The sequence below is a fragment of the Lemur catta genome, chromosome 13 (genome assembly GCF_020740605.2).
Source record: "Lemur catta isolate mLemCat1 chromosome 13, mLemCat1.pri, whole genome shotgun sequence".
In the NCBI taxonomy this organism is placed as follows: domain Eukaryota; kingdom Metazoa; phylum Chordata; class Mammalia; order Primates; family Lemuridae; genus Lemur; species Lemur catta.
In genome coordinates, this window is record NC_059140.1 from 63,743,846 (window position 1) to 63,815,934 (window position 72,089).

General features: G+C 44.3%; 1 protein-coding gene across 1 annotated transcript; it reads right to left on the bottom strand.

Annotated features, from left to right (window-relative positions):
- Nucleotides 1-6,552: 6,552 nt before the first annotated feature.
- On the bottom strand, nucleotides 6,553-55,128 carry FAM124A (family with sequence similarity 124 member A). Its single transcript, XM_045566734.1, has 4 exons — nucleotides 54,908-55,128; nucleotides 46,585-46,616; nucleotides 27,257-27,990; nucleotides 6,553-7,699 (listed from the first exon to the last, which is right to left on the bottom strand). Exons 1-4 carry the CDS (start codon nucleotides 54,973-54,975, stop codon nucleotides 6,908-6,910), a joined length of 1,626 nt encoding a protein of 541 aa, XP_045422690.1. The 5' UTR covers nucleotides 54,976-55,128; the 3' UTR covers nucleotides 6,553-6,907.
- Nucleotides 55,129-72,089: the final 16,961 nt, after the last annotated feature.

Consider the following 72,089-nt stretch of genomic DNA (forward strand, 5'->3'; position numbering starts at 1 on the left):
TGAAGAAGGCCTCATTCCTTAAAAATAGTATTAATCTTTTTTTAGTATTTTATTTTTGAATTGACAAATAATAATTATACTTATTCATGGGGTACATAGTGATGTTTCCATACATATACAGTATGGCGATTAGATCAGGGTAATTATCCATCATCTCAAACATTTATTGTTTCTTTGTATTGGGAACATTCGATATATTCCTTCAACTATTTGAAATTATATCTTATTAACTGTAGTCATCCTACAGTGCTGTAGAACGCTAGAACTTGTTCCTCCTATCTAGCTGTAATTTTGTATCTGTTAACAAATCTCTTCCTGTCCTCCCTTCCCCCTGCACCTCCCAGCCTCTAGTGTTTTCTGTTCTACTTTTTACTTCTATGAGATCACAAATAGTATTAATCTCAATGAATGAATTTTGCGGCACCCTCTTAGATTTTGCCCCATTCCCCAACTTTGCAAATGGGGAAACCAAGACTGAGAAATAAAGTAACTTGGTTAGGGTCACCCCAACTAGTGAGTGTCGGTGGTGGGATTTGAACTTGGGTATGTGTGACTCCAAAACCCCATTCCCTTCTACTAGGCTATCCTGGGACTTCACTCCTGGTGTTTGAACCTGAATGAGGAGAGAGAAGAAACCATTAACAGAATGGAGGAATCCTGGAGGAGGAGGGGCTGGTTCTTTTTTGTGGTTAAGTGTGTGTGGTGGCTTGTGTGGGTTGATCTGGGGGCACAGGAAAAGCCAAAATCATGGGTACGTAGCAGGAAGCCAAAATTTAGGTCTAGCACCAGAACGCGTGGGTAGATGTGTGAGAGAGGCCAGGCCCAGCATGCGGGCCAGGCAAGGAAGGGCAGCGCACACCAAGTGGAAAGCTCTGGTGTTTACTGAATTTGAGAACAAAGGCCAGGTTAGACCCAGAACAGAACGTGACCAGGCAGAGTTCCCTGGGAGAGTCACATGCGGTTGGGTCACAGTCTTGAGCCTGCTGCCAGGTGCCCGGGAGTGCTCATCTCCGTAGTTGTCACCGGTTCACGGTTCACTGTGCCCAGCAAGGGCAAAGCTGGGTGGAGGAAACGGGCCCCGGAAGCTCCTGGCAAGCGGTGGCAGCGCTGTGAGCTCTGAAACAGACCAAAGGAGCGAGCGGGTCGCCGAGGTCTGCAGAACCAGCTCAGGCGGTGAACACAGGCCCAGACAGCCGCTGAGTTTTACGGCCAAGGAGAATTCCAGAGCTCCTGGCGAGAGGTGATTTAGTTTGTACTGGGCACGGGAGGCTCATTTTGCAGGAAGTGGAACATAACTCTTGGAGTAGAAATAGGATGAGAAGTCTCTTGCTGCACAAGTCAGTTTCCTCTGTTTCGACAGGTTGCATGTTCAGTCTTCAGACCTCTGCCAAGGGCAAAGGCCCTGCAAGGAGATCCATTCTACTCATTAGTCTCGTGCCTCTGCCCTCATTAGCATCAGACACACCTTAAAAACCTGATAAGTAAGGAGGGATCCCAGGGAGGTGATGGACGGGGCTGGCCTTGGTTGAACTGGGGGCAGGGCCAGCTTCTGAGGGCGAAGTGACCTCATCACCCGCCCCTCGCTTCCCAAACTCTACAGATGCAGCCTCAAGAGCCCTGCAGGAGGCCAGGGCCCCGGGCTTTCTGCTGAGGGTGAAATTTCCACCTGGCCCCACAGTGCGGCTGGAGAAGGATGTCCAGGGAGGCTCACCCAAAGCACGAGGATGTGCCGCTCCTCCCGGTGTTGTCAATTCCATCCTCCAGGCAAGAAAGCCACAAACTTGGACCAAATTAGTAACACTACGGAGAAAATCCCCAACAAAAATCTGAAGAGAACGTGATTTTAGAAGTCTGTATAAGAAAAACTTGGTTTTCCCTGAGGAACTGCATCAAGGCAACTTAAATTACAACGAAATAAGACAATGTCTCTAGATTATTCAGTCACAAATGAGAACTGCAAAGTACTCATCTTTCCCTTTTTGCTTTGGCTTCCAGGAAATTCAATACAGCAGTTACATTTTTCTTTAAGGTTGACATATTTGTGGACTATTTTTTGGTCCTCGTTTTATATTTGCATTGTCTCATTTCACTGTAATTTAAATTGCCTCAATCTTTTGTAGATATTAACATACACAATTAAACGTGGATTCATAAATGAAGTGCCTCCCTCCTGTTCATCCAGGTGGCGTCTTCTTCAATGGAAAGGACAGTCGCTGACCCTCCTGGGCGCAGCGGCCAGCAGGTGGCACCAAAGCTTCCCCACAGCCACCTTTAGCCAGGCAATTTGGCCTGACAGCGCCTCTGTCCAGCCGGCCATTTCTTGGGCTATGCCACACACATTCGGAAAGGCTCCAATCCAAACTGCTCTGGGATTAGTTCTAGGAACTGGGCAAAGCTGACCTAAGGAAGCCAAAGTGGCTTCTTTCAGATGCTCAGCTGATAAGATCAATACTTCAGATGTTTCAAATGGGTGGGACCACGTCCAGCTGGACCGAGTAGTCTGGGCTGCGAAGCAGTTCCAGTTTTCCACGCTGCCCCAGACAACCGGAGGTGAGACCGTGTCACAGATTGCTCAGGGAGGGTGTCACAGGGACATGGGAGGGGCCTTTTCACCTTCACCAAATGTGGCTTCTGTCTGAAATGAATACCTCACTCCTAATAGTGGGCGCGTCACTAGAGCCCAGTTATCACCACCTCTAACACAGAAATTGTTAAAAAGACCCAGGTGTGCCAACATCACCATTCATGTTTGCCGTCATTATTCATTCAGAGAAATTGTATCATTTAAAGCTGTTTTGCAAATAGACTTCTATGCCCAAGAATAGAAAAAAGCCTTCAGTAAAAGTTGAAAGAACGTACTTATTAATATTATCTTTAAATTCAGGTTCTTAACCCCTTGGTGAATCCATTTGTTATGATAATTGAGAAAAAGTGTTTCCATTGAGAATCTACTTTATGCATATTATTTTCTCAAGCCTCTGTAGTACCTGATCAATTGTATTTCCAGAGAATTGAAGACAAGTGTAACCCTACAAATGATGAGGCGGCATTAATGTTCAGACTGGGCACCTGGGGCAGGTGGCCTGGGCAGGGCAGGAGAAGGTATTCGGTGATTCCTACTGCTCTCCTGAAATTCGGACCCAGGGATCTCTGCCGGACCTGCTCATTGATATTGTCTGGAGGGTGTGGAGAGGGAGAAGCTTTCCAGTTGGTTTTATTTGCCCCTAAAAGTCTCTTGCAGTAATTCTGAGTCCATTCAGGTGCCTCTTAGCCGATGGATCGGAGAATTCATTCACTGCAGAAAGTAGGAAGATACCTGCATTGCTCCTGATTTACTTGGGGTTGAAGAGGGTTGGAGCTTAAGGGTTGTCCCAACCCAAGTAAACATCTGGTCTCACCCGGGAATGCACTGGATGGTGCAGTTCAACACACTCCGCTGTGACTGTCCCCTTGCCTTTGGGGACAGGGGCTCAAGGAGCAGCCAATACAAAAACCCAATTTGTTTGAACACACCCCCAACTGTCACAAAAATCTCTGCGGTTGGCTCACTGTGCGCCCCCATCAGTCCCTCTCATGCTTGTTTTAACCAATCGAGGTGACCCAAGATGATTTCTATAGAACTTGATATGACAGTTGGGGACAGATGGAGAAACATTTGCTTTTTAAAGCAGACACTTGATAGTGTTCAGTGCAGGCCAAGGTGGGCCGGTGAGCAGGAATTTGGGGGGGGGTTCTTACTTGGAACAGAGGCAAATAAGGGATGGGATATAACTAGACCAGGGCACTTACTAACACAGCCCTGGGAAACGCTAACGGGAAGGCAAGACCCGGGACTCCGTTAAGTGACCAAAACTAGAGCTCAAATCGATTTCTTACATCACAGAGCCTAATCTAGGAGAGAAATAATTTATGAGATGACCTCAGTAGGTTTGTGATTGGAAAGTTTATGAGCACGGCAGTGTGCCAGCCTCTGTCACAGGATGGTACTCCAGCAGGGTCAGGACCCACTGGGGAGTGCGAGGAGCCGGCCTGGATGGGGAGCGAGTGGCGGGCCAGGCATGGAAGGGAAGGCCTTGGTACATGCCCTCCTGTGACTCCTCCTCCAGGGAGTGACGGCACAGGAGCACCGGACTGTGGTCTGCAGTGGGCTTCCCTGCCCTTCTCCCGTCATTTGATAGCGTCATTTTGCATTTCTTGCTTTCCAGTGGCATCTCTGATATCCTGGGGGGGGTGTCACTCAGTTTGGTGGACTGGGCTGTGATGAGGGTGAGTCACTGAGATAGGGCAGGACCAGGGCCCATGGGAGCTGGGCGCTACAGCAATCCCGGGGGCACCCGCGTACACTGAAATAAGGGCGGTGATTCAGGATGAAGCCAGAGGGAGCCATACCTTGGCCGTCGGTCCACTCGTTTGTGCCTCATTGACTTTTGCTACCGCTGGGCTTGCGCCCTGTGCACTGGAGGTTGCGTCCTCACCTCTGAATTATTTTCTCCTTCTCTCTAACGTCAGCATCTTGCTTTTCATCATCAGCTATTGACTCTGAGTCACATTTATGGGCAGGAGGTGGCGTGCTAGTGGCTTTCTAGAAATCAGCTCTGCAGAAAGAAGCCCCTTGCTGCTCTGGGACCTGTAGTTCTGTCGTCATTGGTTTGATCCATGGATCCCATTTTCTTGGCATGACACACCACAGGAGCAGTGGGCTGCAGACTTAGATTTTGTGTTGTTGACTGTGGCTGGGATCTTGAATCAGCCTCGGGCAGCAGTCTAGCCCAGGGGCTGGCAAACTATGACCCCTGGGCCAATGCTGGCCCACCAGCTGTTCATGTAAATAAAGTTTTATTGGAACTCAGCCACTCCCACTCATTTACATTTTACCAACAGCTGCTCTCATGCTGCAATGGCAGAGTTGAGTAGCTGCAACAAAGACTGTATGACTGGCAAAGCCTAAAATATTTCTCTAGCCTTTTCCAGAAAGAGTTTGTTTACTCCTGGTCCAGAATTAGAAGAGACTATATTTTTAATTATTTAAATTGAAGCAAATATTACAAATCTTTTTTTTTTTTTTTTGAGACAGTCTTGCTCTGTTGCTGAGGCTAGAATGCCATGGTGGCAGCCTAGTTCACAGCAACCTTAAATTCCTGGGCTCAAGCAATCCTCCTGCCTCAGCCTCCTGAGTAGCAGGGACTATAGGAACATGCCACCACGCCTGGCTAATTTTTTTTTTTCTTTCTATTTTTTAGTGAATACAGGGTCTTGCTCTTGCTCAGGCTGGTCTCGAACCCTTGACCTCAAGCAATCCTCCTGCCTTGGCCTCTCAGAGTGCTAGGATTACAGACATGAGCCACCATGCCTGGCCCTGAATATTACAATTCTGAGTCCTGGGCGGGAAGTCTAGGATGTGTGGGGCAGGACTTAAGGCTCTCGTTACAAGGATGGCAAAGACTTGAGGCTTTAGATTAAGGCTGCTGATTGGTAACAGCTGCCTGGAGGGCCGTTGTTGGAAAGGATTCTAAGGCTGGGCTGGTGTGGGCACCTCCAGAGAGATGAACAGTGTGCCATGATTAATTTAGGCAAAGAGCACCAGACTGGGAATGAGCGAGGCAAACCCGTGCTCTTCTTCCCCAAAGATAAACAGTATCTGGGGACAGCTTGACATGGCCCCCCATGCCAGCACTTGGCACTGCCGAGGTTGGAGTTGTAAACATACCCTTACTGGGGTGGCAGGGAGGCGAGATTCAAATACCATTCACGTTGTGACAGAGGCAGACAACAGGAAAAGCCAAGGTCATCAGGCTCCAGCTTTAATTAAAGTTCCCAGTGCAGCCATGTAAGGCTAGCAGGGCACTAGTGTTTGTTCCGGAGAGCTTTTCCTATAAAGTTTTCTGTTTGGGGGAGGGAGGCATTTATTAATCTGTGCAATCAAAATGCCAGCAAAATGGTTGCAATTATTTTAAAATGAAAAACATACGATGTATGACCATGCATGTTCACTGCAGAAAGCAGTATCCAATGTGGCTCCTGTCATATATATATATTATCTATCTCCCTTAGATTGTGGTTTTTAAAGTTGAATAAGCTTAAGACATCCTACTCATTATGTCCAGTAGCCTATAATTCTGTAACTCCAGCAAACGACTCTTCCTCAATGATCCAAATAAATTCAGGTAGCGGAGTGGTCTCCTAGAGCCCCTCACCCGTTCCAGCGAATGTTGACAAGAGGTATGTAAATCTAGTTTTTGGAACTCAAGTTACATTTAAAATACACCAAGAGTCCGTTACTCATGCTAAATCCTTAAAAAGCACAGTAGCCACTTTTGTGTACATCCAGATGTTTCAGATGTCGCATGGTTTCAAAGCGAGGAATTACCCATAGTCTCATATGTGTTTACAGCTGCCTTATCAAGCTGACTTTTTCTACTGTAAGCAGAACTTAACAATCCTCAGGGTCACCGGTGGCTGGCAGTGTAAATACGGATGAAGAATGCAGTGAGGTGTGCTTAGGTTACTGTGCACGCTCTCTCATACAATCACTTGGTATCTCTCCCACAGTCAACATTTTGGCCTTGTTTTTCCTTCACACCATGAAAAATTGCCAAATAGGCTCTGGCTGACTAGGTTTTCTTTTCATTTCAAGTAATTATATGAAGCATTTACATTGTATAAGCCCACTAAACCATATCTCAAATGCTGAATACTCAAAAAATATATTTTATAACTTAAGTTTGTTGAGAATTTATTTGCACAAAAATGCCGGTATTTTCCCACTGGTTCCTAGAAACACACCCCATCTCAGCTAAGACTGGGTGGTAGGCAAATGTGTTAACGATCCTCGTGAAACAGGTAATTAGGAACACTGGTGTGTCTGGTCTGAGTTTGTGAGTTTGGAGAAGAGGAGCAGAAAGGGTGTTCAGATGTAGAATTCCTCCATGTCATTGTCCCCAGGACCAGCCGACCCAGGGGCTAGTGGCATGTCTCTGCCAGTCCGCTCCACCTTGGGAGCATCAGAAGGGGGCTGCCGGGAGGAGGTGCTGGGAGATGGAGGGGCAGCACCAGCTGTCGCCGAGGAGCTGGAAGACCCTTTGGTGGAGAAAGGGAGGGAAGGCCAGGAGGCGTCTGCGGTCACCCCGCTGACTGCGGGCAGTGGTCCCTCTCTGGAATCCTTGTGTGCGGTCCAGCGGCTGCTGCATCTTTCGGAGGGGAGGGGTGTTTCCACTGTGCTGCAGAACCTACTGGGGGCAGAATATGCAGAGACCACAGACAGGTCTGAGGAGGACAGCCGCAGGCCCGTGTCTACATCTGTCTCTTGGGCCCCCTCTAAGTCATCTATGGAGAGGAGGTGGCCATGCCTCCGCTCCGCTGCCCTGTGCCCTGGGGCACCTGTGTTTGAAAACCACTGCGGTTCAGCTGCGGAGGCTGGGGAGGGGCCTCCCGTGGGCAAACAGAACAAGGACTTGCTTCTCTGGAAAGACCAAGGGGGGCTGGGGATGCTACTGGCTCGTCCGGCAAATTCCTGCTGGTGCCCAGGAGGCAGGCCTGTCCCGCCTGGCCCCGGGTGTGGACTGTGGAGCGGGGGCTGGTGGCTGCTGCCAGACGTCCGGCTCGCTGCAGTGGCGCACGGCGAAGGAATGGAATGAGGTCTCTTCCCGGAGCAGTGGTGCGCTCTGCCGGGTTTGGGAACCTTCTTGTGCACCCTTTGTGCCTGTGGGGGAGAGGCAGACCACATTAGTGCAGGGTGGGGAGTCACTGTTTAATGCATCAGAAGACACGGTTTCCAATTATTGGAAGCTTCCAGCAATGTCACAGCAATAAAGCATTACCAGAAATTTCTCCAAACTCTAGAGACAGAGGTAGTAGAGCTTTGAGGGGCACCAGACAGACGTCCCAGTCTGAGGAGTCACCCCGGGACTGGGAGGAGAGTCAGGTCCTCATCACAATTTAAGAGTAACACTTCCTAGAGTACACATGTCCGTGGCGCTCAAAAAATCAGCAAGAAGAGTAAGGGCCTGGCTGGGCATTATAACGGAGACAAAAACCACCATGCAATGCAGAAAGGATGCTTGAAGGGTGTACATTTCCCTCCAAGTGGAATATCACCAGGTGCCCACCTGGTAGATGCTGTTCAGAAATGTTACTGATGGGAGGATGGAAGCAATCAAGACAGAATATGCGCAATTTTAGATCAGATCCACATGGCACTTGGCTCCAGGCATGCGTGATTGCCAGGACACAATCCTAGGGTGGCCCGTGGTTCCAGGCGGTGAACCTCCCCTGGGTGAGGGGCTATCAGGAGATTAGCACTTATTTACTTGCTGCTGGGAATTACTGATCCTCTGTGTATTTCAGTAACCGTGTACAGGAAAGGCAGCTGCTGCCTACAGACTGTGCCTGCGGGTGCCCTGCAGGGCTGAGATGAGCAGTTCCTCGCTGTCACACCTCACTCCTTCCCCCTGGGCCACACACCAGACCTCCCACCCCAGTGCAGCTCACCAGGAGCCTGTTTCTGTCGCATGCCACTGGGGACCTCTCTTCCACTGCATGTTTCCACCTGAGTCTGCTCCTGGTCTGTGTCCAAGCCTACAGGCCAACCTTACGATGCAAAGCCTCAGTTAAGTAATGGGTTTGGGGACAGTAGCTTGATATAGCATAGGATCATGATTTACGAACCCCTGAAATAAGAAAAGGTTTCCGACTGGGATTTATTACAAGGGATATTCCCTGGCAGCCAGCAGGCTATGACACACTGGCCTTGCCTTAGACAGCAAACACCCTGGTCCCCTGGTTAAACAGGAACCTGGTCCTCTCGCAGCCACGTAGGAGGTTTAGCTCAATGTGATGTGTGCATATCATGTACCTCTCACAGGTAAAGGAGGGGAAACTACAATGAGAAAGAGTCAGTCTTTGACCACAGGAAACTTACATTTCATTGAAAGGTAGGAGACAAAAAGAAATAACTGAGACCAGAGAATGTGATGACAGGCACAATAAAGGACACTGAGGGACAGACCATGCCCATCCAGCAGGGCAAAGGGGTCTTCAGTGGAGGTGGCCTCACTGTGAGTCTTTGAGGATGGGCAGCTGTCTCCCAGGGGATGGCCTGGGTGGGGACGGGGTATGTTGGGGAGAGAGGCTGGGTGTCGGCAGGCAGGCAAAGGGCATGCAGTTTGGTTTGGTTAGAGCCTAGACATGAAAAGCAGTGATGGAAGGTCAAGTCCTAGGGCCATATTGGTCAAGCAGACCTTGACCACCTGGGTAAGAAACCCACATACTCATTATCCTTCTGCTGGGGTCATAGTCTCAATTGTTTCTTCTCTATGACATTCCTGTCATTGATTTCGAAGATCTTTATTTGCCCAATTCCAGAAGTCTCTTAATCCTATGGACAGTCTAATTGGCTCATTTTTTCACCTGACAATAACTGAAGATCTTTTAAACAGAGCTTCTCAACTGGTGTGTTTAGCCTTTGGATGGGTTATTAAAGGTGTGTGGATACTGACTCCTTCACAAGCAGCCTCTTGTACTACATATCAATATATATTATCATTGTCATTTTCCATGTGTTCTTTGATGGGAAAAAGGTCTAGAGGGCCAGGCGTAGTTAATTTTGATAAGACGTGGTCTTAAGCTCCCAAGAATTAACCATACAACATTCAAGGTTAATAAAGCGAGGCATGATTCAAGCCTGTGTGGGGCATGCTGGGGCACAAAGGAGGGAGTGGCCCACGTCACAGGGGGCGAGGCAGCAGGGGCGAAGGGAAGAAAAGATTGCCTTGGGAAGTCATTCTCCAACAAAATCTTGGCTGAAGAGGTGTTTGCCTGAAGGAGGGCAGTGGGCAGAGTATAGGGAGGGCACTTGGGCACTGGAGCGGCCTGAGCAGAGGCTGGAGGTTTGTACCAGAGCAACACGGGGCCCAGAGACAGCAGAGGAGTCATGTCACAGCGGGTCCTGGTCACAGGCACATACAAGGCACCTGCTCTTCAAAACCTGGGAGCTTTATGGCAAGGTGGCCGCATGGACAGATTTGCAGCAGCAGGGTCAAAAAGAACAGACTGGATGGAGGGACCCTTGGAGGCAGGAAGAACGTTTAGAAGATACCACAGTGGTCTTTCACTTCTACTTAGGACTCTACAGGACAAATGAGCCACATGTTCACGTGCGTTTCTTCTCAATCATCGATTTAGATATTCAGGATTTGCTATGAATTCTCTGCCCGGCATTCCTGACCCTCCCCCTTCAGTCCTTAGCCTCTACATTCTCTGTGTGTGGTTTTTGGTTTTTCGTTTGTTCCAGTGACTTGCTGATCCTATTTTCTCCCTTCAGACTTTGCAAGACATGTTGAAATTCCCAGGAGCTAAAGGAAAACGGCAGCAGGTAAGACTTCTGACAGCCTGAGTTACGGATCCTCAAAGAACGCGATGCAAAGGGCTTGTTAGGCAGTAACTGGGCAAGCTGTGGTTCTGCAACTCACACTGCACAAGGCCATTCTCATCGTGCAACTTCAGTCTGGAGCAGCTCCACATTTTACAGGCTTGGGGGCCTAGCTGACTACTGGGTAGGATGGGTTTGAGCAGAGATGGCTCCTCCTGGAGGATGACACACTCACCCTGGCCTGCTGCTGTGTGTGCTACTATCCCCTGGACTCTCAACCCAGCCCCGGGACTCTGTACTGTTCTGCTGCTGCCCGGCAAGGCTGTGCACCTGGCACGTCACCCCTTTGAGGAGGGGTAAGGAGCAGCCACAGAAGGCCCAGGTGTGCCTGGGGCTGTCGCAGCTGGCTGGCTGCTGGAGAGACAAACTGATTTTCTCAATCATTGAGTTTGGCTGAATAAGAGAGAAAACAAATCAGGAGGCTGTTTAGAGAAGGAAGTCCTTGGGTATGGAGGCTGCTTCCAGCGGGACAATGTTTATTAATTAAAATCTCTATCTTATTTTTCCCAAAGACCAATTCCCCTGGGTGCCCTAATGTCACTTTCTTTCTTGGTAAGTATGCACCACCTTGTAAATTCCATCTTATTTGAGAACATGCTCTTGGTGAGAACTTCTGCAGTCTGAATCTGCATGAAAAAGGAAGCCTCTTCGGGTACTGCTTTATGAGCAGCAAAAGGTCAAGGTTCCCATGCAAGGAATTGCTAGGGGACATCTGAATCTTCTCAGTGTCGGGAATAGGGCAGAATTAAATTTGGCTCAAAAACAGGCACAACTGACAGAGGATGAACACTCTGTGGTTTTGCAGAGATTTGCATCACTGTGCTTGTTTAATAGAAACCTACCTGTATGCAGTCTTATTTTTACCACGAGATGAAGGCAGGAGTCCAGGCAAACCCAACATTCTGCCGCTTTGAAGAGAGGTGGCACCTGGTCTTTTTCACTGCAGGGTGCCCATGTGCACAGTGGGTGCCTGCTGGGTGGGCGGCATTCTAGGCTGGCCCAGCACTGTCAATGACAGCAGGAATCCCAGGGCGGCAGCAGGAGGGGGGGTGACGGAGCCTCCACAGCTGGCTCCCGAGTTAGGCCAGTGGCTGATGTGCACACGGGATCCGCCTGCCTGGACAGACCCGATGGTATTCTCTGGCTCTGCACAGGGGCGGAGGGATCGGCTTCTAAAGTGGGGTCTTGTCTGACTTAAAGACAGCTCGCAAATGCAAATGATGGAGCTTTTTTATGTGCAGTTCCGCTGGTGGTGGCTCTGTCTGTGGCCTCTCTTGTACACCTGGCTGCTTGACTAGGAACACTACAGGCTGAGCATGAGACACTGCAGATGTTTCAAGAGTGGTGGATCTTCCACCAGGATCTCTTCCCTGGTGGATCTTTCCAGAGTGAAACAAGAACCTGTGTCCTCCTCTCATGGAAGCCTCCCACCCGCCCCCACCACCCTCGCTTTCAGTTCTTGGGAACTGCCTTTCTGAGCTGCTCCAAGGACAGCAGCGATGTACTGTGGAATTTGTTTTCTTTCTTTTTCTTTGAAGCAGTGCAGGCTAGCTGCCGCTCTGGAATCCAGAAGCTCCCTTCTTTCCTATTTAAGGAACTTTCTCTAAAGAACAGAATAGCATCACATAAATTAACCTGCTTAAGGCAACCAGCCAGGGACATCTGGTTATGTCCCTGAAGTCACCAAAAAATTGGAATTCAGTAAATTGACCCATGAGTTTTTCCTGCAACTTTTTTTTTTTTTTTGAGGCAGTCTCGCTCTGTTGCCCGGGCTAGAGTGCCGTGGCGTCAACCTAGCTCACAGCAACCTCAAACTCCTGGGCTCAAGCGATCCTTCTGCCTCAGCCTCCCGAGTAGCTGGGACTACAGGCATATGCCATCATGCCCAGCTAATTTTTTCTATATAGATTTTTAGCTGTCCATATAATTTCTTTCTATTTTTAGTAGAGTCAGGGTCTCACTCTTGCTCAGGCTGGTCTTGAACTCCTGACCTCCAGCAATCCTCCCGCCTCGGCCTCCCAGAGTGCTAGGATTACAGGCATGAGCCACCATGCCTGGCCTTTCCTACAACTTTAAGCATAGGCAATTTCCAGTTAGGGAAGTGAAGGGGTCTGGGGAGGACCGTGGAGCCAAAGCATCTTTTTCAAGGATCTGGGTGTCAAGAAGCTCATTCCCTCCCTGGCACGTGGACAGAATCTTTTCTTCTTCAGTTGCTAATAAAGGTGACCCTGCCCCTCTCCCAGTACCCTGGCACTAAAAAAAATTGGGGGCCATCTCGAGAAAATTGGACAATGGGTTCACACAAGAAATCAGAGTTTTGCTCTAAATAAAAACACCGTATTTTGCTTCTCCTTTCACTCTCCTCTGGGTGGTTTGCATATACTCACTAAGGATACTGCCCACGGGCAAAGCCTGTGTTGCCTTTTTTGAATGGTCAGCAGAGAGGGAGGGAGAGGATTCAGAGGAAAAGGGCAAAGTTCACTCTAAAAGCGGACAAAGCCTGTGCGTATTTTGCAAAATCAGTGAGATTTTTAGGTAGGAAGTGTGAAAGTTGTCAGAGATGCGAGGCTGTCTCGGAGAGTGGTTTATGCACTATCATTTGTCCATCTTCCTTTACCTATGCCATTAAGGTAGTATAAGACTTTCCAGAAAATCATCAGTTACAGCAACGTACCAATTCCATCCTTCATAGAATGGCAGGCGGTATAATTCAGGGTAAGTCAAAGTGCTTATTCTCCAGAATTGGGCAAATGGCTGCAGCAGGATAATCGTGGCCCCTGCCTGGCTTCCTGCCAAGAGTTGTTCAGCCTCCCTAGCTTTACCCCAGGCACCTCTCAGAGATCTTCCTAAGATCCAAACCTGAACATGCGCCTTGGCAAAACCCCACTCCTTAGCAAACTCTACAAGACTCTGCCCACCCCTTCAGCCTTGTGTCTGTCTAGAATCCTAACTCGTGGACTCTGGCCTTCGGAGCTACCATTGTTCCCAAACACCCAGGTATGTCTGTATCTCTATGACTTCTCGTGGTGCTCCCAGTGTCTGTGTGCTAGAGAACACCTGCCCAGCTTTGCAGACATAATTAAAGGTGATGCTGAGGTGCATGGGAGGGTGGTTTAAGTAGATCTTAGGTGAAGCCTTATCTGGCCACCTCCCCTCTTTTGGTGAACAACATGCACTCGTTTCTCTTGGGTATATTCCCAGGAGTGTAAATGCCGGACACAGGGTGAGCATGTTTTTAGCTTCAATATAATAGATACTGTCAGTTTTCCAATTGACTGTACCAATATATAATTCTGCCACAAATGTATAAGTATTCCAGTTGCTCCACATCCTTACCAACATTTGGTATTGTCATTCTTTTTAATTTTGGCCATTTTGGTGGGTAACAGTACTTCATAATGGGATTAATTTGCATATTTCTCTGATGACTGATGATATTGAGCATCTTTTTCTGTGCTTACTGGCCATCTGGCCAGCCTCTTTTGAGAAGTGCCTGCTCTTTATACATATTGTGGACTCAACTCCTCTCTTGGACATATACATTGCAAAAATATCGTCCAGTCTGGGGACTGCCTTTTTATTCTCTTCTTATGTCTTTTGATTAACAGAAGTTTTTTTTTTAATAGTCATTTATCTTTTATTTTTTTCTTTTAAGGCTAGTACTTATTGTACTCTGTTTTAAGAACTCTTTGCTTCCCCATGTAGTAGCCATTCTGAACCAGGGTTTGAAGGACAGTAGAAAAGAGCCTGGATCCCTGAGGACTGTGGACTGCCACACACAGGAGAGAGAAATAAGTGTCTAGCTCTATTAGGCCACTGTTATTTAAGTCCCTGTCATTCTCAGTTGAACATGAGCTTACAAATCACCTCAACAAATAAGTAAGAGACATTTTGGAGAAATGTCCATTTATATAGAGAGAGGAATTGGGTTAATTGTAAAATCTTCACTTAGTGCTGCCAGGCTTTAGGGGCTGAGTTGATTAACCTTTGAGCCTGCAATTATGTGCATTTAAGCAAATATTCATACTTGCATATAACAGGCATGGAATATATTCCTGCTGAATGAATAAAGGAAAAAATAAATACATGTGAGATAAAAGTATGTACCTTCTAAAATCACTTATTGCCAAGGGAATTTTAAGGTGCTTATACATGTGTAAATATATACAGATACTATACATCATAAATACCAACAGATATTATTTGGTTTTAGTAGAAGAAAAGTTACAAGGATTCTAATATTTTGGGGAAAGCAATAGCAATATCCAATGACAAAAATAAATTTTTCAAGTCAAGGAATACCTGAGTGGGGGAGCCCTCAGGGACCAGCTTTGTTTAATATGAGTATCTCTAGTCCAAAAATCCGAAATCCTCCAAAATATGAAACTTTTTTTTGAGCACTGAAATGACACTCAAAGGAAATGCTCATTGGGGAATTTCAGATTTTGGATTTTTGATGCTCAACCTGTAAGTATAATGCAAATATTCCAAAATCCAAAAAAATCTGGAATCTGAAACATTTCTGGTCCCAAGCATTTCAGATAAAGGATACACAACCTGTATGAGCAGCAGCTCTTGGGAAAATGTGGCAAGTAACACAGGAGATACTAAATAGAAAACAACTAAGCCCTTAGAAGTGCTAGGAAAAAAACTAGGCTATTGATCGGATATATATTAGCTATCCATTTAAGGAGGAACAACAGAGAAAATCAAAGTGATATTTAAGGACTGGGGGCTGAAGCCGACACATCTAACAACACCATCTGTAAAACTGAAAAAATATCACGACCAGATGCAAGGCTTTCTCTTTGTATATGTTCTGCTTCTTCCCCTGAATATTTATTTTTCAGTATGATTTGTGAATTACCCTGCCCATTGGCTATAAAACACAGGAGTAAAAGGAACTGATTTTTATATTAACAAAGGATCATCAGAATTTCATTAAGTATCATTGATTTTAAGAAATTTCAAAAGAGATATATCCCTTGACATTGTTAAGTGACTAAAAGTAGCTGACTGAAATGATTAATAACAACTTAGGTAAAAATTCCTATTCTTACTTTATTTATTTGAACAACAGTCAAGAAACTGGGTATTTGGGGTTTGAATTACCCAGATAATTTCTTCAATTTTTCATTTTAGCTTTCTATTGCACTGAGGATATAATGCTAGCTTGTGGGGATTAACTAACATTAGCTAATTACTATATTCTTAGCCCAAAGGGTTATTCATTTAAGTTTAAAAAAATTATACACACATAGATATTTGGGAGCCTGATTGGAATCTTAGAGATTCAGTTTAACCCTGGGTTTCTCTAGCTCAGCACAATCGACATTTTAGTCTGGACAGTTCTCTGTTGTGGAGAGCTGGCCTGTGAGGATGTTTAGCAGCAACTCTGTCCTCTGCCCACTAGATATCAGCAGCACCCTCCACACCTCTCAACTGTGACAACCAAAAGCGCCTCCACACACTGGCAAATGTTCCTGGGTGAAGGAGACGTACAAAATGCCCCCAAATGACCACTGCTGACATTTTGCATTACGGAAACATAATGCTCTTGCACAAACTTGGGGGGGCAAAGTTCTACGGGAATGCCTCCCCGTCATTTTTTAAATTTAATTTTAATAAACTGATACATAAACAGTTTTAGGAAAAAAGTAGTTCTACAAAGCTCATAATAATGAGAGGGGAAAAAAGGTTCCATCCTTACCCCACAGTCTTATTTCTTAGGGCAGTGCTGTCTGTACACCTCTGTGCAATGACGGAAAGGTTCAGTGTTTGCACTGTCCACTATAGCTGCCACTAGCCTGTCAGTTCTCCCCAGAGGGGACTTCCTGAATCTCCTGGCTGGGCAGGTGTTACAAACCAGGCAGCCAGTCAGAGAGAAGGCTGGGCTGGTGGGATCCCGGTGATCCCGGAAGTGCAACACAGAACTGCACTTCTTCCTCCCGAGCTCAGTACGGCCCTCTCACCCTCGGCGGGGCTTGCTGTCCTCAGGTCTAGGTCTGCTGGCCCACCTGTCCAGAGAGTAAGCTTCAGTCTCCTGATGGAATGAGGAAGAGGTAGCTCATCCGGGGGTTCACTGCTTTGTGTGTGCGTGCCTATGTATTCCAATAAAACTTTATTTACAAAACTAGGTGGTGGGCCAGATTTGACCTGTGATCTTTGTTGTCTCCTGTCAACTGCTTTTTATACAAACTTTTAAACCAATTTTCTAGTGTCACCACTCCCTTCCCCAGGCATGACACTGTGCACGCACTCTGCCTGTCTCCCACTTAGCTGGGCCAACCCCTCCTGTCTCCCTCTTAGCTGGGCCATCCCCTCCTGCCCCTTCCTCAGAGTCTTTAATATCAGGCCTGGAGCATTGAGTCTTAGCCATTCAGTGGCTCAGAGTGATAAAGACAGTGAGGATAGAAGGGAGCATGGTTTGGGACCCTTGGTCTTGTAGGGAGCAGATGGGATGTGTTCTCCCAAAGCCAACCTCCTGACCTCATGTGCCCCCAACTGCCTCATGAAGAGGTGGGGTGGAAGGAGGTCAGGTTCTGCTGAGCTGGGCCACCCTGCACTCCTTGAAGAGGGAAGTGGCTGGTCCACTGCAGTTGGAGTTGTCTGAACTTCCAGTGTGGGACACTCATCGCTGTTATTGTTTCCTGGCCTAGACAACAATATAATTCAGGGATAAATGGGCACCCATCAGCACCGTCTGACATAAATAAAAATGAATTATCAAAACACAAAGGCAGCACTATTGCAAGGCTGAGCAAGCCGACCATATCAGAAAAGGATCCTAAACTGAAGTGACACCAATGAGTTAGGTCTACTAAACATCTGCAAAGTCCTCCTCTGGACTTGGTGATGTTAGATCACTGCCCAGCCCACCGCTGGTCATCACAGTCCCCTTCCAACTACTCTCAGCTTTGGCCACCTATCATCAGGATCAGTGAACACAAGCATTTGCCAGAAAAGACACTTAGCAGGGTCTGCAAGACTGGGATGGTCATGCAAATATGCCAAGCGGAACAGAAGGGAGGGCAGAATTTATTGTATCACGTAGGCCAGTACTCTGCAGTCCTGGTCACACATAAGAATCACCTGGGAAGCTTTAAAAAAAAAACCCATTCCAGAGCAATTGAAACAGAATCTCTGGGGGGTGCCAGGCATCAACTGACAAGGTCCCCGGGTGACCTGAGTTAATGTGCAGCCAGACCAGGGACCCCTGCTTTAGGCCAACTTTCTGACTTTCCTTTACACCCAGCCAGCTTTGTTTTTCTCATTCTGGGGTTCATCCCTATTTTTATGGCTACTGAAATGATGATGTTCTGAATGACTATATACTGTGTACTTTTATGATTATATACTCTTCAAAATTTAAAAAACTCTCTTTCTTACTCTCTGTGAAGTAAACTCTTGCAACCTTCCAGCTCCAAAAATCTGTGATTCTGGAAAGCTGTGAAAAATGAGACCCAGAAAATTGTGCCTTGTATAATGTGCACCAGGAAATCTACTGGGAGCAGTAACGGCAGCATGTAGGAATATTCTTTTCTGTTTGTCTTACCCCTTCCACTATGTTAATTCGTTTGGCAGTCACTTTTTTCCTCCCTCTTTTATACAATTATCTTGGCTAAAGGATACTGAACTTGTCCTCTCAATTAACCTCTGTCTGGAAAATGATATGGATAATGGAAATTCCCGGAGAATGAGTTTCCACTGCCACATTCCCCTCTCAACAACTTTTTTTACTTTGTTCTTATCTGCAAATCTGTTTTAATAACAAAACTTGCTTTTTAGCCTTGAATTCTCATCAGTCAACCATTTCTATGGCTCACATTAGTTTGCTCTTGCAATATTACCCGTTAACTCACTTAAAACAGAGAACTGTTGAATATATTTGTAATGCTTAGGCCAGAAACACAAGGCTGCTTACATCAGAAGAGATCAACTCACTGCTCACAGAACAAAGACCCAGGCTGAACAAAAGCTCCATCCAGCCTTCCCCGCACACAGGGACGTCACTGCCATTGTGGATTCTAAAGAGTAAAGATAGACCTAATCTTTTTCATAATGCTGCCTGACTGGGGGAAAGAGCTGATTGTTGAGATTAGCCTTGTAATGACAATGCCTCTACTTAGCAAACAGAATTTAGGACAGCACCTTCCAGTGTCATGGGTTAAGAAGCAGGAACATGTCAGAACTCACTGTGGCTGTTATCTGCAAAGCAGCAGTCCTCATTGTCCTTAGGTGCTCTCCTGGCCAGAGTTCTATGTGGGCTTTATTGAGTGGTAAAAAGTAAAAACATTAAATACAAAAAACTCCCATCCTTGAAGTACTTACTATTGAAGACACAGACGCAGAAACAGAAGGATCTAAAGACAGGACAACTTGATAGATGTTCAGAGACTATGTCAATTAATTAAGCATCTTCACCAAAGACAAGATGGGATGCAAGTGTGTTATAAAGAGTAAGTTAGCAAGTTTGAATTTTCAGATATGGCAAGTACCTTACATGTGGTCAGTCAGCTGGCCATTTGCCTGAAGAAGAACCTGTCACTTTAACTTGCTGGGGACATCATGGCTGGAGGATGCATCTGGGTCTGGGGTCTCTGATTTGGGTTGGGCCCAGCCTGGAGTTGCAGAGGACCTTCAAGGGGATGGGCCAGATCCCTATTTCCATGGGATCTGGGAAAGCCTAGATTAAAATAGAACTTTTCCAGGAATACCACAGGTGAGAATGTGCCCCTAGAAAAGCCTCCCTGATCCTAAACTTACCCAGTTCAGTAGCTGGGTCCTGGGACCAGCCCCAGCTATATCTGGACTAGTCCTGGCTGGGATTAAACTAACCTTTCATTACTCAGGGCAGGGGGTCTACATAATCGGATAAAATTTTGAGATACCAATGTAGGTTTTCTGATCTGCTTTTGTACACGAAGAAATCCAAAAGCTACTTTTAAAAATTAACGTTCAATTAAAGTTACCAACTTCAAGCCTAATTTTCCCTTAAACTTATTGCTGAGTTCAACTCAAAATTCTTATTATTCTGTTAATAAATCTAGCAAATGTTAACAATTATTTTTATTTTCATTTTTTAGAGACAGGGTCTTGCTCTGTCACCTAGGCTGGAGTGCAGTGGTGTGATCATAGCTCACTGCAGCCTTAAACTCCTGGGGCTCAAGAGATCCTCCTGCCTCAGCCTCCCAAGTAGTCAGGACTACAGATGTGCACCACCATGCCTGGCTAATTTTTTTATTTTTATGGAAACTGGGTCTATGTTGCCCAGGCTGGTCTCAAATTCTTGACCTCAAGTGATCCTCCTGCCTTGGCCTCTCAAAGTGTTGGGATTACAGGTGTGAGCCACCGTGCCTGGACTAACAATTATTTTTAAAAGGGTTTTTGTAGTTTAGTTAATTTCCCTTAACATCTTAAATTGCACTTATACATTTAATGCATTGATTTTCTTTTTAAGTAGTTCAGTGGTCTAGTCAATAAACAAAACCTTTAAAGTACTTAACTCTTGTCAATCTAATCAATTAAACATATAGCATAGTAAATATTAAATTATCCTAAATGTTTCAATGTTATAAACTTGCTAAAACTTTACTCTCATATCCCTCAACTTAAAAGTACACATCTAAATCAATTCTAAACTACATTTTAAATTGGAATCACAAGGTTGACCTCTTGTTCTAATAGGTCAGATCCTCTAAAACACAACAAATTCTTAAAATACCAAATGTGAACAAACTGTTTTTGAATCTAACATAAAAATGTTAATATAATTCTAAATTTTTCTGGGATTAAATAAGTGCCCACTAAGGAGATAATTATGTCATTCCAAAGAGTTTGGGGCTGCTTTTCTAGCTGACTGAGTCACAGAGACAGTGATTTTGGCCAGGGGGTGTCCCAAAAAGGAGGCACAAGTAGGGTCCTTTTATGGCTGCTGTAACAGGGATTCCAGAACTTGCAAGGGTTGTTCACACTGCCCACCTCCCTGGACTTCAATCATTACCTAATTCCTCTCTACCGACAGATTTCTGCAGCCCCACTCAGATTGTGGCTAATTTCCATCACTGCTTCATAGGCTCTGCATGTCTCTTCCGTTTCCCTTAAGATACGTACATTCTACTCGGTTGGATTCTACATCTCTCTCGAGGCTTTGCCGCCTCCCGGATGACAATCCAGGGATGCCTGGGTTAATGGAAGAGAGAAGCCAGTTGTACCTGGAAGGCCCAGCTATTACAAGTGTCCCACTAGAATGAGGTGCTAAGGGGGGAACCCCAAACCAGCTGGGCAACTAAGGAGGGAAGCAGGTTTAGGAAAGAAAGAAGCCAAAGCTGCTCATAACGCAGCTCTCCAAATCGTTAGGCTTCAAGGGATCTTGGAAAGCAATTTCCTTTACTTGGCTCTGGGCCCTATCGCATGGCCCAGCTTCACATGGCTGGGATTCAGGCACCCAGAGGGAGACCACCTTTTCTTTCCCAATGCCAGTTCCCAATGCCAACATGACATCCCGTGCACAGCCTGGGCACATCGACCACAGCTAGGAAGGCAGGACTGGGCTATTCTGTGTGGATGGGGAAAGGCTCTCAACAAAGGGGAACTAGAAAGGGAATACCTCAGTTAGCCACAATATTCAGTGACCAGTGCTGAATGTGAGCAGAAGGGCACCGCTTACACTCAGAACCCTGCTTAAATGCTTCCGTTGTAGCTGTTTCTGTTAAACAGCTGAATTACATTTCTCATTTATTAATACATTGTTTGAATGTCTTTTGAATCAGAAAAGAACACTTTTCAAAAGAAATCTTATTTACATGAAAGCTGTGTGATAAGAAATCTGTGAAACCCAATTTCTTGGAAACGTACAGGAAATGAACAGAAGGCAAGAGCCTAAGGATGTAGGAGTGACTTTAGCCTTGCAGTTCTGGGCATTTTCTTTGCTTCTCAATTTCAGAAAGTTACTCTTTTCTTTTGAAGTCTTGGGGACAAAAATCTATTTGCGATTTCCTACAATAAATTTTCAGATAAGCACTACATTAGGATCAGACTACGATGACATACATTTTAGAATTTTCAAAATCCTATATACACTTTGCATAATATATTATGCAAAAGCAGAAGAATACATTTGAAAACACATACGGTCATTTCTTCCAAAGGAGGTTTATCTACATGTTTCCAGAAGTTTTAGGCTTGAATTACCAGTGACTCTTAGTATGTATGAGGACAATTATTGCTTGGCTCAAGTAACTAAGAATCCTTAGGCTTTGAAGGTTTAATCAACAGTGTTTTGATAAACAGAATCAGCTTCATATTACAAGTTTTACAAAGCAGGTTGAGTACATTTCCCCCCACAGAGCCTCCTAACATGCTACATAATTTTTATTACATCTATCATTTATCTGCCTCCCCCGGCTAGAATATAATTTCACCAGGGCAGGGACTTTTGTCTGTGTTGTTTACAGATGTATTCTGAGCTCACAGAGCCTGGCGTGAAGCAGGACTCTATAGGTTGACTGCAAGAATGGCTGGTTAAATTTAGGCATCATGTAAATTCCTTATGACCTAAAGATTACAGGTCTGTGTTGATGCCAACAACTGCCATAAGGATTAACTGCAGTAGCAGCTGCTGTGGCAGGACTTTGCTTATGCCCAAGCATCAGTATGAGAATAGGAACACGGGCACACAGGAGGCAGTCCCCCTCTTCCCGAGTAGGTGGCTTTGTCTTCCAGAGTGATAATACTCCAGCTTCCCACCCTTGCCACTTCCATTCTCATTTACAGACATTTTTACAATTGCTATAAACTTGCAGAGTTGTTCTTGGTACATCAGCAGTCTACGTGGCTCACAACGGGCCTCATCACCTATAATAGAATCTAGTCATCAAGTTCTGCCATAAACAAACAACTGCATCTGCGTCCTCAGAGCTTTACTGAGTCCCTAACTGAACTGGCTTTGGGTTGGACAGGCGGATTCCTGGTCACTAATGCACATTAAAAGTACAGCTTTAGGTACCTACTTTAAGAGTAGAGAAACATTTGTCTCATATTTTATCTAGCATATGACAGCTTTTGTATATTCTACATAAAAATCTGGCAATATTTATTCAGTGGGCTCTACAGGTGAAAGACCGCCAAAATTATCCCCTGAAAATGGCTAAAAATATGTTCATGTTTCTCCAATGTATAAAATTTTTCAAATATCCAAAAATGTAGAATAGAACAAGGTGTTAACATCCTTATACCCACTACCTAAATAATTATTTTGTCTTATTTCTAAACTCTACCTATGTACATACATAATCATTTATCTATAAGTATACATATGAGAATATGTATATGTAATAGAATCTTTGTATAGTTTTTTTTTTTTTTTTTTTTGCTGAACCACTTGAAATTAATTTGTGGCACCTTCTAAGAATAATTTATATAAATTCCATGTATGTGACTGAGATGGGCACATGTTCACATATACCAGTCAAGCATCTTGAATTCTTATCTCAGGCAGGTAGGTGCTTTTTTGTAGTCTTAGGAGAGGCCCCTGATGTTGGGAGGCCCTGGGCAGCCACCAAATCCAGTTGATGGTGGAGCCACCTTTGTGCGTTTGAATCCTTACTGGGCCACTGTTAGCTCTGTGGCCTGGGGCAAGTGGCTTGTGGACTCTGATGATGACAATGGCCATGATGATAATGGTAACAGCAGCAAATTCTTAGTGGTTCTTACTGTGTGCCAGGATTTACCATTTGAAATCCTTTCCCTGTATGTTGTTCATTTCATCCCACAACCATCCCGGCCCTGTACTTGGTTGACTTAGCTACGCTGGAGCTGCACTTCCCAGATTCTCCTTCCCTGCAGGACTGGTTAGGGTTGGCATGTGAGGTGGGAGGTTGGAGCTGGGCCGTGGCTGATCTGCTGGCTCACTTTGCAGCACCTCCAGCTCTCAGTGGATCTCTGATTTAGGATTTTTCTGGTCCTGGGCAGGTACGTTTTAGGGCCACGGCAAAGGGTGCCAGCTTCTCCGTGGGTCACCATATCACTGAAGTTGAGGTGGTGAGAAACAGACATGGGTTCACCTTTTCTCCTGACAGCCCAGCTGAGCTGGGGAGGTCTCAGGCCCCGCACCATGTGCAGTCTTCTCTGGCAGCTCCCCCTAATGATGGGAAGGAACCTGCAATGTGAAGATCTTGGAGGAGATCATTCCAGGCAGAGAGAATAGCTGGTGCGAACATCCTGAGGCAGGAATGAGTGTGCTGCATCTGAGGAACAGACAGCAGGCCAATGTGGAAGCAGCGCAGTGAGCAAGGGAGGAGAGAAGTGAGAGATAAATAAAGCCCCACAGGTAAGCAGCAATCAGCTGATTAAAGCCTTAGGGCTTGGTAAGATCTGGAAGGGACTGCAATGGCCATGGGAAGTCCTTGGAGAGTCTTCATCTTGAAAGAAACATGATCTGATGCAACTTTTATGATAATGCACAGAAACACATGCACACAAACGGTCTAGATCTGCAGTGTGCAAGATGAAGGGTAATAAAACAAAGCTAATGTCAATGTTTGCTCTATTCTTTCCATCTACTGTCACCTTCTGCACCTCCTAGTGCTTCACATTACAAACAGCAAGTCTTTCTCTGCTTCCCGAAGAAACAAGTCTCACCCTTGTGCACTGTTGTTGGGAATGTTAAATGGTGCGGCTTTTAGGGAGAACAGTATGGCAGTTCCTCTCCTCAAAAAATTAAATACAACTACTTGAGGAGGTATTTGTACACCCAGGCTCACAGCAGCATTATTCAAGATAGCCGAGAGGTGTACGCAACTCAGGTGTCAACTGATGAACGAATGGCTGAGAAAATTGGATCATATTCATGTAACAGAATATTATGCAGCCTTAAAAGGGAAGGAGGTTCTGCCACATGCTACAATATTTGCCTTCTACTTCAAATCCCTTCTGTATCTAATTGTTTTTTATTAATCTTATTGCATGGTATACATCTTTATTAACCTCCTTACATCTTTTTCTTTTTTAAATGTAAGGTCTGCTTATAGATACAAGATAACATAGTCATATTCCCAATATTTTTTTGACTAGATACTTCTCCTCTTTCCTCCTTCCATATAATACAGAGTAATTAACATGTTCATGTAGGCGAGGGAAGTCCTGGGGCAGGGAGGAAGGGCCTTTCCTCCTGTTTCTGTCTCTGTCCTGTTTTTCACGAAACTCATTAAGCTGTATATTTATGAAATGTACTTTTCTGTATGTGTATAATTTATAGTATTTTTCAATAAAGAGTAAACAAAAACACATAAAGAGGACCTAACTACATTTAAAATCCGATGTCAGTTTGGTTCTATGGGAAGTGGAAAGAGTCATAAAAGTTCTTGACTCCATGAAGCTGTGTAGCATCGAGCAGTGATGCAATTTCCACAGTGCATTTTCCAGAGGGGTCTCGGGCAACTGCTGATGCCAGTAACTCCCCGCCCGCCTCCCTGCCTTTCCTCTCCAATCAGGCAATGCCAAGAAGACAGGTGAGGTAAGTTTCCGGAAGGGGACAGCTTTCTATCCATCTTATCAGATTTTGGTAAAAAACATTTCCAAATTCTTATAAGGGGCTGAGCAGCTTCCAGAAAAAACATCTCAGCTTTTCTCCTCCAGAGGAATTAAAATGGGAGGAGGAGGTCCCTGAAATATGGAATGTTAAGTCAACGGAGCAGGACGAAGAAGTAAAATGCAATCTGTATTTTAAGAAAGCAACTAAAAACTACCCAGCCAAGATTTTCTTCAATGTGTAGCTTCATCCAACTGAACAAAAAAAATTTATCTTAAAAGTTATAGTTGAAAATGGCACTTACGGGAACATATACTGCTAAAGAGAATGTGGATATAAAGACGTGCTCTCAACCGTCCCTCCTCCCATGACTTAACGATCTTAATTTTGCTAAAGACTAAAATATAAATTTTTACATTGTTAAGTGACTTAAGGAGACGTGCAGGTACAGATCTCATACTATCGCAGAAGGCTGCTCTCCGCAGTGATGCAGTTAAACAGGAACCTGTTCAAATGGCTGTTACCAAGAATTCTAGGGGGGCAATTTGTCATTTCTGTCCACATTAATTTAATTCCTCCACATATTACTGTTTTGAACAAAGGCCTGCATTCCTGAGTCCCAAGATACAAATCTTTTTTCTACTTCTTCACACTTTGATGCGCCAACTTCAAAAGCTAGCACCTGTATAGATTTTATAACCATTTAAATGTATGGATCTTCTTTGAAATATTCTTTCTATGGTTCCTTTGAGCAGAGCTCAGGCCAAGCTTTCATACTGTGTTCTTTTACTTATATCACTAGAGGGATCCAGAGGAAAAAAAGTACTCTAATTACTGCAAAAAGGAAGAAGTCGCTTCAGAAACAGTCACATTCATTTTGGTTTTTTAGTATAAACAAAATTCTTTGCATTTCATTAACTTTTACTTGGTGCAACTGTATTATATTTTGCATAAAGAATTGGCAGTCTTCAAACACCAAATTTTTCTCACATTTCGAAAGGGATTATTGAGCAAATGCTAGCAGTTTACTGAATAATAAAGCAACATTACTTTGTTCCTTGTCTGTATAGTTTAAAAGGAAATCTGAAAATTATCTAGTTCTGATAAATAGTAAGTATCTCAAGGTGACCTTTCTGACTTGAGAACTATGGCCTGGTTGCAGTTTGAACCAGTGATCTTACCTGTGCCAAATTCTCATTTTGTTTCCTGATATGTAGATTACAGTTCCAGTGTTTAAAGCCAAAACCAACAAAAATAATGAAACTTTACCTGTGATTCAAGTAACCACAATCCGTACCTCTAATGGCAACATCCCCCAATTTGCTACTGGCTGTGTCTTTTCAGATAGCCAAATGTGAAAACTGAGACACCAGAGGCAGAGGCTTTTTAGAAGAATAAAGCCCTATGTGCCTGGAACGGATTTACCTGTTACTTTAAGACAGCCTGGGTCTGGAGCAGTTGTCAGGTAAGGCCAGGTGTAGGACGTTCTGCAATCTACATGCTGAATTTTGAATTCCAGTGTATAATTAATCATCTCTAATGAGTTTGGGACAATCACCAGAAGGACGAGAGGAAAAAGGGGGCTAGGGATGAAGCCAAGGTGTTCACCGGGGAAGGACTGGGGCAGCCCACTGTGCTTCAAATGTGTTCACTCACCCCTTCCCAAGCTTGGTGAAACGAGCAGCTCTCAAGCATCACTTACTCCTTAAAATGTTCTTGGGGAAGTCATTTTTCAAGTCATCACAGAATTTTAACAACCTACTGCCCAGCAGTAAAGGGTGGAATAGTAGAAGGCAGGGAGGCACCCGAAAGAAGAGAACAGGTATCTTCTCTACTGAATGCCAATATATTATATTTCACAATTCAGGTAGGTGGGTTTTCCTGAAGTTCCTCTGTGGGAGTGAAGAATACATTGGTAAAACTGCCCTGAGCATGCGGGAGCAGATTCAGGAATCTTTAAGAACAAGCTCCCTAGGTTATGAGCTCATGTGAAACCCCCAGGAATCCTGGGTGTCTTGTGGATGGTCAGAGGGTGACAGAGGCACCGGGAAGAATTGGGAACATGTTTGCTTAGGCACGTGGCCCTGACAGCAAAATGGAAAGAACCAATGGGAAGAGGCTTTCATGCCTCGTCTGTTGCTTAGATCCAGTACGGCTACCTTGACTACAGAGGACACGCATCTCTCCTTTATCCAAACTCATCTCTCTGTGATAGGTATGATAGTTTCTGGCAGAATTACCCGGTTTGTTTCTCTGGCCTGAAAACAGACAGGGAGACAGACAGGCAGACGTGCCCATACCTGCAGAAGGATCTTGTTCCCGTCGTGGTCCTCCGTCTGCCAGCGCCCCTCACTGATGGGGCTGCAGGGGTTGGGCAGGAGAGGCACGAGCTCGCCGATGTCCCTTACTCGGAACTCCAGCACGGAGGAGTCGGTGGGGACCGGGCTCTGGTCACAGGGCAGTCTTTTCAGGGAGAACTGGATGTCCACGTCCAGATTAGAGAAAACGGGGAAGATGCAGAAGTCCGTTTTCTTCTGGCTGGGGGTCCGCCGGAGAATCAGCTCGTAGAAGCGCTGGCTGTCGGCGTAGTTGTCGTGGCTGCAGTAGATGGTGAAGCGCACGATCTCCTTGCCGTAGTGCACGGGCCGGATGGCCCACAGCGGGGTCCCGGGGGCCAGCACGAAGAAGTCCTGGCTGCAGGGCAGGTAGGGCAGGAAGCGGCCCTGCACGCGCTCCGTGTGGTGGTGGCGCCAGGGCGGCCGCTGCAGCGTGCGGTGCAGCTGCAGGATCTGCTCCTCGCCGTACTCCTCCTGCAAGAACAGCACCACGGCCAGCGCCGGCTGCGCGCCCTTGGGGGCCTTCCGCCGCCGCCGGCACGCGCGCCTCTCGGACACGCGGAACAGCGGCAGGTCCGGGTGGATCCACGCCAAGACCTTGTCGATGGCCTCCTGCAGGGGTTGGGACTCCCCTGGGTCTGCGATTATGTGGATGCTGACCAGGAATGGGTCCTGCGCCTCTTCCACAGAACGCTCACCTGGGAGCACACAAAAAATGAATGAATGAATAAATAAGTAAATAAAATATCATTTCATTAAGGTGTCAGATGATGACATGTCTGGCCTTGGCAAGAGGAGAAGCCAAATTCTAACTGAACTGACTCCATAATCTATGATTTTTTTGATCGCAAATTAACGTGTAAAAACCACTAGGGCAGCGCCCTAGCAGACAAAGACAAAAGGCCTATCGCCACCAATGCTTCCCAAGCTGGACAGTGTTAAGAAAACCTTGGTCCTGTATTTTACCGGGCTAAGTGGCATAGGGAACATCTGACTTTCTATTCACCTGTTCGAAAACAGAAAGTCAAGTCTCATAATCTGGAAGAGACAGCAGGCCCATTAGAGAAGATCCTGTAGCATCACATGCACACTATTTAGTATTTCCTGAAATAAGTGCAGTGCTTCACCCCATAAATGTTCCCTATACCAGTGCACCCCTCTGGTTTGCTTATTTCATGGGTTTATTTTGTTCATTCATTTAACATGGGCTCCTTCCTATATGCCCGGTGCTGAGTGAGGTTCTGGGCATACAGCCCAGGACAAGGGAGATGTGCTTGCCCCCTGGTGGCAAGCCATAATTGGCAGGTCAAGCCCTGGCTGGTGAGGTGTCCTGTGACATGCCCCCTATGGGGGGGAGGGGGCATAGTCATGATCATCTTGCTGCTGGAGATGTGGGGAAGGACAACCTGGCCGCAAGCATAGTGTTCTTGCTGTTGGAGCTTAACTGGGGCTGATGTTAGGGGTGGAAGGGAAGCAAAGTGAGACCAGGACTGACCATGTAAGGCTGCCCTTTGGGCCTCTTGCTGGGCCACATCCACCCAGAAGCCCACACGTTCTGAATGTGGGTTACCTTCCCTAAGTCCTCTAGCAGAACACCTGAAAGTGTGAAGTTGACTGTTTAACTTGGCAACATTTCCCAGGGAGTGACACTGTTTGCTGGCCACACTGGCATATTTCTAACTCATATAACCGTATCTTACTCTTTTTTTTTGAAACAGAGTCTCACTGTGTTGCCCGGGCTAGAGTGCCGTGGCGTCAGCCTAGCTCACAGCAACCTCAAACTCCTGGGCTCAAGCCATATCTTACTCTTTAAAAGATTGCTCTGTTTGCATTTATATACGTTTTAGGACTAATCTAACAGAAATCGAGACATCTTTAGGCCAACTATGACTTAGAGGGCTAGATTCATCTAGAATCTAGACCTATGTTCACACACGTGCCTCACAGTGTCTACTAGGGGTGTCAGGCATAGAGTGATCAATTGCATGCGAGAAGTGTGGTGTGCTTTTAGGAACCACAACCTCAATCAAGTCAAAGGATGAAAGGTAATTTTTTTGAGGTAGGTAAACTAGACATTCCTAGTGGGCCCACAAGTCCATTTTGCCACGTGTACCTGCAATAACATGGTTTTAATTTCATCAGATCAAAACCTGCCTGAATTTTCATCCCAACTCTGATATCTCACTTTAAAATAGTTCAGTTTGTTATCTTCTCTCTCGTTCACTCATTCATTCACACATTTGTTGAACAATCAATTTGTAACAGGCACTGGGAAGACAAGGAAGCTGGTACCACCAAGGACTATGGGAATATGTTTATATACTTTGGCATGACAGCTCTCCCTTTAGACTTATGCAATGCACAATCTGCACAACCACAGGCAGGGGCCCTCTAAGGAATCATAAGCCACATTTGGGAACTTCATGATTTAGTTGGTAAGCACAGGCATAAAAAATTAAAATTTGATCTGATATATACCTATAAGGCATACAACAGAATAGCATCTTGGGGTGGGGTTAGATTCTAAAGTCACTATGAGGTAAAGATCACCTATAGACAATATTACCATTGAAAGTCCCCTGAATTTCCCATAAAGTACTGGATGGTATTGACTTGCAACAAGACAAGACAGCCAGATAGATGTTTCTTTGGTTGAACACCAGATGAAATAACTGGCTTGCTGCAGGGCAGTGTATAGTCCGTTTCTTTAAACATTAGACCCCCACTCATCAAACCATGCTCTTTACTCTCCAAGGGGTTTCTGGGAGCCCGAGAGGCTTTGGGAACCTAAGGATGACTAAGATAAGAGCAGAGTCAAGTTTCAGTTCTCCAATAATCACAGAGCAGAATGGCAGGTGGAATTATTTACACTGTTCTCCCTCTCTCCTTTCTGCCCTCTGGCTGAGCATGCATTCCCAAATTTGTATGAGTTGAATATAAGCACAATGCAACTCCGACTTCCTACCACACGACAAACGAAGGAGCAGCTCTTTCTCCTGAGGGCTTCTGAGAAGGCTCCCTGGAGGTCTGGAAGGGTAAGTGCCATCTCACACTTACGATATCCTTAACTGTGGAGGAGATCACTTCAGGAAGAGGAATATTGTTTACGATGGCACAGACAGAACTGTGCAAAAACAAGCACATTTGGAAGGAGGCAGTGAATAATTCTGCAACATGGCAACAGATGCAGCCAGAAAAATGGATTGGAGCCAAGTTGTATGGGGCCTCAGCTCAATTCAGTAGTTGATAAGTGGCAAAGGAAGGTTTTAACAAAGGAATGTCAGGATCAGGTCAGGGGAAGCTGACTACAAGCACAGTAAAAAGTGAGAAGACTAGTGAAGGGTGGACAGGATATAACAAGGGTTTGGCAGTGTAGGATATTACATTAGTGGCTCTAGCTCTTTATCCTACTCTGTATACTCACTCTCTGCCATGTGACTTTATAGTTTCTCCCACAAAATGGGTGAAGTGTATTTCCTCACCCTTTGATTTTGGATAGGACCACATGCCTAGCTTTGGGCAGTAGAAGAGACAGCAGAGACGTGTTTTGGCTTCCCTCCTTGTGCTTCTGACATTTCCATGAGGAGAACGTGCTCGGGCTAGCCCACTGGTCCAATGAAGGGGATGAGAGAGACAAGGAGCAGAGCCTCCCTGGCTAGTCCCAGCCTAGATCAGTCAATCCTCAAACACCCAAAGACACATGGTAAGAACCACCCAGCTAACTGTGGTCTAGATCAGCTGACGCAAGACACATGAGAAATAACACATGACTGTTGTTTCAAGCCACTGAGCCTGGGGCTGGCTGTTACACAGCAGTGCTTACAGCTACAGACAGTCAGTGGGCAAACAGAAGAGACATGGGTTCACAGGCTCTTTAGGAGGCACATGTGATGACAGGGCTTGGAGCCCACAGAACTGGCGGGTGGGGCGTAGGAAAAGTAGGAGAAGAGTGTACCTTGATGTTTCCAGCTTGAGCAACCAGTCTGGTGTGATATTTAACTGAAGTAGACAGTGGAGGAAGAAAGGCAGGTTTGTGGGGAAAGACAGGGAGTTCCACTCTGGCCGTGGCTTGAGATGCCCAAATGGCTTCCAAGAGAGACAGCCTTTGGCAATTGGATCTTTTCGTTGCTAAGGTAAAGGACTGAATTTAAGGACAGACCAGTTACTTTCCAGCCATACATATTCTTGCTTTTATGAAGTTATCTCGTAAGTGCATGCCCCCACATTGATCTAAATCATGAACACTCATCATGATGGCTTAGAAAACAATTGAAACTCAGGGATTATTCTGGCCCTTTTCTTTGCTCTTCCCAACAGCCTGGCTTCTTTCCATTTTGTTGGACATTAATGCCACAATCAGCAGAAGGGCAGTTGAAGCAAAAGTGGTGATGATGAAAAGCAGTGAAATTTTCCGCCAGGCAGTAACTTCAGTAAAGGTCGGAGAAGACACCACAATCACCTAAAATGGAGAGTTCACTTTTCCACAGTGCCCTGAACTCCCAACAGTAGAGACAAGTGACTTTGCTAAACATTAACAAATGTTCGATACAAATGGAAAAGGATAGGAAAGCTTTGAACAATCTGGAGATAAAGAAATTTACCTGACAAAATTACAGTGATTTCTGTGAGGGGAAAAACAGACACGCAGAGTAAAAGGAGTGTTTTGGAAAAGAAGTTGTCAGAGCAATCAAGTTCCTTTAACGATCCTGATCCCACACACAGGGTATGCAAGCACCCAGGTAAGATGACATGTTAGCTCACATGCTTACCTTTTTGGCATTCTACATGTATGAACTTATTTAATACTCATAACAACCCTTTTATAGGGGGTGCTATAATTGTCCCCATTTTAGACAGCAGGAAATCGAGGCACAGAGAGGCGAAGTAGCCTGCCAAGGGCACACAGAGTACGGGCACTAACTCCGGCACATGAGGTCTATGTGCCCACTCTGCCCAGGGCTCTGCAGAGAGGTGCGCTGTGCCAGTCTCCCAGCAGTACGGCCAGCTGCCATCCATCCCATGTGGCCACGTGCTCTGCTGGGCCCCCCACACTGCTCTCCCGCCTCGCTCTGACTGGCTGCCTTCCCAGCCACCAGTCAACAGCTTCACGTCTTGGACGCTCACTTACATCTCTTTCCTCTGGCCCTGGGTCTTGGAGGAAGAATAAGCCAGAAACTGCCTCCCTCTTGGCATATGCTCAGCTCTTTACATCTCAGCACTGCTCTTGAGGGCAACTCGAACAGGCCAGCACCACAGGTGGGTGCACTAGTGAAAGAAAAGCAAAACAGTGACCCAAGAAATCCCACAGCCGGGCGCGAGAGGCCTGGGTGTGAACAGGCCCAGGGGAAGGTAGCTTCTGAGCCCCCCAGCAGAGCTGTCAGGGAGATTCAGCCCTGTGCCACCTCTATCAGTCACACAAAGGTGTCCCTGAGAGCTGGAACAAAGGCCACGCTGCATGGAAGCCTGCATGGATGAGTGAATGTTTACAGCTCTGCAGAAGGGCAAGATGCCCAGCCTTGGAGCGAGGGGTGGGCTGAAAGGCGCTCGACCAACCACCAGCTCGCCTGGCAGCTCAAGGAGCAGCCAAAAGCAAGCGAGCGAGGAAGACGAAGACCCCGGCGCTCCCTCTGCACTGCGTGAACCACGGAGACGGAAGTGCCTAAAATCCTGCCCCAGAAGAGCTGGGGAGAATGAGCAGTGGCATTAGTATGCTCTGGCCATCGCTAGCGTATGCCCACTGCACGTGACCTACAACACACAGGCTCAAAGCACCACAGAACGCAGCTCCACACTGTCATCGGGTGCTAGGGTTACACACGCTCCAGGGAAACCGGCCTCTGTGGAGCAGGATAGGAAACCAAGTATTTGAGGGGAAGGAGTGAAGGAGTGAAAATGTGAATAATTAATTGTCACGAAAAGCCTCTAGGCCTCCCTGGAGAAGCAGAGACAATGCAACTGTGGGATGTGCTCTGCCTTTATCATATCTATTACACAGCTTCCCAAAGGACCTCAGAGAGCACCTGTTGAATTAGGGTAAAACTCAGACCTAAACCAGACCCGGCGTGGGACAGACCGCTCCAAGGCTGGTTAGAGGATGGGAGTTGCTCACGTGATACTAACAAGACTTTCAAATTAGTCTGTGCTTCCCAAAAGGAGAAGACTCTTTCTCCTGGGATTATAAACAATTAGATTTTCCTTTGATAACATAAAACAAAAACAATGTTAAGGAAAGCAGCACAAGTTCAGGCCTTCTCTGAGGCAGAAAGTGCACTCTTAGCCTGGATATTTCTTATATTTTTTCCCCATATTTCACCTCTCCTCTATATCCCTTTTTTGGGCACTCAAATATAACAGAAAAATAATTTAGATAATAGCTATCCCTTATTATGCTCTTATTACTGTCCTAAAAGCTTTACATATACCATCTCCTTTAATCTTTAAAACAACACTATGACAGAGGTGTATTCTCCCCATTCAGCAGGTGAAATGTGAACCAACCTGCTTATGGCCATCTGGCTGGAGAACAGCAGGGGCTGTCTGAAGCCCAGATCTGAGCTCCTCACCAGCTGCTCTCTCACCTCCCAAGTCCACCATCCTTCTAATGATCCTATTGGGTATTTGCCCCAAACCTGAGTCTGCTTGGCTGGGGCTCTGAAAGCAAGGCTTAGCTCCTTCAGCCAGTGTGGGTGGGCTGTCCCGCTGCAAATGCACGGACCACTTTACCTGGGGGTGGGGTCGGGGGGCATCCTGAGCCAGAGTCTTTTGGAGGACAGGGCAGAGACTGCTGTCCTGAATGCTGACAGACTTCTAGATGCTGGACCTCTTGCTTGGCTACCTCAATGCTGCCTGCACCAGGACTCCTCAACGCCACTCTGTAGCCCAGGACTCCACATCAGCCTTGCCTGCGCTGTTTCCTGCTGTCTGGTGTCCGCCAGACTAGCCCTCCTCCCAGAACTGGCAAACTGGTGTGTCCCCAAGAGCACCCACTCACCCATGGTGGGCAGGTCTCTCATTCCAAAGGGACTTCCTGGACAAGTCTCAGGATATGACAAGCTCAGATACCCCTTTCTAGAATTTCTGGGACATGACTGATATCACTGTCATTTTATCCCCAGTTTGTCACTGATAATTTGTAATTCAGTTGCAATCATTTATTTAATCAAGGAATGTTTACTGATCACCAACCAGGTGCCAGGCATTATAGGAAACAGTCTCTGCCTTCATCGAGCTTATAACCTAGAGCTGGGACAGACAATAAACAAACAAACATGTAGGATGAAGTTGGGTAGCTAAGCACTAAAGACACTTCACTGAACAAACACATGTTCAACGTGGGTATAGTAAGAGGTTTCCAAGGCAGCAGCCATAACCATTTACGATCAACTGAATAAACTGCCATGCACCATTCTGGTGCCAAAATCACTGCCAACACCTCAGTGTGCTGTGAGCCCCTGGGAGGCGAACAGACTCTGAACAAGGGCACCTCCAGCTGTTGCGGGCTATTTGGTTTAGGGAATCTGGCCCTGGAGCCTGGCTTGAGAACCTGTCTCCTCACACTCAAGAGGTTGAATAAACTCCTCATTTGCATTTCTAAAGCCCCACTCAGCTTGGGGGCTCGGACACCGGTCTGCCAACGAGGCCCACGTGATCCAGTGGCAGAAAACCCAGGTGAGACGGCAGGTCAGACACACAACACAGACGTGTCCAGGGCACAGGCTGACAGTGTGAAGAAAGATCAGGTTAGAAAGCGGGAGGGAAAAAGCCCTGGAGTGACAATGAACACAAAACCCCCAGAGAGGGGCACCCTCCCTCCACTGTGCTGCATGGCCTCCCAGGAATGCCAGAAATAAATGCCCTGGGAAAGAGGCCTCCAAATTCCTTCCTGGGAGACTCTATTCATCCGGAATGTAATGAATAACCTGTCTTACTCTCTTTTTTTTCACAGTTTTTAAAGCCATTTCTTTGAAACTTTGAACCAATTAAAAAACTGTAAGCAACCCCCTCACCCTGCCAATATTTAAGACAAAATCTTAGACTTTCTTAATTCTTAGTAATTTTATGATTTTGACAAGGCCTTTGGTCAGCCTGTAACTTTGGGCTGTGAAATGGGCAAGGCTGGTCCCAGTGCCAGCCCCCAAATGAAGCTGAAATTAGATGCACAGTTGAGAATAGTGAATTGTGGCGGCAGTGAGGTGACATGGCAGGACTTTTAATATAGGTGATCCAAACCATGTTCATAGTATAGAGAATAAGGTTCTCCTCCCTCGGCCTGAATTTACAGAACTTTCCTGTAATCGAGGAATTGAACATAGACTGATATAGTCAAGGCAAACTTATATTTTCATTGGGCAGAGGACAGTAAGAAATCTTTGTGGTTCTTAGGCCCTCTCAAGCTTTTGTAAGAAGGATGCCTTTGCTATAACTGCAGTTATTTGCCCTCTCAGTTTTCATCATCTGCTGCAGAAACAATGCTAGGGGCTTGGATGTCTCATCTGTATTCCTGAGCTCATTCTGAAACCAGGACACTATTAAGAAAGAAATAATATGGAAAGTAATGCAGATATTTTAGATGCCCTGCATTTTTTCCCCTTGGAAATGGGACGCCCATTTTACTTTAAATGTATTTCAGGTCCGTCATTCCGAAACATGCTCTCCTGATGGGAGGACGAGAGGGAAGCAAAAGCCAGACACTGACCAGAGGGTGACAAAGAAACTTCAAATTCTGACACAGCCTGACACAAATCCAGGAGAGGACCAGGAGGTTGATACATAATTAGTCTGAGGGGGTATAAATGCAGCTGGAAATGCTTAAACATATCTAGCACACTTCTGTAAGCCCTCAGGACTATCAGAATTTGAAAGTTTATGAGATGGTAACACGGTATGACACAGCCCGATGCATCATGTTTAACGATATACTAAGGCTTCTCTTGTACACAAATTTGAAGGTTCAAAATGCCTGGAGAAACTACAGGATTTTATACAGAATCCTTTCTTCTCCTCAGTAATTTTAATTCTTTCTAAACCATACTAAGTGCTTGTCATTTTCATGTGTAGAAAAGTCATCCTGAGAGAGTCAGGACCTCAGTACTATAGACTTGGAGATGACACAGCAGGGCTCGGAAACAAGAGGAAGAGAATTAATATTCATCTTAGGAAATATTAATAGAAGAAAGCTACCAAAACAGAACAAAACAAGACAGAAGAAGAGGGAGTTAGCCAAAACCTGTCCTGAGCATTTGTTCATCGGAGAACCCCAGGCTTCTTATTCTCAGTCTTACACCAGGGCTAGGGGGAGGCATCCACACAACTGTATTAATGAAGATTTATTTTAAAAAGGGATTGACTCTGGCAGGACATTGGGAAATCAGACGAACAATGACTAGCACCGTCATTGTCTGAGACACTACATATGTGTGTATAAAATACACCCTGAATGGTGTAGGAGAAAAATCGGTGAGGAATTCTGGCATTGGCTTTGCTCATGATCAAACTAGCAATGCAGGAAATGGAGCCTGGGGACTTGGTGTTTTCGCCTAAAACTCAGTGAAATATTCCAATGCTTTGCCAATTTCAATATGACACTGACAAGTCTCCGGTCCTTGTTTCCAAGTCTCCTTAGAAAATATGTACCCCGGGGCCCATTTGGAGAACGCGCTTACTGGACATGACTAGAAAGTTAAGGATGAGTGAGACGTGCACTCCAGCCTCCTCATTTCACGGATGGGGTCGGGCGACTTGCCCACGTCAATGGCAGGTCTAGAAAGAGAACGGACATCTCCTCATCCCCAGCTCGGGGCTCTTCCCTTTACACTGCAGCTGTGCCTGGCCCTCAAGTGCCCACTCCCACTAAAGGCCCCGAGGACTGCAAAGGAGGAGGAGACATAGCTCATCCTCATCTTCAGGGAACTTACAATCTGATTGAGAAAGCAAGACATTCACACATGACAAGTATAAGGAAAGTACAAACGGGAGATGATACATTCTAAATGATGCAGAGGATGGAAAGCAGAGATAATGACTAAGTTTTCCTTTCCCACGATTTTCTCACCGCCTTGTGGCCCTGCACCTGCAGAGTCCGGGCTGCTCACTGCTTTGGGGAGGGTGGTAGCAGATAAACCCGGTAATCAAGTTTCTGAATTTTTTTTTCTAACTCATAGCAGAGGAAATAGTCTTGAAGGGCAAAGCTCTCTATTGTAGAAGCTGGGATTTTGGAAACAGAAAAAACTTTCTGAGCCAAGAAAGGCTAAAAACCTAAAGCAGAGGGTTCACACCACCAACCAGAGGACAGAAGGACACGTGAGGCTGCAAGGGTGGCTTTTCTAGCTCCGAAGGTGTCAAGTCTGTGCCTCTGATGAGAGGACGAAGACCGGAAGGGACCTGAACAAAGTCTGTAGCCCACAGGTTTCTGAGAAAGGGTCCTGGACCGAACTTCTACCGGGCTGAGCCCTGCAGGGGTGGGGACCCCCGAGTAGAGCAGGACTGTGCCTTCACTTGCCAGGGAGGTGAGTGTGGCAGTTCAAGAGTGAAGTTCAGCTCAAGTATAGAGAAATACAGCAGTTCTGCTTTATACTTGAGCTTGTGACTGAAAATTCATACTCATCATAACAGGAGGTTCTTACGGAAGTTCTCAGTGGGTGGCAGAAAGTGTTGATGGTGACCCTGTAAGCATGCCATATCACAGAGAGACCTCCAGCGTCTCAGGCCAGTTTGTCTGTGACTCCACACACTTGAGCCTCACTATCCTCAAGCCTAAAGCAGTGAAATATTAAATATGGAATCGTACAGAAAGCCCAATTCTCCCCATAATTGACTTCTTGATTATTCTTGTTACAAAAATGAAAATCAGTCTTCCAAGCACAGGTAAAATAGCTCAGCTTCACTACCTTTTTGTGCCAATGATAATGTCAGAAGACATCAGGGTCAGATCAAAATAAAGCGGGGAGTGAAAGTCCATGGAACATTCCTTCCCCTCCATAACCAGAGATTTGTACAAAGCAGAAGTTTAATCAACGTGGAGGAAAGAGAGAAGGTTTAGAAAGAAAGAATATGACTGATGGGATCCTCTTAGTTATCTTAGTCAACTCTGAATTTTCCAACCTTTAAAGGACATGACCTGGCTTTCTGCACAACACTCTCCAGCTACTTCCAACTTGGTATCCCGGCAGAGGTTACAGGCAGCAGTACGGGTATCAAATAAAGACAGAAACTGTTTACTGGGGTGGGAAATGTTTTCCGTGAAGCCTGTGCAGAGCACTCGTGGCTTTACTGGGGCCATTATGCTGCATACGGTGGGAGCAGGATTGCCATCAATACCAACTTCCAGTGAGAGAAACAGAAATGACTTCAACCTGTTGGTCTCCAAAGCCTGAAAGTCTCCCCATTTATAACCTACTCCATACGGCAATTTTTGCTCATTGTTATTGTTTAAAATATCTATCCATGCACATAATCTTCTTTTTCGTACATGAAATCATAATTTTTGTGAGACCAGAGCACTCTCATCCATGCCCGTGGGACACCGAAACGGTATCTTTGGAGAATAACCTGGCAATAGGGATCAGAAGCTTTAAAAAATACATACACTTTTTTTACCCCCAACAATTCCAAACGTAGGAGTTTATCTTAATAAGGAAGGATATGCACAAAGACCTTAGCACAAAGTTGTTCTCAGCAATGCTGCTTATGACAGTGAAAAAGTGAATGCAACCTACAGGACCAACAATAGGGCGCTGGCGAGTACAGTACAGCACAGAAACACAATGGATACTGTATGGATACTCAAACTATTGTAGAAGTAAATTTCCTGATGTATAAACATGTTCACAGTATAGTCAGTGAGAAAATTATACTATAAAACAATACATACAATACCATTTTTGGTAAATTATTACCAAAAATTCTATATATATAGAATTATACTATAGATTCTCAGGAAAAAAATCTATAAAGGCAGACACGACATAAAATTATGAATACTGGTTGTTTCTGGATGGTAGGATTCTGGGTTTTCTTCTTTTTGCTAATTTGTATTTTCTGATTTTTCTACAATGACTATGTATTATTTGAGTAATAAAAATTATTTTAAAAATGAGAAAAGCACCAGGCATATCAAGGGCAGGAGCAGTGGCAGCTACTCACTTTTGTTCTCTCCCTGCAGGGGGGGCAGGGGGTGTTCCAGACAACCCCCAGGACCCTGGGAGACCAGATGTCCCTGAAGTACCACTTTAGCTTCTCAGGGGGAAAAATGCAGTCATGAGCAGGCTGCCTCCATTTTTCTTTCATATCCTGGATGGAAATCAACACCCCCTGTGTAGCTGAAGTCACACAATTAAAACTTATCTTTGAAGCCAGAAGGACTACACCATATTTTTTTGGAAACGGATGTCAGTGTAGCAACGCATCAAAGGAGTCGTCTGTGTAGTGTACTGTGCTCACAGTTTGATTTCCTGATGCGTATCGTTTTGGTTATTGCTTTTTTCTTATCAACTGTCAAATAGTAATACTGTCTAGCGTTTCAGCCTCCCATTCAGAGGATTCTGAATGTACAGACCCCACACCATCAGGTAACAGTCTAGATGCACTCACACGTTCAGCTTCAGTAGCTTCATTCATCTCAGAGGTTTCGTCTGCTACTTCCATGGTCCCGTAGCTAAGGCTGCCACCTGCTTCTCAGACAAACCCAAAACAAACACCTCTAGCTTGCCTCCTAAAGGGCACATTCCATGTTTTAAAATAAACCACTCTTGGCAGAGGAACACAATTCTTCCTGTTAAATTATCAAAAAAAAATTTTAAATATTATTAGCAAGTGAAAATTTTTTCTCATCTAGATATTATCCAAATCTTAGAGCCTACAGATTTGAAAAACTAGAATTTAAAAGTAAGAGATGTGGATAAGCCACATGAATCAGGGATGATTTAGGAGCAAGCATGCTTAATGGGGAGAGGGACTAGCTTAGTGATCGTCAAGCTTTCAGTACATGCAGCTCACCTCACTCAGGAGTCTGGGGAGGGGCCCAGGATTCTGCATTTCTAACAAGCTCCCTGGTGATGCTAATGCAGTGGTCCCTGGACCACATTCTGAGCAGTGAGTTTGCCAGTATGGTGATTTTATGTGCTGTGCCAGGCCAGGAACACCTTCCCTGGGCCGCAGACAAAACATGGAGTGAGTGGGATACCCTAACCCACACCAGTCAGCGTTCTGTGTATCTTGAGGCTGCGGTGGCTAAGCCTCCACTTGAGAGGCTAAAAAACCCAGACCTGCCATAAATGACACCCCCAGGCCTGTTGCCTTTTTATTAGTGTCATGTGTAAGCTACATGCTAAATCAGACTGGACGAGGAAATCAGACTGATCTATCCACGTGCACAGCATCTCAGTGGTTTCTCACTGGTCTCTGCAGCCACGACCATACACCAAGATGGAGCATGTTGTCACCGACACCACTGTCTAACACACAGCCACTCATGGAGAGCCTCATTTAGGACTGCAGACTTGTTCCAGCCACGCGGCAGCTTACTCTGAATCTCCTCTGAGACAGTTCTGCACATGAATCTGACTGCTGTGCCAAAACGTGGTCTTAAATGTAATAGAAGTGGAAGCAGTTCTCATCTGGGGTTTATTTGCTAGAAGATGCACACTCAAGTGCTTCTAGCTCTGCAGAGCTGTGGAGTAGAAATTCAAAACCCCATGATTTTCCTCCACTTGGAAATAAGTATACCACCTCCCCAGTGCCTTGATTTGTTCTATGTCAACTGCTGGGTTTCTAACAGTACATCAAACAATATCATTAGTATTACTAATAAGCTCTTTGGGAACTGAGGAAGTAGGAAATTAATGAAAATAGTGACGGACCTGAACTGAGATATTCAAGTTCCACTGTGCACTTTGTCTAAAAGGTTACTAATTCTAATTTAGAGAATATTGGTGACTTTTCTTTTGATGCTTTCACTGTGGGAGGGATGTGAAGCTGGGGATGGAGTGGGTAGATTTTGAGTCTTTTTGCAAACCTGTGTATGTTGCCAACTCCTGCTAATCACAAAATTAAGCAAGTTCAATAGCTAAAATTGTTCTTCAAGAGGATTAATGAATAGATTTGAGTTTTGCCTAGATCTTACAGAATAAGACTCTGAAAGACTATCTGTTTTGAGAGAGAAATGAAGATGATAACTCGTGCAAATGCATCAAAGTTAAACTGCCTGCTATCACCTCTCCCAGAATATAAATCCTCCTTTTTTGGAGACATGATAAAAACTGGCTCTAAAATGAGCAAAATGTGTTAGTAAGTTATAATCTTCTCTAATGAAAACACAAAGAAAATAATAATAGATACTTCATTATTCCAAGTCTGAATTTAACTCTTGGATATGGAGACACAGATCATATGTATTCACATATTCCCCACCAGTGTTGAGTTCTACAGTATGCAATCATGTCTTTTCCACGTGTTACTTTTAAAGCTCCTATATTTGCTTATCACAAATGTAATTGCTTAATTAAATCACAATGAGCTTATCTTTCCCTCCAAAATGCTGATGGGTTGCACAAATACGGTTAAAGCCAAAATCAAAACATATTATGCATCAGTATCCTGAAATAGCAAGGAAATGTTGAAACTACTAAGAAACTAAAAGGGAGAAGGCAGCATCTATGTGGGAAGATACGCCTGTGAGAAAAGACAGCTTCAGGAAGGGATGAGATGTCCTCCCAGACAGAGCAGCGAGGCAGAACTGACAAGCCTCCAGGGTGGCTCTGGACCAGCTACAGTGCCTTGCAATTAACCAAGATGCCTGGACTTTCCTATTTGAAAAACACCTATGATCCACCTGACCCATTTCCGTCCAGATGAGTGTGTGTCCAGGCGCCCAGAGCACTAGCTGCACCTAGTCAGGGCTGCCCTGAAGAGCAATTCAGTGACACGGCGGCCCAGGAAAGCCAAGGAAATAGAACGCCCTTGAACGTACAGCCTGTGGCAGCTCTGGGCCAGCAGGGAGGACATAAGCAGGAAATAGGGAAGCCACTGGATGGACAGAGCAGGGAGCTGTTAAGAGAAGAGGGCAGGAATCTGAGACCCAGGTAAATTGAAGAACAAATTTAGTGACTTCCACCCACCCATAATATGTGCCTTTTTGGCATAGCTGGGTACATGTTCTTGGGCTCAAATCAGCACAACACACCGTTCATGGCCATTTTCCCCCATTTCCACAGACACAGAGAATCCCTTAGTACATTGCCAGGGACTGGGAGATGCCCTTTGGATCACTTCACCTGACCTTTTAGCACTTGCGCTCTGAAAAGTATGAAGTGGCACACACTGCAGGGCATTCCTGCCACCACCGGCAGTGTCTAGGGTGCCAGGTGAAGAGCTAATGACCGTACTGAGTTTTAAGGGGGGACAGTTTTAGGACCAAAATTAGGAGGGCAAACAGAGACGATCCCTGTGGAACAGCCTCAGAGAGAGAACTAGTTAATTCTTTGACTACTTCCTATTGGCATTATTCTGGGGCTAGATATCCTCAAGAAATGTCATACTTTACTTTCCTAAAAATATAATTTCAAGCTCCTGGCATCTTCTAAGAGTAATTCTCCAAGTATGACTATAATCTTTATTTGAATGGAATATTCAATCACACATGATGGGAATTTCATTAGTATTACGTGGCAGAGTTGATTTTTTTCCCTGGCATAATTGTTGTTTTTCTCTTATTCTGTTTATAAAATTTACCCCCATTTATTTAAATCACGTAAGAATGCAAATTGTACATAGCGGCTTGATGATCTTCTAACCAGATTTCTGGAAAAACAACTTGATTCTGAGAGTATAAATTAAATTCATCTTCCTAAGCAAGTATTATGATTTACTGAGATCTCCTGAGTGCCAACAGTGTGTTGAACTTTTCAGAAAACATAAAGGAAAAGCCTGCCTTCCCTGTCAATCTAAAAAAGGCAAAGGAACCAGTTGCAACTGGAAAAAAATTCACCAAACAAAACCAAGCTGTCCATTAAAGAGGCCCCTCAACCACTTCCCCCTGAGCTGGACGAGTCAGTGAAGTGCGATTCCGAGATCCGTGAGGTCAAGGAAAAAAGGGTGATGCCTGACAATCCACACGTTGCCCCTGCCCCAGACCCATGCAGCTGTTTGAGCGGAGGGGGACAGAAAGCTGCTGCTGCCTCTCACCACACTCTACTGCCACCGACTCAAAGGCAGCTCCCCACTCAGAGAGGCTCCGACTCCAGAGAGGATGCCCAGGCCTCCAGACTTTTATTCTGGTTCAAAGAGACAGCAAAGAGAAAAGGTATAGATGCCTCACTCCTTCCCTCTCTCTCTTTCTAAAGGAGTTTCTAAGACATTCACATGTTAACATCCTAGACCTTCTGCAAGGGTCCTGAGAGGCTTCCCAGCCCAACCACCTCATTCCACAGGGGAGGAAACTGAGGCTCAGAGAAGTAAATGACCAGCCCGAGAGCACATGGCTGATTCTTGGGGGAACCCAGACTAGAAGCCAGGACACCTGACCACGCCACTGCTCTTGTGCCTTTCCCCGCGGTCATGACCTTTCTTTCTCTCCCCTCAGGGCAGGCAGCACGAGGAAGCAGCCCTCTGCACTTTGAGGGAAAAGAACTAATGTATAGAGTGACTGGTGTTCTCTGGAGGGAGCGCTCATGACAGTTCCTGATAATGAAAACCCAGCCGTGGACAAATAGGCAACAAGGGCGACGCGAATACTAGCTCACCCCAAGGAAGCCTTTATGCCCCTCTGCTGTGCACACAGGAACAGATGGGTGAAGGCGGATCGAGTGAATGTCGAGTAAGAACCACTCGCAGACACAGGACAATCCACTTTCTGATAGTGAACGATTAGAATCAACTCTCAAGTCCCAAATGGGAATCAAGAATCATTCAGAAATAAGCCATCTAGCTGAGAGAAGCTGACAACAGCAGCAGAATGACAATGAGATGCAGAAGCTGCTCCCAGGACAACAAACAGGGACTGGGACGCTGCTGCTGCTGCTGTGGGAGGCCCCGGGCCCTGCTGGACACAGACGGTGCCAGGCTGGGTCGACTGTGATGGGAGAGTGACCCTGCAACTCAGACGTTCAGGATAAATAACAAAACTATTACCCTTCTCTCTGCTCAGCCCCTGGAGTGTGATTATCTAGTTTATCGGAAAATATTATTTTAAAAATCTACTTGGAAAATACTTTCTCTTATTGTAGCACTGTCAAATCTATATTTTAAAGAATAGATTTAAGTGGCAATGTAGCCAAAGAAAACAACATTTTCCAGACTCCCCTGTATCTAAGGATAAATATGTGACCAAGATCTGGCCAACAGAGATAACCAAAATTACTGGGTAGTCTCTGGGATAACTCTTTAAAAAGAAGGATGACTCAGCTGGCAGGTACCTTCTGCCCTTCCCTTTTCCTTCTTCCTGCCCAGAACAAGGATGTGATGGCTGGGGTGGAGGCAGCCACGTTATACCTCGGAGGCAAGCCCAAGGATGGAAGCCAAAAGCCGAGAATGGTGTAGTAGAACAATTAAAGGAGCTTCTACACCAGACCTGCACTGCCTCCTCTGGACTTCTCTTTTTTTAATGTTAAAAGAAAACAAATCCCTACTTGTTTTTGTTTTTGTCCGTTATTTGTAGCCAAATACATTTCCTAACTAAAATGCATACATACATACTTACTAAGAGGCCCTGACACTGAAGAATGAGGCAGCAACCACCAAATATTTAAAGCAAAATGGAAGAGCAATAACAAGGTATTGATCCCAGCTGTACTAACAGAAATGCCAGCTCAGAGACTGCAATTAAAATAATGGACAGGAAAACATCCCAAACCAAATTACCAGTTTTGATGACTAGAGAGGTGCGTTGTTATGACCCAGAGGACTGATTTGAGAGCTACAAATTGAGCAAAGGCTCCAGGCAAGTATTCTTGAAAAATCATTTCTTAAAGAAATGTAGCCTCTGGGCAAAACAGTGGAATGAAAATGGTGGCCCAGTGAGAGAGAGAGTTCAAGAGAGCTTTCTTTGATTTTAGGAACGCAAGAGCTTCAGGGAATGAGTGCAAATCACTAGAGCATTATTCTCATTATTACTAATGGTTCATAATAACTAAGGGGCAGTGCTGGGTCTCCAGTTGGCTGAAATTGACCAGAAATTGCTAGTTGCAGTTATACTAATAATGAAATACATTATAATTTGACACTAAATTACAATCCCAAATACACAGCTTTCTGCACTGTCTCTTATTGCAAAGGCAAACTAAGCATCAATAAGTAGAATAATCCAATTAAGTGTCTCTCCATTTGGGAACTATTTAGAATTGAGAGTTTAACAGGTTAGTGAGATAGGGCAAAACAATTCGGTATTTACTGACTTTAAAAATCAGGGCTTTTTATTGTAAGACAATTATTTTTTGTTATTTTAAAATAAGCGTTCAATCAATCTGAATGGCTTTGGTCATTTATGTAGTAATTTTAATCACTATAAATTCTTTCTAGTTTTGAGGCATAATTTCCCATGAGTACATTTACCTGTACTTTAATATTAAATATAAGCACCTTTTTCATGCTCAGAATGGCTTTATAAACATATTCCCAATCATTTTTTTTCTTTGTCATATATAACAACCATGTGTAAGCCAGGAATTACAAATACAGGAAGATGGATTGATTAGAATGTCTATATTCCTTTTAGCTACACTTAAGTGGAAAAGTGATAGCCAAATTCCCTAATTATAACCTGCGGCAGTATTGCTGTTAACACACTTTGCAGGATTTTGTCAGAGATAGATGTTCCCTCCACTGGAGAGAGAATGGTATTTGCCTGCAGATGCAGAAGTACATGGGAGGAAATTTGCCAAGAGATGAGCTGGAGCAACCCCACGGACCTCGCTGCTGTGCTCTGAGCTTTCTGTTATCCTGTGAGTAGCAGGTATTTGATACATGCTTGCTCAGTGAATGAGCTGCCTCAGACTCATCAGAGAAGGTGTTCCTAGAAGCACCCACAAGCAGCTAGGTAAGCCTAGGCTACATCCTTCAGCCTGGATTTCTGCAGGAAAAGTAGTGGCATATCTTGTCTTAAAATTAAGGTATGATTAAATTCTCCAGGAAAAGTCTCCACTTCCAGGTTGGGAACATCCTGCGTCAGTCACATTCTTCGGCAAGGATGGCTTTGGTGATTCTTATCTACCCTTAAAACATGTACACACAGATGCTGTCTGTGGTACTGACGCCTTGGGGATGGTTAAGACAATTCTAAAAGACACGTAAAAGATACTTACTGCTGGTGGAGGACAGGTGGCTGTAGTCAGACCTGAAACACAAGACCTCAGTGTTAGTAGGATTCCTTACGCAAATGATTTATTCAAGCCAGAATTTTTAAAGTCACTTATAAGTAGCATTCAACTAGTGAAGAAATGTCACAAATTAAAAACCACAGTGCTGAGGCTCATTTTGTGCAAAATAAACTTATGTCTGAATTTGAAAGCGAAACTTCAAAGACACTGTAGGAATCTGGGGCCCTTCACACGGGCTCTGTGGATCCCCCTCACAGGGGTCAGGAGATCATTTAAATTTGCTGGCAAATTTTTGAATGGTTGTTTATTTTTCTGGGAAGAAGGCCCAAAGTTTTCAACAGATTCACGGACTCACACATTCACTTAAAAATTTTAAACCACTGCAAATGAGCACCCTTCAAGTGTTCGCACAACACCATGCGGAAATGTTTTCTTGCCGACAGAAGCAGAGGACCCCAGGGAGAGGAGAGAGAACCTCAGCCATGGAGGCTTTCACATGCAAGGAAACATCAGGAAACACAAAGGTGCAATGACGTTTTGGCTGACTTCAGGTCCACCTGAGAAGAAAGCCTGCTGGACATTGGGGTAAGAGGGTGTGGGCTCTGATAGGGAAAAGGAAAAGGCGGGTTTAGGGTTGGGGCGACATTACCCTTTCATTTTCTGTGCTGAAAAATTAGCTGCTGGCGCTCCGCCTCTGTGAGAACGGGGATCTGGCCAAGGATCTGCTTAATCTCTACTACGTTTCTGCCCTACTTATGTGACTGCTAAGACTTCCCTCTCTGGCAATGAATTTGGTATGGAAGCTATTTAGTTTCTTCCCCCAGTGTCCCAGAGTTATTCTCAGTAGGAAATTAATCACTTAAGCACGCAGGGATTTATTCTGCTGTGGTGGTTAGGGGATATAGTTATGCAAATAAACTGCTTAATTATGTTTAATTTTATAGATATACATTCCTTTTATCTCCTTAGTCTCCTGTTGCCTTTCTTGAATCATCCAATTTTACTCCATTGAGTTTACCACATTAAAAAAATATATAAAAAACTTTTTTAAAAAAATCCCAAGAAACATGCCTCTTACTAGTTAAAATAACCTACGTTGTTCATAATGATGCACTGATTTATTGGTAGAGGAACAAAATGGAAGAAAAACAGCATGTGGTTTTCTCTTTTTCAAGTGAAATACTTTAGGAGTCACGGAATCATTGAATTTTAAAACTGGTAAGAATAACAACTGCTAACATTTGCATATCTCTTTATATATTACAAACTGCATTCACATATATCCAATGCAATTTTTTTATTTTATTGATTAGGAAACTACAGTGATACTATGTATAAGGAGACTAGGAGCTGAGGAATGATGAGGGCTTGGACTAAGCGTGGCAAGGAAGAGTCAGAAGGTAGAAGGGATTGCCTAGGACACGGTGACACACTGGCTAACAAGAGAGAGAGTTAAGGCTCCGTACCGTACTGAAACCAGGATTTGTAACCCCAGCACTGGTGCATTAAATTCTTTCTGGAATCAGTCAGGATATAAACTTCAGAACAATACTTAGAAATGTAACGGTATATAAATGCAGTGAATGCTCAACAAACATCCACTATGGTAGATCCAATGGGAAACCAATTCCATTACAATACAATCATCTTAAGATGATCAGACTTTAAAGAAATTTCATGACTATTCAAATATAACATACAGTAAGAATGTGTGCTATTGCTATAGCTTTTATTCTTAAAAATGTGTCAGTATTTTCAGCTAGGATTTTCCAAATACTCCCGAAGCAGACGGTATTCACATATGCATACATTTTGAAGATCTGCATACAGATGGATATGTATGTAGAATGAAATTTACATTTGAGACATAGTTCAAGAATCTTAAAGTGCACGGGTATTTTCATATTTTAGGACAGGTGTTAGCATAACTCATGCCCCTCCATAAATCAATCCCTCCATATCTCTCGTGACTAAAGGCACTACCGGGTCAGGCCTGCCAACTGGTCAGTCTTCTGACAGTCACACTCGTCCTGCTGCAGTTCCTTCCCCGTACAGCAGCTAATCTTTGCAAAGCACAAATCTGATCATGTCTCTCTCTCTCTGGATGAAATTCAAGCTCGCTAGTATAAAACACAAACTTCTCTCTCCATGACGGGTGGCCCAGCTCTGCAGCCCAACTTCTACCCCTGTCCACCATCAAAAAGAAATCTCATAGACGAAAGTCACGTAAAGCCTCACATTGCTCTCTAGCCTCTGATCCTCGGTTTATGGGATTCGTAAGTTGCCATGACAGAGATACAATCTGAACTGCTCTTTTCACTTGATACCATCATAATGTGCTGCTACATAGTTCCTGTAATTCTCATTTTAGATAAAGTGATGTACTATAATTTATTCAACCATTTCCTTTTTGTTGCCTTTATGATTCTTCCTGGTTGTCCACTTTTACAAAGCATTCTGCAATGAGGTATTTATGAATGTAACTTTGCGTTTATTTTCCTTAGGAAAATTATAAGTGGCAATATAGAATGAGTCAAGGTAGAAACACTTTTATAGCTCTTAACATATATTCAAATAACCCCCGAAGATCATTTACTGAAAATACTGCCAGTGAAAGACAAACTGTAAAGCTTCAAACAATATTGTGCTTAATAAATAGGTTCAAACAATTCCAGAGAACAACCAGGCATCTGATTAGGGTTCTCTGGAGAAGTTTATACTTCCCAACTTTTTTAGGGTAGGAAGGAACGGCAGTAGAGTACCTGCCTTGAGATTTCTGCTTATTTGTCTCACATCATAAGAATTTACCCAGCTGAGTCTACAAAAGACATTCAACCCTGCCAGAATGAAGCATGAAAGAGAATTTAGGATGAAAAATTTATGCACACATAATATAGACGGGCAAAGTAATACAAGGATTATGTACTTGCACACACACAACACATATAGAGACACATTTCCAAATACATTATTTAGTATTTGTGCTAATAATGAACAGAAAGTTAGTTGTGGTCCCTTGACTATATTTTAATTATAATTACACATTTAGGGATATATAAAGGGTTCTGTACTTAAGATAGTCTACCACTGTCCAAGGCCTACTTGCCAGTTGATATACAGTATATATAAAAAGAATACCTTCCTAAATTCTCTTTTCCAGGAAAATCATGGCGTAAGGATTGATCTTGGCATTTCTATAAAATTGATCTTGATGTTTCCATAAAAAATCAGCTCAGTGTGTCTTGGACTTCACTGATGACTCTCAGTGCACTGAATTAAATGCCATGGTAATTTAGAGTTAACTAGCCCCACCTTGAACACAAAGATAACTAAATACTAATAGATCATCTGGTCTTCTAAACAAGATTTCCCCTTTTACCTTTTTTTTTTAAACTGTCTCATTTTAAAATGTATTCCACCCATTCTCTTTCATCCCCCTGTTTAAACTCTAGACCCATAAATTGTTTGTTATCCCCTAAGTCACAGTGAAATATCAGTTGGAGGTCACCCAAAGCAACAGGACATGGTATGGCCCTACATGTGCAAAAGCTCAGTGACAGCGGACATGGAAGCAGAAGCCCATTAATGCCAGACCCAACTATTGTGCAAAAACAATCCATCACATTTGAAAGAGAGGCTTAGAGGCCAAATCTTGGGGACATCACTAACGAAACAGTCATTATAGAAAAGCAGTGGCTTTTATTTGGGTGTACAAGGAACTGCCTGTCCCTCTATTAAAGGATTCTGTTTCTTAAGATAGTTTACCACCACCAGCAGCCGACTTGCCAGTTTTTTCTAACAGAAAGTACACAAAAGCACAAGGCTTGCTTTCAAGTGGATTTGGAAAATGGGAGTTTCAAAATGACATTGATTGCCACCGAAGAATACTAGTTTGCTTTTAGTCTTGACCTGTATTAGGTGGGTCAGACAGCAAAGGCAGTATTTCAAGCCAGAGAAAATGTCTGAGCAGAGAACAAGAATTAATTACAGATCAAACAGCTCCTTGAGAAGCAACTTCAGCAGGTGGGAAGCATGCTGGACGCCCAGGCTTCAATTCGTGCCACTAACGAGCCCGGAGCCCTCCAAGGCTCCATTTCCTCATCTGTAAAATAATAATGATAATACTGAGGCATGCTCGGTAGTCTCTTGGATGTTCTTAACAATGATCAAATTGCTTAAGGTATTTAAAAGCAACAGAACATCTACTGTGATGAATTTAAAGAACATATGGTCTTGAGTTCACCATTTTTATTACATAAAACTCTAAGTTTATCATTTGGAGTGTTCTTTGTAACAGTAATAATAGTGTGGTGAGAAATAATACTGTGCCCAGGGTTCACTTTGCCAGGCACTGTTCTAGGGGCTTTACACATATATATTGATTTAATCCTCACAACAACTATGAGGTAGGTGCTATTACCATCATCCATATTTTACAGACGAGGAAACTGAGGGCAGAAAGAGGTTAAGTCACTGGCTCAAGGTTCCACAATTCCTAAGAGGAGGAGCCGGAATTTGAATGCCAGCAGGCTGGCTCTTGTGACTACAACTTTGAAGGTGACCTGCACAGTCTGCCCACTGGCAGCGGGACCCACAAAGTTTCTTAGAACTGTTTCTTCCATCATGCTGCTGAAAAAAGGATCAATAATCAGCTTAAGCCATGCCCTAAAATCCCTTGCTCCTATGTTTTGTTTACACCACCTAGCAACGGTCCCCCTTACTCCAAACTTTGGTGATCCCAACTACCCACTATTTCTCTGCCTGACCCTACCTAGGGAGCTGGAGCCCCACAGCAGGCAAATAGACAAGGTAGACTCATACCTCCATGAATACCTAATCACTCATCTCAACTGGGCTCTCACTCAACACTGCCCAAAACAGCTATTTCAAACCTCCATGCTCTTCAGGTCGGGGAGGGGGGCTGCATTTTCACCATGGAACAGAGACCCCATCTTCCCTTCCCTCCCTCTAGTTGTGGGAAGGGAGATGCTCCCACCTCCTGCCTGAATCCATCCATTCACATGTGGTCTGAAGTCCATCTGCCTGCACCTTGTCAGAGAGATGACATTATGGATTATCATATTTTCTCCTATATCTTTATCCTTTTTACAGAATTCTTTCTACTGGCATTGACTGCCTAAATAGTACTCATTTTTAGGAAATTCTTCCCTCATCCCTCTCTCCCTTTTCCTGACTTAGGAATCTAGCTGTCTCCTCTTCCTCACCTCTACTCCTTTCCAGAGCCACTCTAATCTGGCTCCTGCCTCCACCACCCCACTGTCAAATACTACTCTACCTTTAATTCATTATCTCCCTTTAACAAAGGACACTTGACATTATTCCTCATCATCATTAGTTTCTCAGTAGCACAGTTGAACTCTCTCCTTCTTTTCTCAAAGACTCACACCTCTCTTGGCTTCTATATCCCATTCTTCCTTCTTTGACTCCATTCCTACTCTTCCTCTGGCTCTTTTATCAGCTCATCCTTCTCAAGGCTGGTCCTAAAGAGCACCTGCTGCACAGGGTTGGTGAAGGATTCAAAGAGTCAATGAAACATGTAAAGGCTTAGGACAGTACAAGGCACATGCTAAGTGCTAGGTGTTTGCTATTACCTTCAGTTGATTTAATCTTGCCCAGGGCTTCAACTGCCATTTTTAGGCAGACAGTTTCCAAATGCAAGGTCATCATGCAGACCTCCTCTCTTGGGTTCCAGACAGATACACCCAATTGCTGACTCAGATCTTTACTCAGATGTCTCACAAGACCTCAGACACAATGTGCTGAAAATGAAATGTCTGATACCCTGTCCAAACTTTGTTTGAAAGGGATCTCAGGCTACTTTGAGAATCCAATTTAAAAAACAAACAAACAAAAAAATAAGTTCTCTTCTCATAAAAATGCACAAAGTGCATCATTTGGCATACAGTTTGAAGCAATTCATGGACCCCAAATTAAGGATCACTGCCTTAGCAGATGTGTCATTTGAGCTGAGTCTTGAAAGAAGAGTAGAGTTTCACCCAGTGGACAGGCATGCCAGGTGGAAAGGGCATAGCTGGCAAAGAGGGCAGCTTGACAAAAGCAAGGAAACAGAAACATCTGTCAGACATGGCTAGGTGCAGGGTGCAAGGAAGGCCCTGCTGAGAGAAAAGGCCAGAGAGAGAAGGAGGGACTCCAAAACGTTAGGGCTTATAAGCCATGTTAAATTCTTTGCACTTTATAGATGACAGAGCCATAAAAGTTCCAAAGGGCGAGAGACATGATCAGATCTGCATTTAAAAAATAACGTAATGATAATAAACATTAATTTCGTGTTTCTACACAATCTTTATGCATAATCTCAACAGGTAGCTCTATGAAAGCTGGATAGGGTAAGGGCACGGGGCAAGCTCCAGAAAAGCAGGCTAGAAACAGCTTTTGCTGATAACTAAAATTCAAAGGACATATGAATATATGGCAAATACAAGACTAATACATACACACTGAAACTATTTTATTTATTTAAGTCTGGTCAAGTGAAGCAGTAGGATGAAACTATTTTATTTAAATGCATGGGCATGCCATTTTACCTTTATCTTTAGCTTAAGGATGCTAGTGATACAATCAAGAATTCTTTAAACAATTCTGTCCTGTTACAAACTACACATTTCAGCAACAGAGGCAGAGAACAGAAGCTCTGGTGTCAGCATGATCAGTGTGCGCCTCCTAGGAGCCCTGGCAGCTGTCACGCTGATGTCCAGATCCTGGGGCAATGTCACCTCCTGGGTCAGGACTTCCTCTCTCTTAAGACAGAGCCCTTGGAAAAATATGTTGTAGGTGAGCTCAGCAAATTGAAAATGAATGGACTAGTGAATGCTTTATTCAACCCAGCTATAAATGATCTGGTTAATTTTGCTTTGTTTCTTCTATTCACGGTCTAATTCACAGCTAATTAGAGGCAGGAAAGAAAAAAAAAAGCCAAGGATCTTCAATCAAAGTTGATAAATGCTACTTACACGCTATGTGGGGAAAAGCAAGGGAGCTCGTTATTCAGAATCAGGCTACTCCACCAGATTATAATTGGGTGCTGTATCGAACCACCAATGATCCTAAGTGTGGACAACAGGGAAAGCCCATTGCTGGGTAAGTGTTCTAAGGAGTAAAGTCCCAGATTTGGTCTAGGAGTGTTAGTGGAGACTGAGGGGAAGGGCGGGGTTAAGAGGCAGGAGGAGCCGCACGGGAGGCTTTCCGGGGGTCAGAATGAACTCTGAGTCCATTCTGGGGCTGGATTCTCAGGCTGCCCTCAAAGGGTTGCCAAATCCTGAGATTAATCTAAAACCTTCCCGACCTTCCAGGAATGAGGCTTTCTGTAGCCTGGGCAGCTCCCGCCCTCCCCCAGGATTACTCCAGATAGGAAAAGACACGCTTTCCTCCTGGGTCAATACCCGCATCCTGGATGTGGCGCTGACTCTGCACAGGAAACTCCTCTAGAGATACGGGCTGGGTGGAAGCCTTTACAACGGCTTCTAAAAGACATCCTAGCTTTTGTACCATGCAGGAAAACAGTATTGTTGGGAGAGGACTAATTAGTCTCCAAAGGTTTGAGCTCATTGTTTGAGTCCGCTGAAGCGAAGAGGACATTTCTTTAAACAAGCAGGGCTGGATCACAGCACCGTCTCCGTCCCGCCGGCACCGAGGCACGCGGTTCCAGCGGGACAGGTGCACTCAGAGAGGAGGAAGTTGGGCGGGACTACAGCAGTCGAGGAGGGGGTCTCAGCAGCACACAAAAAAGTCCCACAGTAAAGCCGTACATGAGAAATGCTACCCCCGTAGGCGACTTCTGAAAGACTTGCAGGTGCCCGGTGTCCCACCCTGCTTCGTCCTTTCCCTATCTCCGGGGCGGACTCCGGGGGGCTACGGAGCTGCGAGAGAAAGTCCCCGCGGAAGGTCGAAACAAGTGCAAAAGCATCCCTTGTCTCTCCAACGATGGTAAAGGGACACTGCATCTGCCTGGCACTCCGCATCCCCTCACAAGAGAGCGGAGGGCACGAGGGCTGGGGTGGGACTCCCCTGCACCTTGAGTCCTTCCATTTTCGCGCCTGGGGTGGGGCCCGCCCGGCTCTGCCCCCGGGGCCTGCCCAGGAGGGAGCGCGCCCACCCCCAGCCCCTCGGGCTTCCCGGTGGGGTCCTGCAGGAGGAGAAGTCCCCGCGCCCCGTCCCGCCACAGCGGCTCCGGCTCTGCCGCGGGGATGAGGCGGGTCCCCACCCCCGAGGAGCCGCCGCACAACTCGCAGAGCACCCCCCGCCCGCGGCCCGGCCCGGCCCGGCTCACCCTCCGGTCTCAGCGCCCGAGTCCACGCAGTCCTCCTCCTCGCCGCCGCCGCCAGCCTTCGGGTCCATGGCTCGCGGGCCCCGGCGTGACCCGGGGCGCGCTCCCACCCGGCCGCCCAGCCCAGCCCGAGCCGGGCGGGCTCTCTCCGAGCGTCTCGCGGCCCGGGAGCCGGCAAACAGGTCGGGCGCCCGCCGCGGAGCCCCCTCGCCGCGCCCTCTCCCGGCCGCGCCCGGCGGGGCACCGGCGGCCGCGCCCGCCCCGCCCCTCGGCGACGGCCGGGCCCGCGTTCGCGCGCCTGTGCCCGGGGTGCGCGCTCGCGTGCGCGCGCCTGTGAGTGGCGTGTGCGCGGAGTGGGCGCGACGTGTGAGGTCGCGAGCGTCCGCGGCCGGGAGGGCCGCGTCCCGACGGCTGCGCGCGCCTGGGCGTGTGCTGAGCGCGTGGGCTGCGAGTGCGCCCCGAGCCGCCCCTCTGCCCCGCGCCCCCGTCCCGCCACCTGGGGGCCTCGGGCTCGCCCCGAGCTTCCCCGGCCCCCGCGCCGCCGGCAGCACCGAGAAAACCCGGGGGCATCGTGAAAGCAGGGAGAGACCTGTTTCCCTTTCGGGACCAGTTTGAACACCTGCGTGTTTTCTTATAGTTTCTTCAGAATTACCGACGCTGAATGCATTATCACCTTTCTCGGCACAGGTCTGAGTGGGGTTTCACCGCCCAACTTGCCAGTTTACAATAGGTGTCAGGTATTCTTTTGCTATTTTTAAAAAGATACCTGTAAAAATAATTTAAACAACGGTGGATGTACATGCAATTCAGGGGTTGTTGCAGGAAGGGGATAATATAATGGATGTTTGTAAAGTATCGCCCTCGGCACCCGAGGGTGAGTTCATGGTCCCTGTTGGAGGCCTTACCTCCTATTAAGAGGGTGAGGCCACAGGCAAGCTGGGGAGATCTGAACAACTGGGATGTATTGCTGACAGCGTGTCCAAGCCACTGGCAGACACTCGTTTCTACTTTCTTCTAAGGCAAGTTACTTAACCTCTTTGAGTCTTAATTTCCTCATCTGAAAGTTGGGGCTCTTTATATCTACCCTATATCTCTGTGGTGAATTAAATGATATCATGTATGTAAAATACTTAGCACGGGTCCGGATACATGTCAAGCACTAGTCACAGGCAGCTCTCATGACCAGCCACACCCCCAATCTCAATTTGCAAAGCAGTGTCACTCTGGATGACAAGTGATACCTTGAAGAGGAATATAGTTTCCTTTTCTCTCTCCCTCTCTTCTCCCGTCTGTATCCTTCCTGTTTACCTACCTGTATATCACTCCTTTCTGATTTTTATTTCGAATAAATTATGCAAAAGAGAAATCCAATTTACAAACAATAGAAATGCAATCTCATCATCGAGAAAAAACATAGGCAAATATGCCAATGCTAAATCTGAATTGTCCTTACTGAGCCTAAAATTCCTTGCACCCAAAACGGAAACAGACATATTATATTCAATTGGTGCTCATTCACTGAAAGGAAGGAGCATGCCAGTTCTTTAAGGGAGACTTCCCTCCATGCACTGATTTCTAAAAGGAACATTGTGAGTGATGAACTGCACAGTGCCAATAATAATCACTTTTAATTTATCGATTCATTCAATAACTATTTAAATACCAAATGGGAGGGGGAACTCTGGATATACAAATGAGGGAAAATAGCAACAGCTAAGATCCCTGCCTTCATGGAGCATAAAATCCAGAGAGGAGGCTAATTAAGTTATATATGTGTTTAATATATTAAAATCTATATAAAATACAAATGGAGATAACCCACTATGAAAGAAAAGAATAGTGTACCCTGAGAAAGAAAGAGAACATAATTTAAATTATGAAAGAGCAGAGAAAGCCCTCTCAGTAAGGGATATTTGAGCCCTCTTCTGCCCCAGGGCCTTTGCACTTTCTGTTCCTTCTCCCTGGAATACTCTCTCCCAGACTTTTCTGCAAGACTCCTTCTACCCTTCTACATTTCCCTCAGTTCTCTATTCAAATGGCCCGTCATCATGGAGGCCTTCCTGACTGATCCTACATCACAGTATCCCCTTACCCGACTCTGTTTCTTAGAACTCCACCAGCAGCTGGCAGATGATAGATTTATTTACTAATGACCTGTGTTTCCCTCCCCATCCTTCCCCCCACACATGCCAGCGCCATGAGAGCAGGGGCTAGGTGTGTTTTGTTCACTGCTGTAGCCCCAACACCTGGACAGTCCCTGGGGCAATGAATATTCATGGAGTGAATGAAAGGGAAGCAGCCCCAGCGTGGGGTGGGAGAGAGGAGGGGTGACAAGGAGAGAGACCTGCAAGTGTGAGGAGAATGGGGCACCGAGTAGTCCACTGGGGGTGGGGGGGCACGAAGGCAAGTGGGTGACTGGAGCTACATCAATGGCAAAGATGATAGTGAGACATTCGACATAAATAAGACACCTCCAGGAAGTCACCATTAGACCATTATAGTGTACTTGGAAAGTAGAAGGACAAATACAGTGTCAATGAATCCAGACTGAAGGGAGTGATAAAAGTGGCCAAATAGGTAAGAATAGTGAACATTCTCCCATTTTTTATCCTTACGGCCATGAGGGAACCTACCTTTGTCTATTCTGTGTAGGGACAATTCAAATGTGCACCTCATTTAATCCTCTTCAAAGCTCTGTGAAACAGGCTTATTTTTCCATTTTAGGGTAGAGGGAAACTAAGCCCCACTGAGTTTAAGTGCCCAGTCCCAGGTCACCTAGTCAGTGAGTGGGGAAGCCAGGTGGTCCATTTAATGTGGGCGGACTCCATGCCATTTCCCTGGGGGCTAATGGGTGGGCCAGTCGCGTATACTCAGGACAATGGCACTAACAAAAAGGCCAGGGAGGAAAGGCTAAAGTCAGCATGGCCCTTAGATGAAGGGTCTTGGGAAATGAGATGCTCGCATGATTTCAGCCTTTCTCAAATATCCAGGGGAAGGTCAGACCAGACCAAAACTCTGGGCCACATCTCAACAGGATGCATTGATTCAAGTTCCCCTCACCCACAAGGGACACAAGTGTTACCATTCATCATTGGCGTAACTGATGGCAACTCAGTGATGCATTTACTATCAGGAAGAGAAGTCTGAGCAGTATCACTGTATTCCAGTTATGCGTGGACTCCCATGTCCTATATTCCAGCTCTTTAACATCAATCCCTTAAATCATGATGGTGCAATGTCCTTCTCCCTCACCCCTATAAGATGGGGACAGAGGAGTGTCACTGGACTGCTTAGGGTGCCCTGCCCGTGGCCCTAAATGTGTTCCCATCAGAGCCTAAGGGACACTGAGGTATGGCAAGAAATGTAACCTTCCAGGAATCATGAAACCTGACTTCTGGATCTGAATCCTTCAGGTACTAGTTGTTTAGTCTCTCGCTAGAGGAAAAGGGTAGACCATCAACTGTCTTTAAAGGTCTTACTCATATCAGGCATTGTGGTAAGGATTTTATATACATGATCCGTTTAATTCTCACAAAAACTTTGTAAGGCTTCCATCGTCCTTCAAATGGGGTTGTTGATGTGACTCTCACAGGAGACTCAAAGCAAATGAATACAAGATGTTGCTGATTTTTTAATCACTTTTTCTCAGAGAGGTCTGAACATCTCTCATGGTATATTTTACCTATAATTCTGACCCCTGGGCATGGCTGGCCTCCCCCACAAGCCTAGCCTTCCTCAGGAGGTTTCTCAAAGCCCCACCGGGCACCTGACAGGTACACGGGGCCATTGGGCACTAGAATAGGACTGGAGTGACAAAGCCCTTTCCTGGAGAAAGAACTTAAAATAATCTGATGGTAAATAAAGAACATCAACTTTGCTGATGAAAGAGATGGGTTAGCAATCAAGAGGGCCGAAAGTAATTGGGAGGGGGCCAAAAAGCAGGAGATAAGAAGCTTTAAGATAAGAACTTTAAAGCAAGAGACTCAAAGCAGATACAAATCTCCACAACATGAGATTTGCCTGGATTTGGGTTTCAATTTAGAGGGAAGCTAGGCCACTTTTGTTGTGTGAATCTACACTGTTTGCCATAAGGCTGGCTTAATCTAATCTAATCTTTTACGTAAAATACTTGTTTAGGTTATCAAGTAGCAAATAGAACTGGAAAATATGTTGGTCTGGGAAGTTATTTATTTATCTACGCATACATACATACATACACATTTATTTACCAGCAACAAAAATTTCAGGTTAAAGAGAGACATGAAAAAAAAAAAGAGCTCTTTCTTCCAAGTCTCCAGAAGAGTTTGTCTGACTTGAAAAATAAATATTATGATCATGACCAAAAAAATTATAAACTATTGACAAATCTACTTAGACAAAGAAAGCCACTAGCCCAACACACAAACATAAGGGGACCAGATGGCAAAGGGATAAATGAAAGGAAAGATAAACTGTTGAGTTGGAAAATAATCTCATTAAAATATAAATGACCATGCTTTGATAAGGGAGAGCAGAGATAGTGGTCCTGATTTGGAACTTTCCCAAGAACTCTCAGCCTACAGTTTATGGGGATAAGATCTGGAGCCCATGCCAGACATCCGACCACCCACCCACTGTGAACTCCCCAACTGGCGGGCTGGTGGGCGTAAAACGAGACAGGAATGTGAAAGACTTCTGGAAAAGTGCTGTGGAAGTTTAAGAATGCAAGGGAAACCCTAGCCTCAGGGCACTGCCCTTCAGGCCCCTGTGAGGATAGACGTTCCTTCTGGGAACTGTGGCTGGGTCACTTATTTATCTTCCTAATAACCTAGACTTGGAAAGGTTTGGCCCTCTGTCCTCTCCTCATTCTTACACTGTCCTTCAGTGGCCCAGTCTTCCCCAGCTCTAACTGCCTGTGTTAGTCTGCTTGGGCTGCCATAAAAAAGTGTGTCGCTTGAACAATAGAAACGTATTTTCTCACAGTACTGGGGGCTAGAAGTCCAAGATCAAGGCGTCAGCACGTTTGGTTTTTTTTTTTTTGAGGCTTCTCCCCTTGGTTGGCAGATGGCTGCCTTCTCATTGCATTCCTCACACTGTCCTTCCTCTGGGAGCATCCTGGAGTCTATTGATATATTCGAATTTCCTCTTCTTATAAAGTCAGATTAGATTAGAGCTAACCGATATGAACTCATTCTAACTTAATCACTCCTTTAATGACTCTATCTTCAAATACAGTCACATTCTGAGGTACTAGGGGTTGGAGCTTCAGTACACGAACTTTGGGGCACACAGTTCAGCTCTTAGCACTGCCTTTGAAGCTGTGTCATGTAGGAAGCAGGATCTTGTAATGGTTAGGACTGAGCCTTGTCCCCAGCCACACTGCACGAATTCAGATCCTGCTTCTTTCACCTACTAGGTTTGTGATCTGGGGCAAATTACTTAACCTCTCTGAGATTCAGTTTTCTTTTTTTTTTTTCTTTTTAATTTTTTAATTTTCAATTATTATGGGTACATAATAGTTGTATATCTTTATATGGTACATGTGATGTTTTGATACAGGCATACACTGTGAATTAAATCAGGTTAATTGAGATACTCATAACCGCAGGCATTTATTGTTTGTGTTTGGAACATTCCAATTTTACTCTTTTAGTTATTTGAAAGTATACCCTAACTTGTTGACTATAGTCACTTTGTTGTGCTACCAAATATTGCTCATTCTAACTAACTATATTTTTACACTCATTAACCATGCCCACTTTATCTGCCCCCCTCCCCACTTCCCAGCCTCTGGTAACCATCATTCTACTCTCTGTCTCCATGAAATAATTGTTTTTAATATTTAGCTCCCACATACGAGTGAGAACACACAAGATTTGTCTTTCTGTGCTTGGCTTATTTCACTTAACATAATGTTTTCCAGTTCCATTCATGTTGTGAATGGCAGGATTTCAATCTTTTTAATGGCTATATAATATTCCACTGTGTATATGTACCACAATTTTTTATCCATTTATCCGTTGATGGACACTTAGCTTGATTCCAAACCTTGGCTATTGTGAATAGTGCTGCAATAAACATGAGAGTGCAGGTATCTTTTCAATATATTGAATTCCTTTCTAGTAGATATATAGCTAGCAGTGGGATTGCTGGGTCATATACTGCTTCTATTTCTAGTTTTTTGAGGAACCTCCATACTATTCTCCATAGTAGTTGCACTAATTTACATTCCCACCCACAATGTGTGAAGGTTCTCCTTTTTCCACATCCTTGCCAGCATTCTTTATTGCCTGTCTTTTTGATAAAAGCCATGGGGTGAGTTGATATCTCATTGTAGTTTTGATTTGCGGTTCTCTGATGACTGATGATGTTGAGCATTTTTTCATATATTTATTGGCCATTTGTATGTCTTCTTTTGAGAAATGTCTATTCAAATCCTTTGCCCATTTTTAAATTGGATTATTTGATTTTTTTCTATTGAGTTGTTAGAGCTCCTTATATTTTCTAGTTATTAATCCCTTGTCAGATGGGTAGTTTGCAAATGTTTTCTCCCATTCTGTGGGTGATCTCTTCACTTTGTTGATTGTTTGTTTTGCTGTACAAAGCCTTATTAGCTTGACATGATCCCATTTGTCCAATTTTGCTTTGGTTGCCTGTGCTTTGGGGGTATTACTCAAGAAGTTCTTTCCCAGACCAACATCCTGAAGCATTTCCCCAATGTTTTCTTTTAGCAGTTTCATTGTTTCAAGACTTAGATTTAAGTCTTTAATCTATTTTGACTTGATTTTTGTATATTGTGAGAGATAAGGGTCTAGTTTCATTTTTCTGCATGTGGATATCCATTTATTGAACAGACTATCCTTTGCCCAATTGTATGTTCTTGGCAATTTTGTCAAAGATAAGTTCACTATAGATTTGTGGATTTATTTCTAGATTCTCTATTCTGTTCCATTGGTCTGTGTGTCTGTTTTTAATGCTGGTACCATGCTGCTTTGGTTACTACAGCTCTGTAGTATAGTTTGGAGTCAGTTAATGTGATTCCTTCAGGTTTATTCTTTTTGCTCAGGATGTCTTTGGCTATTCTGGGTCTTTTGTGGTTCCATATGAATTTTTGAATTATTATTTCTATTCTGTGAAGAATGCCACTGGCATTTTGATGGGATTGCATTGAATCTGTAGATTGCTTTGGTTATTATGGACATTTTAACAATATTGATTCTTCCAATTCATGAGCATGGAATATCTTTCCATTTTTTTAGCATTCTCTTCAATTCCTTTCATCAATGTATTACAGTTTTCATTATGGAGAGCTCTTACTTCTTTGGTTAAGTTTATTCCTGGGTATTTTATTTTATTTGTAGCTATTGTAAGTGGTATTACTTTCTTGGTTTCTTTTTCAGATTTTTACTGTTGGCATATAGAAATGCTACTGATTTTTGTATAATATATTGATTTTGTATCCTGCAATTTTACTGAATTTGTTTATTATTTCTAACTAATAGTTTTTCATGGAGTCTTTAGGTTTCTCTAGATATAAGATCATATTTTCTGCAAACAAGGATAATTTGACTTCTTCCTTTGGATACGCTTTATCTTCTTTCTCTTGTCCTATTGCTCTAGGTAGAACTTCCAGTACTATGTGGAATAAAAGTGATGAAAGTGAGCATTCTTATCTTACTCCAGATCTTAGAGGAAAGGCTTTCAGTTTTTCCACATTCAGTATGATACTACCTGTGGGCTTGTCATATGTGTTGAGGTAAGTTCCTTCTATACCCAGTTTTCTGAGAATTTTTGCCATGAAGGGCTGTTGAATTTTATCAAATGCTTTTTCAGCATCAGTTGAAATGATCATATGATTTTTGTCCTTCATTCTGTTGCTATGGTGTATCACCTTGATTTGCATATGTTAAACCATCCTTGCATTGCTGGAATGAATCACACTTGATCCTGATGAATATTCTTTTTAATGTGTTGTTCAATTCATTTTGCTAGTATTTTATTGAGGATTTTTGCATCTATGTTCATCAGAGATATTGGTCTATAGTATTCTTTTTTGGGGTGTGTCTTTGTTTGGTTTTTGTATCAAGATGGTATAAGCCTCATGAAATGAATTTGAGAGTATTCCCTCCTCCTCAGTGTTTTGGAATAGTTTGAGTAGGATTGGTATTAGTTGTTCTTTGAATGCTTGGTGGAATTCCACAGTGAAAGCTTCAGATCCTGGGCTTTTTCTTAGATGGGAGAATTTTTATTACTACTTCTATCTTGTTACTTGTTATTGGTTTATTCAAGTTTTGAGTTTCTTCCTGGTTGAATCCTGTTAGGCTGTATGTATCTAGGAATTTATTCATTTCTTCTGGTTTTTCTAATTTATTGTCATATATTTGTTCATAGTAGTGTCTAATGATCCTTTGAATTTCTGCAGTATCAGTTGTAATGTCTCATTTTTCTTCTGTGATTTTATTTATTTGGGTCTTCTCTCTTTTTTTCTTAGTTAGTCTGGCTAAAGTTGTGTCAATTTTGTTTATCTTTTTAAAAAAACCAACTTTTTGTTTCATTGATGTTTTGTATTTTATTGTGTCAATTTCATTTATTTCTGCTGTGATCTTTATTATTTCTTCTACTAATTTTGGGTTTGGTCTGCTTTTGTTTTTCTAGTTCTTTTTTTTTTTTTTTTTTTTTTTTTTTTTTGAGACAGAGTCTCGCTTTGTTGCCCAGGCTAGAGTGAGTGCCGTGGCATCAGCCTAGCTCATAGCAACCTCAAACTCCTCGGCTTAAGCAATCCTACTGCCTCAGCCTCCCCAGTAACTGGGACTACAGGCATATGCCACCATGCCCGGCTAATTTTTTCTATATATATTTTTAGTTGGCCATATAATTCCTTTCTATTTTTAGTAGAGATGGGGTCTCGCTCTTGCTCAGCTTGGTCTTGAACTCCTGACCTTGAGCGATCCAGCCGCCTCGGCCTCCCAGAGTGCTAGGATTACAGGCGTGAGCCACCGTGCCTGCCTTGTTTTTCTAGTTCTTTGAGATACATCATTAGGTTGTTTTTCTACTTTTTTGATGTAGACACTTATTGCTATAAACTTTCCTTTTATTACTACTTTTGCTGTATCCCATAGGTCTTGATATGATGTGTTTTCATTTTCATTTCTTTCAAGAAACTTCTAAATTTTCTTCTTAATCTCTTCATTGATCCACTGGTCATTCAGGAGAATATTGTTTAATTTCTATGTGTTAGTATAGTTTCCAGTGTTCCTCTTATTATTGATTTCTAGTTTTATTCTACTGTCGTCAGAGAAAATGCTTGATATGATTTCAATGTTTTTGAATTTTTTAAGACTTGTTTGGTGGCCTAATATATGATCCATGAGCTGAGGAGAACATGTATTCTGCAGCTGTTGGATAAAACGTTCTATAAATATCTATTACGTCCATTTGGTCTATAGTGCAGATTAATTCTAATGTTTCTTTGTTGATTTTCTGTCTGGATGATCTGTCCAAAGCTGAAAATCAAGTGTTGAGGTTTCTCACAATTATTGTACTGAGGTCTATCTCTTTAGCTCTGCTTATGTTTGGTTTATATATCTGGGTGCTCCAGTGTTGGGTGCATATATTAATATGTTAGAATTGTTATATCCTCTTGCTGAATTGACCCATTTGTCATTATATAATGAACTTCTTTGTCTCTTTTTATTGTTTTTTTCTTGAAGTCTATTTTATCTGATGGAAGTATAGCTAATTCTGCTCTTTTTTTGGTTTTCATTTGCATGGAATATCTTTTTCCATCCCTTTATTTTCAGTCTATATGTGTCTTTATAGGTGAAGTGGGTTTCTTGTAGACTATACATGGTTGGATCTTTTTTCATTCACTTACTCTATGTCTTTTGATTGGAGAGTCCATGTATATTCAATGTTATTATTGATAGGGAAGAACTTACTGCTACTATGTTGTTATTTGATTTCTGATTGTTTTGTGGTCCTCTCTTTCCTTCATCCTTTTTTCCTGTCTTCCTTTGTTAAAAGTGATTTTCTCTGGTAGTATGTTTTAATTTAATTTCTTGTATTTAGTTTTTTGATTACCTATTGTAGGTTATGTTTTCCTGGATGTTCTTGATGCTTGTGGATGTTCATTGATGTCTGGGCATTGAAGAGTCAGGTATTTATTTTAATCTTCATAGTCTGGGCTCATTTGAACGCATCCTTCTTGAGAAGGCTTCCCAGATATTCAAAAGGAATTGAATACTGTGATCTAAGTCTGTGGTCACTGCAGCCACATCAGCACTGGGGGTGCCCCAAAGCCCACTAATGCTGTAATAATGCTCTGATTCTTGCAGACTCCTCGTGGTACCACCTTGGTGTACTTGGGTAAGATATGGGAGAATTCCCTGGATTACCAGGCAAAGTTTCTCATTCTCTTTCCTCACTCTCTGTGCTGGGCTGCTAGAGGAGTGATATGGGCACTCCCTTGTGGCAACTGTAGCTAGGATTGTGTCAGGTTATACCTGAGGCCAGCTTAGTCTCACCCAAAGCCCATGGTGACTGTTGCCTGGCTACCTCTGATGTTTATTCAAAGCCCAAGGGCTCTTTCATCAATAGATGGTGAATCTTACTAGGACTGGGTCCTTCCCTTCAGAGCAGATTCTCTCTCCACTCCTCCACTTTGCGTGTTGCAGTACTGCTGGGGGATGGGGGAGGGGTGGCATAGACAATGCAAGACTGTCTTTTCTGCCCTCTTCTTGCCTCTTTTCTTGATATAATGTTAAAACTAGGTACTGTGAATGCTCACCTGATTTTTGGTTCTTCTGAAGGTGCTTCCTTGTGTGGATAGTTGTTATAGTTGGTGTTCCTGCAGAGAGATGATTGCTTGAGGGTTCTGTTTGGCCACCTTGCTCTGCCCACTCCTGAGACTCAGTTTCCTTGTTTATATCAGAGACATACTACGATCTCTTTGAGGACTGAGAAGTTATTTCATAGAGAGTGCTAAGATAGCACCTGGGATGTGGGAAGAATTAGGTATTGTCATTTTGCTCTGTAGTCAGTGTCCACATCTAAATCTTTCTTCATGACCTGTCTCCGGTCCTGTGTCTGACTGTCCCCATGCTCTTTGGCCCTTTCCACGTGAATGCCATGCACTCGTGCACTCACTCCCCAAAATTATACTGCCTGGGTATGCTGCTGGATCTGGTCCAAATGAGATAGAGACCCTGCCTTTGGACCCTGGCCGTGATTAGTCATGGATCTAGGCAAGTAAATCCCAAACCTCTATACAGTGTAACTCGGGTTGTGACAGGGGTGCATACAGTTCAGTTCAGAGATGCATGCAAGATGCTATTGGAGCCCATGGAAGGAAAGAAATAACACATCCTGAGGAGGATGGCAAGGCAGGGAAGAAGAGAAGGAAGCAATGGGCAAAGGTTTCACAGGAGAGATCATGTAAGTTGAGTTTTAAAGAGTGAATAGAGTTCAGCAAACAGACAAACAGGGGAAGGCAGAGACCTTTCTTCTTTGGGTTTCAGGCTGGGCAGCTCCTCATGGCTGCTGGTGTGTTATTATTACAGACATCCTTGGTCCTCCCCCAGCCCAGTGAGGACCTTGGCATTTGTCTCAGGATCATCCTGTTCACCTTAATTCTCGTCTTCCATTTGCAACTGCTCTAACTTATGCAATTTGAAACTCCAAGATATAAATTTATGACCACTGGTTCCAGTTCTTCCTACTCTCATTTCTGTCTCCCCACCTGTTCCTTAACCTCATGAAGACTTCTATTTATGCATCTTGGATTCCAGCCATCCTCAAGGTCTTTGGACTTTTCTGCTGCTTGGATAGCTCTTGCCCTATAGCACAGCTTTAAGAACTTCCATCACTGCCCTCTATTCACAGAATGCAGGCAAACACCTCAACCCAAGACTATCATCAGTCTCATTTCTCTCTCTCCTCTCCTTCCATTCCCTGTGATGGGCCCTGTCCTCCCGGCCATCAACTACTCTGTGCCAGGGGCAGCATTAGGCACTGGGGCCCACAGGTGAAAAGGACACCACCCTTGCCCCTAAGGAGCCGCCAGCCATATTCAAGAGTTAAAAAGTAACTGGACAGTTTGAAAACAATGTGAAAGCCTTTCTCAAACCCTACCTCAGGTTGCGGGAATCTTCTTTACTCCCCATAAACCACTCTCTCAGGCCTTTTATTGTAACACCTGTTGGTGTACTCACCTTGCTTGCTTGCTTCTTGGGTCCAGAGCCCTTTTTCTCAATTATGGGTTGATAAGTATTGTGGCCCCCTGAATGACGAGGTTACTCACTGGGTGGGCTGCCTGGGGTGCTGAGCAAAGCCGCGGGCTCAGACAACCACTCTAGTGGGTCAACCAGAAGGCAGAGCCCTAACTAGCTTGGCTGCCCTCAGGGTGGCAATGAGAAGAGCAACTGACAGTTTCTTTGGGGTTCCCTGGTGTTGGCAATGATGCTGCTTGCTCTTGCAGTTTTGTGGTTGTTACTTTTAATCTAGTCTGAGAACCTGACCTCATCAACCCCACAATGACTACCTCCAAAATGAAATTTCTCCACCTAAAGCTTCTATCCACTCCACCCTTCTCAGAAACATTACCTTATTGCTTGTTCCTTCTCTATGTTATAACTTCAATCTTCCTCAGGGTCTCTCCCAACAGCATTTACACTGCATTTACATCCAACTTTTTTGTGTTGAAAAGAAAAAAATCTTTTTAAACTCCACATTCTTTTAGCAGCTGCTACTCCTTCCCACAGCAGATTTTCTGAAAGCATTGTCTGTACTTGTTATCTCCACTTCCTTTCCATCCCAGGTAGGTTTCAGCATCTGTAGACACTGTTGAGTCCTTCCTCCTTCTTGGAATGGTCTCTTTCCCTGGTTTTCACGGTGCAAATCCTCTTGGTTTTCAACCTACTCCTCTGGGGGTGTCTGCTTTGTCTCCTGTGCCTTCTCCTCCGCACAGTCTTTGTGGACTGCGGTCCTCAAGTTTGTTCTTAGTCCCTCTTCTCTCCTTTGCACTCTCTCCCTGGGCCCATGATTTCAACTGATGTGCATATGAATCTCCAGCTCCAGCATCTCCTCTGTGCCTCAGACCTGTCCATTTCCATGTCCTTGATGTCTGTGCTTGCATGTCTCAAAGGCACTTCCAGTTAAAGTTATACAAAACTGAGCTCATGATTATCACCCTGAGCCCTTCCACCCACACTGTCACCCTTACCCTGATTCCCTGTTCCTTATCTCAGTGCATGCTACCATCATCTGTTCTTGTATGCAAGCCAGAGATCTAGCTGTCATCCAGGAAAACACCCTCTCCCTTAACCACTTACCGGTTCATCACTAAATCCAGTCATTTCTACTTGCTAGATGTGCTCTGAAATTTTTCTCTTGTCTCCAATTCCACTGCCATCATCTTAGTCCAGTCTTCCTTTCTCTTTAGCCCAGCTTATTACACTAGTCTTTCAAATGGCTTTCCAGTCCATTCCTGCCCCTCCTATCAAGTTGCCATACTGCAGCCAGTCTGCTCTTTCTGGAAGACAAATCTGGCCATGTCATCCCCGCCACAGCCGGAAGGACTATAATGGCTTCCTGTGGCTCCAAGGAGGGAGGCAAGCCATGCATGCGTCATCACAGTTCTCCCCCATTCCCTGCTCATTCTCTGTGCTCAGAGCACAATGGCCTTCTTCATTTCCTCAAAGGACTGGCTTCCTCTTCAGGCACAGAGCCTTTGTGTATGCCAGTTACTCTGCCTGGAATACTCTTTCTGGCACATCTTCATCTGTTAACTCCTGCTTGGCCATTAGATTGCCTTTCAATCATTATGCCCTCCCGACTAGGTTGATCAACCTGTTTTATGCATTCAGACCTTAACAACATCATCATTTTATATTTGTTTTTGTGATTCTTTGATCATTCCCTCTTTCCACCTCTACACTGAAAGCTCCATGAAGGCTAGACTCTTCTGCTTATCACTGGACCTTCACCGTCTAACATAGTGCCCGTTAGATGGTGAGTGTTATTACAACACGTGCTTCTATGCCCAGCACGTGGTGCCCAGCCTAACACACAGTAGGCATTCTGCAAATGTTGCTGAAGGGGTGACTGAGCACATGGGCTGTGAGTGTTCTGATGTTTCTTCTAATCCCTTGGAAGAAACTAGAGAAACTCCCAAAGATGCTCACTCTCTTTTTAAAAAAGACTTATGGTTTTATTAAAGTGTTTATCGTGGAGAAGGCAGACTATGTAGCAGAGCAGACACAGTTCAAACAATTAGGTTTCCTCCCACTGGGAAATTTCCTTACTGGAAAAGGCATGACAAAAGGGTACAGTGAGTGACAATTGGTTAATTCCCAAAACCCCTCAAGAACTGACCCACGTGGATGCTGGGTGACCTCTGGACTCTTCCAAGCATGAGTAATCTAATCTGGAAAACATTGTGAACTGGCTGTGCTTTGAAGCTTTCACTTTTCCATAATATTTTCCAAAATTCAAAGTGTTATATCTGAATCATCTCTGGGTGAATGAGGTCATTTTCTTCCCAGTCTGTCTTTGACTAGCAATCTCCAGCTGCCACAGTTGTCGATGCTGTGCTACCTCAGGGTGCGCACAGGGTAGAGGTTGCTGAGCACTGGGAAATACTTGTTGGGGGTTGTAGAATCTTCTCTTCTGGAGGGGAGAGGGCTGTCTTTTAAATATGAGGAGACCTCAGTTCCTTCGAGTTAGGTTAAACGTCCTCCTGCTGAAGGGAGCAGATTGATTTTATGAGTTCCGCAGGTCTCCCCCTGCACCGTGGTTCCATGATTCTATTAATGTTTGACAGAAGGGCGAGTCTAAATGTGCAGGTCCATATAACCCCTGTTTTCTCCTGGGGATAAAATTGAATAGAAAATGGAATATATCATAGTGATGGGAATCTGGCTGTGTGCTTTGGAATAGTAACTAGCTTCAGGGTTTCGTCACCTTGGAAACAGGCAAAGCCCAATATAGGGATCTCAGAGGGCTTATGGTACTGAATCAAAATTTATCTGGATTTGGCTTTGTGGTGGGAAGGAATGCATGTGATATTTTATCTGTGAGTCTGGGAACACTGACAAATGATGTTCTAAATGATTTAAGACGCCAACAGTGCATAAACGAAAAAGATCGAGGTGCAACCATTGGCTTTAAGTTTAAAAGGTGGGAATGTGGGGTCAGCAAGCTGTGGAAAGTTGTAGGTTGTTTTGTGCATAATGCTAAATATCAGGATGATTCATGGGGGAAAAAAAAGACTGCCAAACATCTGCCTGTTTGGTTTACATGATGCCAAATATTGAGATATTTGAAAACACTCAAATGTCTGGCAGTGCAGTGACAACTTTCTGGATGAACAATTATGTGGTTGTTTCAATTCTCTATTTGGTGCTGCACAAATAATTTTTGAAAAGTTGCTTTATTAAATGTAACTGGGATTCACATTACACGTCCAGAGGGTTATTTTTTTAAATAAACATTTTCCAATTCTATCATAGGATTTTTTCCCAAAAGAAATATTGTAGAAAATTCAACTTGACTTCTCAGCAACAGCCCCCATAGGCAGCCACCACACCCCCTCCCTAGAGCACCACCCCCAACCCCGGCATCCATAACATCACTCTGGCTGGGTTATTTTCCTGCTTCTCTAGATACTGCTTCTCCCATTCCTTTACTAGGTCCTACAGGACCTCTGACTTCTAGTATCATGGTATTGGAACTTCTACATTCCAATCACTTCCCTCCTTTTCTCTTCTCATTCCCACTCATTTCCTTGGAGATCCTATGCATTCTGATGAACACAATATACTCATGACGTCTAAATTTATATCTTTGACCCATGTTTCCCAGCTGAGCTCCAACCCTAAGTTTAATGCCCTGCATGGCATTTTCACTTGGATGTCTCAGAGATGTACCAAATTCAGTACATCTAAAACAGTAATTATGATTTTTCTCCCCAAACCTGCTGCTTTTCTGAGTAAATGATCCACCAGAACCCAGGGAGTGATCTTTGATACCTCCATCTCTTCCACCTTTCATATACAGTCATCACAGCTACACCTCATAAATATCTCTTGAATTGTCCCCTTCTCTCCATCTCCCATGTCACCTCCTTGGTCCAGGCCAAGGTCATTGCTGACCTAGATGACTTACAGTGGCCTCCTAACTGATACCCTGTATCCACTCCTGTCCTCTGACAATCTATTTTCTACACCAGAAATGCAAACCAGATCTTGTAACTACTCTGCTTAAAGCTTTCTATGGCCTCCTGACACCTCTAGGAGTAGCAGAAAGAATGTGTTTGCAGTGCAAGACTATGAATTATGTCTTCGAAATGTTAAACTTCAGGCAGACATTAAGTTAGAGTCCACTGGACAGTTGCAGATAGAGGTCATAGTGGGAGATATAAATATGGTAGTTGTAGTAATTAAGAACCAAATGGAGAGATTATAAAGGTAAGGTAGGAAATCCCCTGGTCATAGCCTCACATTGGCAGTCATACCCGAGTGTGGTCACCGTATTCCAGAGACTTAGAGGATGAGGCACTGTAATTTTCTAGGGCTTCCAGTCTTTTAAGAACTGTTTTGTATACCTCTAACTCACAAAAGATTGATGTATGATCAACATGTCAATTCATTAATTCATAATAAGAAATACAATTACCAAAGACTTAAGTTCACTGCTCAAGACATTTGCTCACTAAAGACAAATTATTTTTAAGACAAATTATAATCAGAGGGCTGCTTCATGAGCATAGAATGCAAGATAGGAAAGTGAGATAAATTATTCTCATTGAATTATTGATCTAGAATATTTATTTACATGGTTCCAGACCCTACTGAGACTATGTCTTAAAGTTTTATTTGTGCTTAGCAAAAGTTTAGGTTGGGATAAAAACAGTAAAGCAGATTTTTTACTAATAGCTGATAACTGTTTTCTACAAATGTTTTTTCCCCCTTGTAAAAACGAAACTGAACAATGAACAAATACAGCATTTAGACAGAAATATTTTGCTCAAAATATATCGTAATTCAAAAGGTAACTTTGTACTCTCAACAGGAATCGGCTGGAAGAGTATTCTAATTTATTAAACTTTGTGTCCTGAGGAAGATAGAGCAGTTTAGTGAATAGTCATTTGATTCCTCTCTTCTGCTTAGGTCTTAGGAAAAAAACAGCCAAAGAAAAATAAGCACCATGC

Excerpts from the sequence above, each read along its gene's own strand:
- FAM124A (XM_045566734.1), bottom strand. The coding sequence starts at position 54,975 with ATGGACCCGAAGGCTGGCGGCGGCGGCGAGGAGGAGGACTGCGTGGAC. Across the intron at positions 46,617-54,907 it reads TCGGGCGCTGAGACCGGAGG|GTCTGACTACAGCCACCTGT; the intron begins GTGAGCCGGGCC and ends CTTGTGTTTCAG. Across the intron at positions 7,700-27,256 it reads GGAACAAGATCCTTCTGCAG|GCACAAAGGGTGCACAAGAA; the intron begins GTATGGGCACGT and ends TCTCCCCCACAG.